This window comes from Spinacia oleracea, chromosome 4 (assembly GCF_020520425.1).
Source record: "Spinacia oleracea cultivar Varoflay chromosome 4, BTI_SOV_V1, whole genome shotgun sequence".
In the NCBI taxonomy this organism is placed as follows: Eukaryota; Viridiplantae; Streptophyta; class Magnoliopsida; order Caryophyllales; family Amaranthaceae; genus Spinacia; species Spinacia oleracea.
Window position 1 is genome coordinate 48,724,006 of NC_079490.1, and position 72,089 is coordinate 48,796,094.

Consider the following 72,089-nt stretch of genomic DNA (forward strand, 5'->3'; position numbering starts at 1 on the left):
TAACTATTAAACTAATCTGAGTTGATTTTAACAATATGCAACATATAGTACTATATCGAGCGCGATTATCTGATTTAGATTGTATTAAGGGACCTAGCATGATAATCCAATTTCCCAAAAATATCATATTTATTAGGCGTGATAGAACAATCAGATTTAGTTAGTTTAATAGTTCATAAAAAGGGCGAGGAAAGCAATTAAATCATAGAAAAGGGACACATTACGACGCACCCTTGAGAGGTGCGTCACGGTTCTCAGAAAACTAACCACTTTGACTTTGCTATTTCTCCTTTTATTTAACGAATCTCAAGGTACGGGACAGGATACGTTCTGTTCGATTTATGGATCGATTGCGACAGAACGCATGATCAATTTCGCAGCGTGAGGCTTAGGCTTAGGGGTTGGAGTCAATACTTAGAAATAATAATTGTGTGTTATTCTCTTCACGTCGAACTTAGGGCCCTATTTATAGAAAAGAGTTCGTGGAAAGATAGAATTGTAGAACTCTAATCCACGAGGAATTAGGAAAGAACACGTCCCAGGTATTTTCAGCGCCCAGGCCTGGGCGCCGAAGATTTCGGCGCCCAGAGCCTGGCGTTGAAAATAGGATCTGGGCTGTTTTCTTAGTCAGATTCGGATTCCTAAAATCCGGAGTGTTCGAGACTTAATTGAGTCTTTTAGTGCGTACTAACCTTATGACGGAATGCGTCTGGGCCCGTTACGAACTCTAGGCTCGTTAGGATTTTAATTAATACGTAACTCTTACTTTCGAATCATATTAGGAATAGGATTCTCTCGCAATTTCTATCTCATTTAGGATTTATGTTGGAGTGCAACACCTAATTCTGACAGGTTTCTATCTTTTATGACTTGCCACTTTTAACAACTACCTATTACGGCAGTTACTATTTTTAGCAGGTTTCCATAAATAGCAGGTTTCTATAAATAGCAGGTTTCGGGTGAAATGAAAAGGGGTGATCGAGATTCGTTATTTTATAGGAGATGCGTTGTCAAGTGGAGATTTATGCTTTCATCATCGAACCTTCCCTTTCGGGAATGGGGACAAAAGTAGGTGTCTACACGATGATAAGGATATTAAGATTGGCAAAGCATGATAACTAAACCTATGCAACAAGTGAGAAACAACACTCACATTGTTGCACGGGAAATCAAGCATAGCTTTGAATTCCACGAACTGTTTTAAAGATGGGTTTGAGGCCCATGGTTGTAAAACATTGGGGTTGAACATTTATCATATATGAAATGTATTTTCATATTCCTTTTAATCTTAGTTTAGTATTAAATGATGAGTCCCTTCAATTTGACGATATATTCAAGATAGACTGTCAGGACCAGTCCTGTGACTAAGAAATATCTATCAAGTGAACTTGAATGTCAAAAGTTGAAAATGATCCCTGGTCGGAGTTTTCTATAAAGATGGACGCAAAGAAAACGTTAGACGATTAGAATGCAAGATGACTAGTAGTTCTGTTTCTTGAACTATGTGGACATGGCAAAGTCGTAATCATTTGCATAGATACTTACTTTGGGAAGACTAGTATCGGACAGACCTATGAAACTTTACTTTAAGAGATAAAAATCTATCATAAGTAAATTTCATTAAAATTATTAGACACTAAATCCTCAATACCTGAGTGATTTGAGATTACTTGTTTGAGAACTGGTTACTTTGACGTTGACCAACCGTCGCACCGTAAAAGGAGGCTATAAAGGCAACGCTCAGGTAATCACCTATCAAACGAAGTCTAATCTCAAGATCGCAAGATTGGGATTGTCCTCCCATAAATCGGGATGAGATGCTAAAAGTTGTACAAGGCCACTCGGAGAGCTAGAAACTGTAAAATGCATGGCCGTGCTCGGATGAATCATAGGCTATGATTATCTGTTTATTTGATCAGTTAAACTCTGAAACCGAGAAACACCTCTGGATAATAAGGATGACAACTCTTACCTTATGTTCAAGAGCAAGCATCGAGCGACAAAGGAATTAGGAAATGCACACTTGTCCCTAAGGACAAGTGGGAGACTGGAGGGAATAATGCCCTTGGTCCAAGTATGCATATAATATTAAGTCTAATAAATGCGGTTCAGTATTAATTAACAAGTTAATAATTCTGTGAGATCAAGTGAGCTGAATGCCTAGCTAGAGGTCGCTTCAGTTCAAGTGGAATTAATTATATTAATCTACAGCTTACTCTTGACTGAACCCGTAGGGTCACACAAATAGTACGTAAACGGATCAAGTATTTAATGGAATTAAATACTCCATCTATGGATATTCGGAATCGACGGATCTTGGTTTCAGTGGGAGCTGAGAACGTCACAAGCAAGAAATGAATACTCCGGAAACGATGATATTGCCGGAAACGGAAATATGGATCGTATCGGAAATATAAATATTATCCAAGTCGTAGATGTTGCCGGAAACGGAAACATGGTACGTATCGGAAAATATTATCGGAAATGGAAATATTGTCGGAATCGGAAATATTGCCGGAAACGGAAATATTGTCAGAATCGGAAATATTATCGGAATCGGAAAATAATTTCGGAAACGGAAATATTAAATATTTGTTCGAAACGGAAATTAATTCCGGAATCGGAAATATTAAATATTGTTCGTATCCAAAATGAATTCCGGAATCGGTAATTTAATCGGAAGCGTATCGTACGAATTAGCATCGGACGAGACTCGCTAGACGAAGGCCGAGCACGAAGCCAGGCCATCGCCTAGCAAGCCACACGCATCACCAACACACGCCAAGCCTCGACCATGCCAGTGCAAGGCCAGGCCCAGCCAAGGCCTTGGGCGCGCGCGCGGACACAGGCAACAAGCATGGGCCGAGGCGTTGTGCGCTCAGCGTGGGCCGCAAGGCCTGCGCGAGTGTGTGGTGCTCGTGCGATGCTCGTGTGCGTGCTATACGAATCCTAAAGCTATCAGGGTTCGATATATGATTAAATTCCTAATCCTAAAAGATAAATTTATTAAATAAGAGTTCTACTAGGATTCTAATTTAATTAATTCGTATCCTAGTAGGATTCCAATTCTCTTTCCATACCCCTATAAATATGTGGCCTGGGTTCACAATTTATATCGAGATTTAAAGTATTCAAAAGGTAGGATTTTCAAGCAAAAATCAGCCAAACACTTGCAACCCATATTAGCCGAAAATCCTAGAACCTTAAGGCCGATTCTAGTTGGTCAAGCTTAAGGCGGATCCGGACGTGCTGTGGACTATCTACGGAGGGACGACACTTGGAGTCCTAAAGACTTGTTCTTGTTCGGTTCGGGCGCAGCTAGGGAGGGCACGCTACAAAGTGTACGCATCTGAATTATGCTAAATGATTATGTGTAAATAATATGTTTCCTGGCTTTATGGTTTTTCCGCATGATTTATGTTTATTCATATGTATCATAACCTAACAGAACCATGTTTTCGTTTCCGGCAACATCTAGGACTTGGATAATATTTATATTTCGTCATGATCCATATTTCCGTTTCCGGCAATATCATAATTTTCGGAGTATTCTATATTTTTCCTTTTGACGATTTTAGCTGCCACTGGAACCGAGATTCGTCGTTTCCGAATGTTCATAAATGGTGTACTTAATGAATAATATATTCACTTAAATACTTGATCCATTCACGTACTATTTGTGTGACCCTACGGGTTCAGTCAAGAGTAAGTTGTGGATTAATATTATTAATTCCACTTGACCTGAAGCGGCCTCTAGCTAGGCATTCAGCTCGCTTGATCTCACTGAATTTATTAACTTGATTAATTAATACTGAAGCGCATTTATTAGACTTAGCATTGAATGCATACTTGGACCAAGGGCATTATTTCCTTCATTCCGATCCAAATTTCCGATTCTTTTAATCCAGCGATCCATTATATGCAATTTGTATGACTTTGTATGTTCAGTCAAGAGTAAGTTGTGAGCCAAATAAGGATTTGAGCTCAGTAATCAGAAGCATTGCTCTATTTAGCTATTCCGATCACTTGATCTCAATTCTGGTAATTAATCTGAACCTTAATATTACACCAATGCACCTTGGCTGAAGGACATAGTCCCTTCAGAACCACACTGAAGAAACAATGGCAAAAACAAAGCATATATAAGAGCAAGAGTATATGATGGTGCTACCGCCGTCGTCGATGAAATTGATGGTATAATTGATAGATCTGTAGCCTCCTTCACGGAATTGTGGCAATAGCATGTAGCACGACAACTGCAAAAATTTTCCCTTTGTGACGCATAATGTCCTTCTCTTTCAACCCTAGAATTCGATAGGAAATCCATATCACATATACTAAAAATAAAAAAAACCTAACTAAATGAAGGAATATGGAGAGAGATGAAGAATTACTTCAATGGTGGTCCCCTGAACCTGGTTGTTCGACGAGGATGTGGTGGTGTCGAAGCCTCAAGAGGGTTTGATTAGGGTTTTCACTTCTAGGTGGAGATGAATCCACTTGTAGTGGTTGGCGGACTGAAGAAACACCGATAGCAACAGATTCCCCACGACTCTTCTCCTTCTTTTGCAGCTCTTCTGCTTCCTCTCTCGCTGTTCGCCGGCCACCAAAATCGTCATCGACTCTTGTTGATGTAATCTTGCCTCGCTGCTTTTTCTGTCTTCTTCCCCTGTCCCGCGACTTTTCAACTCCGACGACAATCATTATATCTCCCACAATGACCACCGCCGCCACCTCTTTTATATTACAATATCATCAACAAATTAGGGTTTTGGAAATAAAAATGGAGGAAAATGAAGATTTTTAAAGGAGAGAGAAAAGAGATATTGATTAGTACAAAAGGATATTGATTCACGTGCACCTCCGTCGCAACCCAGTCCAATACCACAAACCTCCCTCGCGCCACCTAGTCATGAATATTATGGTTTAAGAAAAGTTTAAGGAGAGAGAAAAAAATTGATCCAGAGAGTTGTGAAGAGAGTTAAACGAAAATGAAAAATAACCGAGGCTTTGTTTGGTTGAGGGGATTTGGGAGGAACAGAAAAGAAAGAAAATGCTTTTTATTATGTTCTCATGTTTAATTATATAAATGACATTGGATTTTATTGGAAAGGAAAGAAAATGAGAGGAAAGAACCTTTATAAATTTTTTATTTTCCTTTCCTCTTAGAATTGGAGGAATGTGAGAGGATAGAGAAAATTAAAATCTGTCATTTACATTTTCTTTCATTAAACCAAATATAGGAAAATATAATCTCTTCCCTTTCTCTTGTTTTCCTTTGTTTTCTTTTCGTTTCCCTTTCCCTTATATTCTCTTCCTTTCCTTTACTAATAATGAAACAAATAGAGCCTGAGAAACTAGTATATATATTTTTGAAAAAAGTAAAAAACGTTGACATCATGCTGATGTCAACAACCCCGTGGAACCTTGGGTAACATCAACGCCTTATATAAAAGTTTGTAAAAATTTATTATGGTTTATGCTAGAGTTATTATGGATGACTTGGGATTGAAGTTCAATATTTTTTCAAATGATTTGGAAAGTGTTTTAAACATTTTAATGTTGCCATTCTTTTTTATAAACTAATTTTGTCAAAAGTTGATCTAATAAGGAGACAAAATTTGCCCAAAACCAAAAACATGAAGTAATATATATATTTTTTTAAATAATTGTCATAGAGCATATTCCTAGAATTACTAAAAATTACGATAAACTTTATCTTTTATACGAAACACCTCACAATACATTCGTAACAAAATCATGACCATTATTCCTCAAAGTCACAGGTATAATTTTCCTTATAGATTACACCATGACGTGCCTCTCCACCAGAATTGCACCTAATTACAGAAATTTCAAATACATCACCAAAGTTTTCATATTTCTTTGACAAAATAAAATTTATAGTGCTTTAAAAGTGGATAAAAGAGAGTATATAAACAATTACTAAAAACAAAAGCCAAAACCAAAAATATAAAATTCTTTGATTAATAAATAATCCACAAAAAATTTCAAAGATAGCAAAAACAAAAATTCTCATATTTCCTATTTCTTTTGTCAATATATTTCTTTTTTCAATCTTCATTTCCTTCCACCATACCAAATTTAAATCACAAAAAAAAACTTATTTTAATCATTTAATCTATTTTGGTTTATTTGTTTTCTAAAGTTTTATTTTTCAGCTGGTTTTTAATAAGATATTTGGTTTTCAGTTAAAAGTGCTTAGCATTTCTTAGTTTTCTATAGAAATAGTTTGTTATAATCCGATTAAATTTTTTATGGGTAATGTGAGTGTATTTTGATGATCTGAATCTGGGTTTAATTACTTTGAGAGATTATTGAAAAGGGGGAAATTTGATGTAATATTCGGGGGTATAAAAATCTGGGTTGTATGATATTGTTTACAAGATACCTGATAATGATAATCAATTTTTGACTTTATTGGTTTCGGTGGATTTTTGTATTTTGATCCACCAAAAAAGATGATGATTGCAAAAAAAGATATTTAGATTTAAAAGGTTGTTTAATTAATTTTTAGGGGACCTATTTCTTTGGTTTTGTTGGCCACTTTACGATGGATCTTGTGGTTGGTGGAAAGTATAAATTAGGGCGTAAGATTGGAAGTGGTTCTTTTGGTGAGCTTCATTTGGGTATGTTCTAACACTTATCTTTATTTTTCTATTGGTTTTTCCATAATACTAATATAATATAATATAATATTTTGAGTTATTCTCTGTTTGATTAAACTAGGGACCAATATAACGAATGGCGAAGAAGTTGCTGTCAAGTTGGTATGCATGTGTTCTTCTTCAAAATATTTGTGTTATTTCTTGTAAAATGTATAATTACATAGTTTATATATAATATAGGTTGGTTATGGCGCTCTTTTGGTATTAGTTCTTGTGTTAGCACGGAAAAGTTACTCAATTAACTATCTAGATAAATACTCCATGTTGTGGAGCACCTTTATCGATAGTGTGATGATAAAGTTGTAAGTTGCCTCAATTAAAATGCGTCACAATACTATGTGTTACTCTTTAATGGTATCACCAGGGTGTCACATAAACCGTGGCTCATCAAATTATTTTTAAAAAATTATATTAATCAATAAATATTTTTATGTAATTTTTTCAAAAATAGTTGCAATACTAATATTTTATTCCAAGTTGCGACCTTTATCACTTTAGACATCCAAAAGTATATTAGAAAAAGGTGTTTCTCCTACCATGTTTGTTTTGCATTATTTTTACTTTAGTTTATTTCAATGTAGTACTTCGTATGGATTATGAGGTGATCTATTTTTTGATGATAACCACAGGAATATGTTAAAACAAAGCATCCACAACTTCATTATGAGTCAAAATTATACATGCTTCTTCAAGGAGGGAGTAAGTTTAAGTATTTTTGTAGTCAATTCTTCCATCAGCAAGAGTCTTAATTAGTCCCTAAGTGTAGTCTGTTTTTGTTAGCCGGAGTTCCTCATCTAAAGTGGTTTGGAGTTGAGGGTGATTACAATGTCATGGTGATCGACCTTCTTGGGCCTAGCCTTGAAGACCTCTTCAATTATTGTACCCGAAAGTTCACTTTGAAAACAGTCTTAATGCTTGCTGATCAACTAGTATGTTCATATCTTGTCTCAATTATCATTAATCATAAATCTTATTATCGAACCTTGTGTGATATTTCGTACGTGCGCATGTTTTTGTAGATCAGTCGAGTTGAGTACATGCATTCTAGAGGCTTTCTTCATCGTGATATTAAACCCGACAACTTTTTGATGGGCTTGGGACGAAAGGCAAACCAGGTGCCAAATACTATTTCCATAAATTTTCATAATTATATTCAACCACAATTAATTGAATACCATCTACACCCGCCGTTCTTTTTTAATGTATGCGTTTGCGTTTTTTTTCCTTTCACGTTTGATATTATGCATGTGATTTAACAAATAGTTATACTCGGTTACTGTATCAACCTAAACCAAGGAAAATGCAAGGGGAAGACGACACCAGTGAGTACTTTTGTTTTAAGTAGATGAGTCGTAGGGACTAAAAGTAAAAGGTGGGTCTGGTGGGAAGGGTATAATATGAGTAAAACATTCACATAATCGAAAATATTAAAAGTGGGTAGAACTTAACAAAAAACCATAAAACGGAAAGTGAATAGAATTTAGGAAAACGGAGAGAATATACCCTTATGAATGTACTTTAAATTAATTTTATCACTTTATGAGAATTATTTGTATCGCTACTTACTACTCCTACCTTACCTTCAACGAGTGTATTTCGTACAATAATGCTTTATATTTCGTATTATATAGTTGGTGGTTTTTGAAACATTATGACTGAAGAGATAGTAACTATTTTCTATGGTTTTACTTTAATTATTGATGTATTACAGGCGTATATAATCGACTATGGCCTTTCTAAGAAATACAGAGATCTGCAAACTCACAAGCATATACCATACAGGTATTAACACTTACACATTTTTTCGCTTTATGTTCACCTAGATCACAAAATAAATTAATCAAATTGAAGTTGTAATATGTTGGTGGATTGGCCACACTGTATATTAAAAAAAAGGAAATATTCTACATCAACTTTCTAAAAGTAAAATATATTTAAAGGTTGTTCATTACATCCTCAATTCTATGTAGGGAAAACAAAAATCTGACGGGAACTGCTCGATATGCTAGTGTGAACACTCACCTTGGTGTAGGTAGTAATTTCCAATTTATTATGGTGTAGGTAGTAAATTCCCCTTCTTAATCAATATTTTTGGGAAACTCATTTTGGTTTATTATGGTTGAAGCACAGAACAAAGCCGAAGGGATGATCTGGAATCTCTTGGATATGTGCTTATGTATTTTATGAGAGGAAGGTTGAAATTAAACATATTTTGTCTTTTGTTTTTCTTTCTATTTTGATGTCCTTTAAGTTACAGGCTAGTCTCCCTTACATTCCTGCAGCCTTCCTTGGCAAGGATTAAAAGCAGGGACTAAGAAGCAAAAGTATGACAGAATCAGTGAGAAAAAAATGTTAACTCCTATAGAGGTAACCATGATACCTCAATATTTTTATTATTTTTGTGTTCACAAAATTTACTTTTGTTTTGTTTTATTTTGTTTTATTTTATTTTATTTGATGGGGATGGTTATTCCTTTCATTAAGCAATAACCTAGCAAGGTGAAGGGAAACATAGTCGAGTTTCGAACTAACCTTTAATATCTCATCATCTTCCCCCACATGGAAAATATTTATTTATAGGTCAACCTACGACTTGTCTTATTTTATTTTATTGGATGTATGCAAAACCCTTATAATTCTCTGTTTTTAAAAACTTTTTTCTTTAATATATAATGGGGAATTACTATCAAGTTACATCATTGGGATAATGGTTAAAGCTAGTATCTGAATTACACAAAGGAGCTTATTAATAACTTCTTAAATAGTTTAAAAATAATTAATAAATAAAAGAGTTATAGGTTTAATGCAGGTAATAAAAACACTCTCAACATCTCAATTCCGAATGTGACTTATTACTTTACCTTACCTGGAAGTAACCTCCTTTTTAATAACATTTTGTTTCTTCCCACCAAAATGACTAATGCAAAGATGGGTCGTCAAAGGGTCACTAAGGAATAAGACATGACCAAGAATAAATAAAGAACATAATCAGTATGGTGGAGTACATACAAACTAGTAGGAGTAACTAAAAACTAATCATGCATCACTCAAAAATTAAATAAGATTAGCCATATGCAAACTCCACTTCCTTAAATCACACTTACATGAAATACAGTACAATGAAAAGACTTGATTCTTAGCCTCAACTCTTAACTCTAGACTTTCCATTTACGTTATAGTTTGGATTAAGCGTCAAACGAGCTTCATATCTCCTTCTGTCCAAAACGACTTAGAAATTGAACCTATCCATGCTAAAATAATAAAATGACGTCACTTATTAGCGGCGGAATCCCAGCAGAAAATGTTAATACAACGTCTTAAAATCACAATAGAAGTCATAGGCTACCACCATGTACTTCCCCCATATGTTCATACTCGAGGTGCATACATGTCCTTCCAAAATGTTTGAAATTTATCCTCTTACACATTGCGTATTAGTATATGATTTGTTAGATTTAGGATTTCAGGAAATAGGAATTTGTAATTGTATTAATAAATCAGCATATTACAGCTTATATAAGAGAGCAGAAGTCTAGAATCTTCTGTTTGTTACAATCAGTTATAACAAGTAACTGATTCTTAAAGAATCAGTTAGCATAGGTGCTGACTCATCAGCTAGAATAACAGCAAGGCAGTCTTGTTATTTGATCATCTTATTGATCATTACAATGCATAAGCTAGATTACAATCTATAATGCTAACAGTCCCCCTCAAGATGGAGTCATAGATACTCCCATCTTGGATAGAAGCTTCTGAAATTGTGCAGATGGTAGTGGCTTTGTGAAGACATCTGCTAATTGCTGTTGAGTAGGTAGATAAGTTAATTGCAATAGCCCCTCTAGAACCTTGTCTCGTGTGAAGTGGCAATCTATTTCAATATGTTTTGTTCTTTCATGGAACACAGGGTTCTTGGCTATGTGTAGAGCTGACTGATTGTCACAATGTAGAGTGATAGGCTTTAGTCCACTTATCCCAAGGTCTGACAGAAGGTTGACAATCCAAGTTACCTTTGCAGCTGCTGCATCCATTGCTCTATATTCAGCTTCTGCTGATGATTTATAAACTGTATTCTGTTTCTTAGATTTCCAAGAGATAGGTGAGCCACCAAGTAGTAAGACATAGCCAGTTATTGATCTTCTGGAATCTGGACATGAAGCCCAGTCAGAATCTGAAAAAGCCTGTAAACTGATGTTGTTTGTTGCCTTTAAGAGAACACCTTGCCCTTCTGTATGTGCTAGATATTTCAAGGTGTGGTGTAGAGCTTCAACATGAGGTAATCTAGGGGAATGAAGAAACTGACTGAGTGTCTGTACTGTGTATGACAAGTCTGGTCTGGTGTGAGTTAAAAAGTTTAACTTTCCAACCAAGGACCTGTATTTCTCTATATCATGATAAGGTGCTCCATCAAAGTTAGTCAGCTTTATATTCAAAGGTAGAGGAGTAACAACCCTTTTGGAGACATCAAAATCACAGTTTTTGATGAGTTCTCTTGTGAACTTCTTCTGACTTAGTATGATTCCTTCTTCTGTGTATCCAACTTCAATCCCAAGAAAATAATTTAGGTGCCCTAAATCTTTTATACTGAATTCTTTGTGTAGAAACGCCTTCAAAGCTTCAAGTCTACTGGAATCTGTTCCAGTGAGGATCACATCATCAACATATACTGCTGCAATGTTGATATCTGTGTTATCTCTGTGAATAAATAAACTGTAGTCAAACTTAGACTGAATGAAACCTTGGCTCTGAAGTGCTGTCATTAACTTTTCATGCCACTGTCTGGATGCCTGCTTCAATCCATATATGGATTTGATCAATTTGCAAACCTTGTTGTGTGGGTTAGGAACACCTTCTGGTACATTCATGTACACTTCTTCCTTTAAATCACCATGCAGAAATGCATTGTTTACATCCAGTTGAAACAAAGGCCAGTTTTTGCTTGCTGCAACTGCAATCAAACACCTTATAGTGCTCATTTTGACAACTGGACTAAAGGTTTCTTCATAGTCAATGCCATACTTTTGATTGAACCCTTTTGCCACTAGCCTTGCTTTGCACCTTTCTAGTTCACCTGTAGACTTTAACTTAACCTTGAACACCCATTTGCATCCTATTGGTTTCTTTCCTTTAGGCAATTCTACCAATTCCCAGGTGAAGTTGTCATCCAAAGCTTGCAACTCTTTTCTCATAGCTTCCACCCACAACTGTTGCTTTGCAGCTTCAGAATAGTTCAAAGGTTCAACTATGTCACATGATAGTGATAAGAAAGCTTGAAACTCAGTAGGAAAAGCCTCATATGACACTAAGTTACACCAGTAACTTGGATGCTGTGTGTTTCCTGTGCCTTCAGCTGTGTAGCACTTATAATCTTTTAAGTAGGATGGTGGTTTATGAGATCTAGAAGATTGTCTGACTGGAAATGATTCATGTGTCTGGTCTGGTGTATTAACAATAGTGTCATGAACTGGATTATTGTCATGATTGGAGTCAGAAAGAGAGATGGAATCAAGTGAAGAGTTGGGTGATGGAGAAATGGGAGAATCTGGGATGAGAGGAGAATTTGAAAGTGTGTCATTGGATGGAAAAGTGGTTTCTGGTGTAGTGAAGTCTGGTATATCAAAAGTTGGGGGAGAAGAAATAGCAGGAAGATAAATGGCATTGGTATAGTTTGAGAGTGGTGTTTTGTGTTTATGGTAAAGATGGAAAGGAAAATGTCTTTCATGAAATTTAATGTCTCTGGTGACAAACTGTTTATTGGTATCAACCTCAAGAACCTTGTAACCCTTTTGTGTTGTGGAATATCCAAGAAAAACACAGGGTGTGGCCCTGTAATCCATCTTAGTTCTTCCAACCTTAGAGGTGGAAACATAGCATAAACAACCAAAAGTTCTCAAGTGATCCAGATTAGGTAGCTTCCCATACATTCTGTAATAAGGTGTATTGAGATCTATAGCTTTCAATGGCATTCTGTTAATCAAGTAAGCTGCACAGAGAACACAATCTCCCCAAAACCTGTCAGGCACTTTTGATTGAATGTATAAGGCTCTAGCAGTTTCCAACAAATGTTTGTGTTTCCTTTCAACCACCCCATTCTGCTGTGGGGTATGACTACAGCTTGTTTGGCTCAAAATGCTATGTTGTTGACACAATTTCCTAATATCACCTTCACACAGCTCTTTGGCATTATCAGATCTTATACACTTAATCATGACACCAAATTGTGTTTTCACCATGTTTAAAAAATCAGTCATAACAGAAACAACATCCTTTTTATTTCTCAACAAATGTATCCAAGTGAATCTACTATAGTCATCCACTATAGTGAGAAACTGATTACACCCTGTAGGAGTCTTTACAGAATGTGGACCCCATACATCTATATGAATCAAGTCAAAAGGTGCTAAGGTACTGATACTACTATGAGGGAAGCTAAGTCTGGTTTGTTTTGACACAGGACAAACCTGACAGATAGTATCTTGTATACAACTTTTGACTTCACAATCTGGAATTATTAACTTCAATTGACTAAAAGGCAAATGACCTAGTCTTAGATGCCACAACTTAGCATTATCTACAACTGATAAGCAACCTGTGTTGCATGTATGAGACTGCTCAGAAGTTGTTTTTGGTGGTACTTGTTCCCCAACATTGTATAGTCCAGAACTGACATCACCAAGAGGAATCAAACTCCCTTTCTGGCAGCAAACAAAACATTTATTGTGAGTAAAATGAATCTCACAATCCAAATCCTTGCACAACTTGTGAACTGATATCAGGTTATACTTAAAATCTGGAACATGAAGAACATTTTTCAGTATAATATCATCAATCAGTTGTACAGAACCAACATGTTTCACTCCCACTTTAGTTCCATCTGGTATGGTTATGCATTGTCCTTGATGTTCAATTGACTTATACTCAGAAAATTGTGACAAATCATGACAAAAATGATCTGAAGCACCACTATCAAGCAACCATTTAGAATTATTCTGAGATAACAAGCAAAGATTACCTGCCATCATAGCTAGATTGTTGGTTTGATTGACAGTTCCAGCTCCTGCATTTTGTTGTTGTTTAGTTAATAAGCTCATCAACTGCTGATACTGATCTACTGTGATTGCTGGAGTGGCTTCTGGTTTTGGCAATGGTGGTGGTTCAACACCAGAATGATTATCATGAGATAATGCAGCAATTCTGTGTTCTTTAGACTGGAAACCAGGTGGATATCCAATTATCTTAAAACATCTCTCAATGCTGTGCCCTGGAATTTGACAATTGGTACAGAAGTAATTTGCACCTGTTCTCCCTTGCTTATTATTAGCACCTGTTCTTTGATAACCAGTTGCCTGTGATTTGTTTCTATTATTCCAATTGTCTCCCCCAAACCTTCTTTTCTCAGCAGCAAAAGCAACTGGTTCTGAAGAGTTGTTTGTATGAGAAACTTCTTGATGTCTTTCTTCCTGTGCAAAGAGCCTGTAAGCTTCTGAAACCTTTGGTAATTCTGGCACCATCAAAACATTGCCTCTTATAGTTGCATACTGATCAGTCATCTTCATCATGAACTGCATTACCATTTTTTCTTGCTGTCTCTGAAAGAATTTTTTAGTCACATTACAAGTACAGTTGTTGCAAGTGCAATATGGCATAGGGTGTGCTTCCTCAATTGCATCCCATATCGACTTAATTTCAGTGAAAAACTCAGAAACAGTCTTGTTTCCTTGACTGATTTCAGATAATTTCTGTTCTAGTGAGTAGATTTGTGCCATCGAAGCAAAGCCAAATCTCTCTTCCAAATCAATCCAAATAGCTCTTGCAGATTTAAGGAACATCACACTCTTAGAAATGATTTCATCAAGATTACACAGAATAAGAGAACAAACCAAATCATTGCACCTCTCCCAAGCCTTGCATTCAAGTGATCCAGGATCTGGCTTCTCAATGCTGCCATCAACAAAGCCTATTTTGTTCTTTGCAGACAAGGCCAACAGCATAGACCTCTTCCAGCTTGTGTAGCCTTCACCATTGAACTTGAATGAAATCAGCTGCACTGAATTTGCATCAGATGGATGAATGTAGAAGATGCTTGCAGGATCTTGATTAGGAGGCAAAGTTGATCTTCTCTGGCTATGATTTTCGTTTTCCATTTTCAATGATCAAAAACCGAAATCTCAGAAATGAATGTTGTAGAAACTTGATCAACAAGCAAACAATTGCAATACGAATTTCCAGATCAAAACACGAAGATATCAACTCAGAATTGAAGCAATCAGCAGGTATTTGAACAATTTCTCAAACAGTGAGAAGAACAAATCGATTTCTCAGAGAAGAAAAGATCAGAAACAATTGAAAACAACTGAAAATTTCTGCGGAATTTTTCAGAAACGAGCACACTGCTCTGATACCATGTTAGATTTAGGATTTCAGGAAATAGGAATTTGTAATTGTATTAATAAATCAGCATATTACAGCTTATATAAGAGAGCAGAAGTCTAGAATCTTCTGTTTGTTACAATCAGTTATAACAAGTAACTGATTCTTGAAGAATCAGTTAGCATAGGTGCTGACTCATCAGCTAGAATAACAGCAAGGCAGTCTTGTTATTTGATCATCTTATTGATCATTACAATGCATAAGCTAGATTACAATCTATAATGCTAACATGATTCGAAGGACCTGTAAAGATAAAACACAAATAAACTTTAACTTTATAATATTTCTTGACTAAACGCCCCCTTGAAAGTGATTCATTGACACATTTAAGAATTTTGTTGACCATATGTTCCTCCTTAAACATGAATCTCTTCTTAGGTGAATCATACATGAATTGCACCAAAAAATAACATATACTCCCTCCGTCCCTTAGTACTTGCACCGCTTTCCTTTTCGGGCCGTCCCTTAATACTTGCACCGTTTCTATAAATGAAATTTTTTACCAATATTATATAATTTACCTACTAACCCACCTACACCACTATTCCCTACAAAAAATCATTTAAAAATTCACATACCCCACTCACCATTCTCCACCCCTTACACATTTCCAACTAACTATATTAAAAAAATACTTCACTATCAACTAACACTATTAAATTAATAAGTCAATTCAAGTGTCTTAAACTCCGCACCGGTCAAACCGATGCGAGTATTAAGGGACGAAGGGAGTATAAAATAACTCTTTAAACATGCTAGTAATTAAAAGTAAAAGTATTAATAATTCTCAGTAGTAACATGCTTGCAATTACTTCTACAAAGCATGAACTTCCTCATTCAGTTAACATGCTTATCAACATACAAGTCATTACAAACCACACTACATCCAGTAATCAATCACAACCTTAGTAGTGTTACTACAAGAATAAAAAGGTATTGATAAAAACTCCCTCCGTCCCAAATTAGTTGTTACACTTTCCTTTTTTGTCCGTCCCATATTAGTTGTTACACTTCTAAATTAGGAATGACCCCACAATTATTATATTGTCTCTCTCTCCCCACTAAAAGTTTTTTTGTCCCCACATGCTCTCTCATTCAATTAAAAATACCCCATTAACTCCTATCACATCTACATTTTCAATAAAATAACAATTGATAACCAAACAACCACTTATCACCTAAAATGTGCAAAGGTAAGTGTAACAACTAATTTGGGACGGAGGGAGTAAATATTCATCATAGCACTATGAGTATAAAACATCTCCTACGCATGTATATGCCTTGACTAGGTAATCAAAGATGTCACATTTGCTGGAAATCACCTAACTGAAGTCCCCTCGCTCCTACCACAAATAATACCTTAATTATTACTTGCATGTATAAATAATTAATTTATCGCAACTTTATAATTACGGTTTTTTCATGACATGCCAATGAGTTTTAGGAAAAATCAAGAAATACCCCTCGAGTTTTAAACATTCACCAAATACCCTTATTTCAAAACTTAACACACACGATACCTTAATGACGTAAACAACCCCACAATCAATCAAACATATAATTAACCCCATTAACCCATATTTTCCTTTTTCCTTTTTCCTTTTTCCTTTTCCTCTTTTCTTTTCTCTCCCCCACTTTCTTCTTCCCTAGCCTTTCATCATGCCAACCTGTTATTCATCATCATATTCTTCACAAATACATTATTTGAATAGTGAAAATCAAAGGAATTCAATTACAATGTTGATGGATAGAGTTTGAACGAAAAGTGCAAATATCATACCAAGTTCATCAGTTGATCAATTATTCAGAAGATTGAAAACAAAAGATCATTCCAGGGTCGTTGGAGGCATTGTGGGGGCTGGATAGTGGTGTTTCCGGTTGTGTATAGGAGTTGGTGGTTTAGTAGTGAAGGGTTGGGGGCATAGGGGTTACGTTGGTGGGTGGGCGAATGAGGAATTTAAGTAGGTAGGAGAGTCTTCATAAAATAGCGTGCGGTAATTGGTGTTCACGGTGGTGGGTAGGAGTTGGTGGTTGAGTGGTGCAGGCCGCGGGTTGGGGGCGTAAGGGTTGGGGGATAGGAGAGAGAGGAAGTAAACAGGGGTTTGTCGAAAAAAAGGGTGGAGGATGGGAAGAAGTGACCTTGGCAACAAAATTTGGTGGCATGGTTGGTGTAGTGGCTTTATGTAGTGGTTCTTGGAGTTGATAGGTGGTTGGTTCACAATGGTTAGGTGAGAGAAGATGGGTTGTGCATATGGGTGAATTCAATGGAAGAAAGAGAAGGGTTTACATGGAATCCAGAGAGGAAAGGGAAGAAGGAAGAGGGAAAGAGAAAAGAACTGGGAAAAAAAAGGAAAAAAACAGGTTAAATAGGGGGTTAATTAGATGTTAATTTGTTGATTATGGGGTTGATGACTTCATTAATGAAATTATGTGTATTATGTTTTGAAATATGGAGTTAATGGTGAGTTAATTAGAGAGTTAAGTAGATGTTAACTAGTATCGACTACGTTTATGCACGACTTTTGTTATGTTTTAAAGACGAGTTTAATTTTTCAATTCATCATATGACTAAAAGCGTAAGTATTTAATTACAAATTTTTACTAAGAAAATATTGAAGATAGTAATATAAGTTGTTATATTACTAGAAATTAGTAGAAAGATTAAAAGACAAAGAGACATGAATCTTATTGGAGGTGATCGAAGGGCATGAATTTTTTTTGGTGCCGAATATACATGAAATTGGAGAAGCAAGGGGCATGAATTTTTTTAGTAGTGAAGAGACATGAAATTGGAGAATCAAGGGTGGTGAATTTTTATTTGGTGGTGAAGAGGCATAAAATTGGAGAAAGGAGGGGCATGAAATTTAAAGAAAATAAAATGGTAGATGTTTTCAAGGAGTGACACGTGACACTCTAGATTTCTTATAAATGTTCCTGTTATTAAATTATTAGATTGGTTGATTATGAGGTTGATGACTTCATTAAGGGAATTATGTGTATTAAGATTTGAAATAGGGGAATTTGATGAATTTTCTCAAAACTCAGGGGCATCTCATGAAAACTCGTTAAAAATTAACTAAAATTTCAATATAATTAACGTTTTTTTCATGAAATACTCATGAGATTTAAAAAATGCATGAAATACCCTCAACTTTTCAGAAATACACCAAATACCCCGAAGGCTGTGTAAAAATGCTAAAGTACCCTTAATGGTCATTTTCTGTCAATTACATTAAGTTCGTATTAACTTTAGTTTTTTATTTTATTTTTTATTTTTTTCTTTTATATTTCTCCATGTCTCTTCTCCTTCTCTTTCTGTGGATTCTCTACCCCACTGCTCGGCCCTCACCCTCCTATCACCCAAGCCCCATTCTCTCCCTGTCGCGTCTCTCTCTTGGCTCATTTCCCTCTCTTCCTCACTACTCCACTTGTAGTTCCACCATCATCCAAACCCGCACTAGCCTCAACCAGCAAACACTTCTCCCTATCATCTGCTATGATGCCCAACGACAGCCCCATACAGTCGTCGAAGACTCACATACACCACGAACCCATGATCCTGCTACCGTCCAACATCAATCCACCAATTTGATGAATCGTATTCAACTATTTCTCACCCAAAATCAAGCTCAGGTCAAAGAATTTTATTAAAATAAACTTGGTTTGTCATGTTATAGCCTCGTATATGGCTGCTAAGGCGATGAATAATTGTCGAAGACAACCATTAAAGCACCCACAAAAAGTACATCAGTATGATGGTGAAGAATATGGGAGAGAAATTAAGTTGGGGCGGTAGGATTGGGTGATGGTTGAATTGGGCGAGAATGAGAAGGGGAAATGTGATTGGTAGTTGGCAGCACAAAGTGGAGGCAAGACGACGGTGCAGTCAAGTGGTGGTGGCGAGAGGAAAACAGGCGAGAAGGAAGGATTATTCGACGCTTTTCACGTTTTGGTTTGACATTTTCTTCTTTGAATTTCACGAAATATAAACCAAAATTTTATAGTGTTTGATCAACTTGTTTTGTCTCTTTTTTTTTTTACCCTGAAAGGTTAATTATGATACATAAATACAGTTGGGTGATATAAAATGATGCACCATATGGGGGTTAGGACTCAAATTGGAGGAGCAAATTCTCAGATGAAATTTGTAATGAAAATTGTTACGGAGAGAGAGAGGTGGGCATTGGTGATTGTTCGACGCAGGAACCAGCGGTGTGGATCACGTATTGCTGGTGAGGGCAGAAAGGAAACAAACAAGCTTCCATGGAAGAAAAAGAAGAGGGAGAGAAAGAAGAAGTGTAGCAGAATTAAGAAGAAGAAGATTTGGGTTAATATATTTTTTTTATAATTGTTAAATAATTTTTAGGGGTTTAATTTATTTAGTTAGGGGATAATGTTAGGGTTAATAGAGAAAATGGATGATTAGTGGTTAATTGGTTTAACGGCGTTAACGACCATTAGTCAATAGGGGTATTTGGTACGTTTTTACAAACCCCGAGGATATTTGGTGTAATTTGAAAAGGTTGGGGGTATTTGGTGCATTTTGTTAAACTTCGGGGGAATTTCATTAAAAACCAGTAAAATTAATACTAACAGTTCCAAGAATTTCTTTTAAAACCTTAATGTAAAACCTATTAAATTACAAAGTAATATTTTTAGGACAACTAAACTCTGGTTAGTAATACTATGTATAAAATAATATGAAAATTCCAACAATATATAAGTTTTTTTAGACAACTTAAATTACTTTGTGGACTTTATGGTGTTTCTCTAGTGCAGCAAATGTTGTGTTTTTCTTCGTAATTTAAATACAAATTGCATTCATCTATTTTTGTGAAAAGATTCTTTCTTAGGTTGTCATCAATGTGATGTTGTACTAAAAAGCACTGACTGTTTTATGCAGGTCCTTTGTAAGTCATATCCAACGGAGTTCACATCATACTTCCATTATTGTCGATCGTTGCGATTTGAAGACAAACCTGATTATTCATACTTGAAGAGGCTATTTCGAGACTTGTTTATTCGAGAAGGTTCCCTTCTAAAGAATCTCTTTTAAAATGATTGAGTTGAGAATATTTATTTAGTATATTAAATTACTTGTTAATAAATTTCTATGTATTACTTGACTCATAATTTGCACTTGGTCGAGGTCTTCGTGGATTTTCTATCTTTTGCAATCATGTTTTAAGTTTATTAAGGGATAGATTGAAATATCTAAACATGTTTTGTTGATCGATTATGTAAATTAGTAGTGCAAGGATTTTCTTTTTTCAAGGCTATTTATAAATATTGTTTGTACTTGATATAAGGTACCGAATAAAGGTATCTTACAAACTTGTTATTTGGGTTTGGCCTGGTTGACATGCAGGCTATCAGTTTGACTATGTTTTTGACTGGACAATATTAAAGTACCCTCAGCTTCGTACCGGATCAAGATTAAAGGTTAAATATGGATCATATATTTTGATAAATATATATATATATGCATAATTTTGTTTGAATTAAATTTATTATATATATGTGGTGTAATTTGTAGATACCTGCTGTAAAGACATATGGACATGCTGGACCACCCACTGAGAGAGTGGATAAACATTCGGGTATGATTTCATTCTCAAAAACTTAGTTTGAAATTATGTTTGTTAATAATTCTTATGTTATCTTTGATTTAGTCTAACATTAATTTACACATATAATATGTTGTAGGGAAAGAGGTACATGAACGATTAATTGGGACCGTTGAAGCCTTTTCTAGGAGAAATTCTTCTAGTGGGTATGCTGATTCACCAAGACATAATTCATCAGAAGTGATGATATCCTCAGTATGTGTCAAAATTTTCTTTTCTTAATTCCCCGTGAAGCCTGAAATGTTATTAGGTTTAACTGATCCACATTTAGAATATCTACTTGAATGATGAAATAATATTTACTTTTTGTCAGCCTGATTCTCTGAGAGGTAGTCATACCTCTACTCGGCCTAGTAACACATCAAGGAAGGGTATTGCTTCAAGCAGTAAGGCTAGCTCTTCTAATGGACCTAGCGAACGATCCAGTCGCTTTGTCTCAGGAAGTAGGCGGTTATCCGCCCATCAAAGATTAAAATCTGGTTCTGAACCCAGCAGGTTGGGAACCCCTTCTCGTCTCCCTGCCTCAAACAAAGGAAGCCTTGATGACACAGTTCAAAACTTTGAGTTCCTTTCAATTGAAAAAGAGAAGATCATAAAATGACTAACTTCTCTAGGCTAAAAATTCACCTATAAAGAATAGATTTCCATTGTTGTTTCTCATCATCCTTACTGGGAACTTACAACAAGAGTAAAGTTAGTAATTGATCATTCCAAAAATAGGAGTTTGCTTTCAAATTTATGTTTTAACTCATTTGCGTCTCTTCAAATCTCTTTTGTGCAAATATTTTGTATCTCTTTGACTTCAATTCACGTAACATTTATTTATTCATTTACTAGATTGTACTCTAACATGTGCTAGTGCACGTGATAACTATTACCCCTGATTTTAGCTCGATTAGTTATGCTTAATAATTATTTTTATTAGCTAAAAATCGTTTTAAATCCTAATTTTAATCTTTAATTTGACTAATACGAAATATAACATGATTTGAAATTTTTAAATAATTAATGATATTGTTATTATTATTATTATTAATTTTTTTTTTCAAAAATGCTCCGGAATTATTATTATTATTATTATTATTTTATTATTATTATTATTATTATTATTATTATTATTATAATAATAATAATAATAAAGAGACGATTACACAATGTTGGATGGGAGCCTAGCCACTATTTGGGCTCCAACACCCTTATTCAAAGCAAAACACAAACGATGAAAAAGAAAAGAACAAATGTTAGCAGCCGCCGTGTTACTCTGAGCAACCCGTGAGACCCTAGCCATGAACTCGAGGGCATCACACCCTAGTTCTCCAAAGGTGGAGAAAGAAAAAGCGATAAAACCATATCCGTTGTCTATGCATTTCGCTTCATACTTCTTCTTCTTCCTGGCAACAGCATTAGCGACAGCAACCCCAGGAGCAAAAGCATCAACTCCTGGCCAGGTGAATGGAGAGATACCTGTGACATCTAAGCATACATTTTTCCCTTTGTCCCAAGAGTAGACAAGAAGGTCTGCCGGACGGAGATCTCTCCATTCCTCAGACAAAAATCTCAAAGGCACCTCCTTCTGCACAACAACCCCGGCCTGCGAACAGATATCCCCTAACACATCTCGAACCAAGTTATGGCGGAATTTCAGGCCAACATCATTACCACAATGCACTGCGTGATCCCCGAAACGATCTATGATTTTCGAAGAGCAGCAAGGACAAGTAAAGTCAGGAGGGAACATAGGGATCGCAAGGCGATAACACAAAACACACCTGAATCGTCTTGGGTGCATCGTCTGCCCTAACCCCTCAATAGGGAGAGCTCTCAAGAAGTCTAAAGAGTGTGCCGCTCGGTTGCTAATGAGTATAGCCTTTTCTTTGGAACTCGGGTTGTGCTGTCCCATCATCTTCTTCTCTACCACATCAAAGTACACTGAAGCCAACTTTTTCATAAACGGGGGGGGGGGGGGGGGTGCTGGTACTACACGGCAGAGGTCGAGAGGATCGAAAAGACACAAATCCCGAAAGCTAGTTAAAGCTAAATCACAAGCAAGACCCAAACCAGAGTCACCACCATGACCAAGCAGTCTGTTCTGGAGACCAAGAGACTGGAGAGGCGAGGCAACAAAAGCATATGCGGAAGAATCCTGCGCGGTGTAGACCCCGAAACCACCCAACCGATAAGGTAAAGTGGCACGCCGCCACTGCCAATCTCCAAAGCCCGCACCACCATCCACAATAATATCCTGAAGAACCTTCCTTAAGGCGAGATCAAAGGAAATAGGGGCAGACCCGAGCATATGCGGCGGACAAGTCCGTAAAGAGAAATACAAACGACTAACTCCAACACAACACCGCAAAAGAAGGAGCTCTGATTGAGGATCATTAAGCTCAGCCACGGCCTCCATCAAACCCACAGTCTTAGCGACCCTGTCCTCTATCAAGCGACTGCAAAAGTCAGCCTTCAAGCTAACTGGCCCACCCAGAAGCTGGACTCCATCCCTGGGGCGGGCAATACTAGGAGGGAAAAGCGTGGAATCGTAGCTCCTCAGATCAGGAGTAGGCCAAAAGATTTCCGTCTTCTCAACATTTAAATGCAACCACATTACAGGACCCTCAGAAGTGATCACCTGCAAAGCCGAAGAAACCAAAGCAGTGTCCCCAATAATGGTACCGTCGTCGAGGTACCAAGCCATGAAATCAAGATTGCACTTCTCGTTGATCAGATGGATAAGCGGATGCAAGGTAAGCGCAAACAACAAAGGTCCCAAAGGATCACCCTGCTGAACCCCCTGGGAAGAAAGCAAGACCGAACCCTCATAATACAACCTAGCCGGCCGAACGTAATAGAATTCAACCCAAGGAGCGAGCGAAGGGCATCGACGTCGGACCTCTCTAAGCATAGTACTACGGTCTATCAAGTTAAAGGCATTACTAAAATCAACCAGAAGCATAAACATGCTGCTCACCTCTCGCTTGGCCTCGACCAACCTGTTGACAGCGTGGAGAATAGCCTCACTCCCGTTAGGCACCACCCTAAACTGAAAATCCTCAAGATAACTACCAACCTCTTTCCCGATCACGACAACAGCGACCTTGGGTACAAGTCTCCTCCAAACCGTCCCAACAACAATAGGGCGGATACCCCCTCCAGGCTTAAGCAAAGGCGTAAGAGGGGCACTAGCAATAAACTCACCCAAAGAAGCAGGACACTTACCAGCAAGTAACAGATTAACCACCGCAGTAATAGAAGTGGCTAAGTCATCAGCCAATGCAACAGCAGCCTTACCAAGCGCATCCACAACATGCTGGGCCCGTAAACCATCACGCCCACAAGAGGTTCCCTTGGGGAAACTACGAATCCTGCTTAACACACATCTTTAGTAGCCGAGACCGCCTCAACATCAGCACAAAAGGGAGGCAGGACCGGACACGGCGCATCTGGGTGCTTCTTCTCTAACTCCCGCAGAGTCTCCTCAGTACCAGGTGCAACCCCCGACGAAGTCAAAACCCTAACAGCAGCAGTGAAATGACCATCACTGACTTTCCTCATGCACTGCCTCCTGGTCAACGCACCAGAAATCACCTTCTTACTCACCCCCTCCCCTTCCTCCTCCACCATGGAAGTACGAACACCCTCCTTAAGAAGCTCTCTAACCAGAACCTCAGGTACGCGCGGCTCTCTCCAGACCCGAAGAGCCCTCGAAATACCATCAACCTGACTACACCCCTTCTTTCCCGACTTCTTATCAGAACGTGACCGAATAACCTTAAGTGTGCAAAAAGGAAGAATGAGCAAAAGGATCCAAGACGGAAGGTCATGTGGGGAAGCAACCACCTTATCTAGCGCCGCTTTAAGGCACCGAGAAAAACCAAGCCGATTTGCTCTGGGGATACTTTTAACCGTTCGACACTTGCCAGCCAAAACCTCATGCAGTAAAATAGTATCAAAAAAGGCAGGAGATAGGTCAACGGAATCACCAAAAGAACTAACAAAACCATCGGCCAAACCGACAAGCGGAACAGACCTAGTAGGCTCGGGGATATCGAGGATCGCAACTTCCTCAAAAGAAGGAGAACAAACCACCAAACCATCTACATGCTTACAATTCTTACTAAAATCAAATGCTAACACATTCAAATATTTTACAAATAGTTAGTGGAAAGCCGAGATACAATATGGGCCCCTACTCTTCTGGCTATAGCAAAGCCTATCCTAGTGAAAATATGAGCAGCAGGACGAGCCCCAATGTCCTGTGTCCTAGAAAACTTCTGAATCCGCTTCAGCAACGCAAAAGCATCCTTATCCAGTTCCCCCAAAAAAGAGAAAGAAAACGGAAGAAAGCCATAACCAATGGCCCTACAACGTACTTCATACTTGACCCGCTTCCGAATAGCCGCATCAGTCACAACTCGGCCCGGAGCAAAGCCAGACAACCCAGATTGTGTCAAAGGAAATGATCCCGTCAAGTCAACTCACACATCACAGCCCCGCTCCCACGAGTAGAGAAACACGTCTGCTGGTCGGAGAGCTCCATCGTTCCCTCTAGATAGACCAATATCAACCTCTTTTCGCGCCAAAATCCCAGACCGATAACAAACATCAACAAGGGTATCCCGAACCATATTATGCCGATGTTTAAAACCCACGATGCCAGCACATGACATCGCATGATCACCAAAGATATCTCCCGCAAAGATCCTGGAGCAAGCAGAACATGGCGCCGTAACAGAGAACAAAGGAACCCCCAACCGGTAACACAACACACATCGGTAAGCCTTAGCATTCATGGTCTGTCCCAAACCTGATATGGGGACCGCACGAAGCCAAGCAGAGGTGTGATCTCCCTGCTGCGATTTCCACAACGCTGACTGTCGAGAAGATAAAGAGAAGGTGGATTCTGCATATGCAGTAACCTTTGTGAAATATATATCTGTCAATTTCTTCATGAGTTTAGGGGCAGCGATCTCACTAGGGTTACTCAGAATGTAATACTCCACCGTTCTACTAAATAGACTCAATTCATCTTCAAATGCTCGACCAGGACCAACAATACCGGCATGCCGTAGAAGCTTAATCTGCAAACCAAAAGACTGCAATCGAGAAGCAAGAAAAGCATAATGACGAACATCACCTGCGGAATAAACACCAAGTCCGCAAAAGAAAAAGGTAAGGTGGCAAGTCGCCACTGCCAATCGCCAAAGCCAGGCCCCGAAGTAGTAACAATACGCTCCAAGGAAGATCGAAGAGCCTCATCAAAAGTGCGCTGAGCTGCCTCAAAAATACCAGGAGGACAAGTACGCAAAGAAAAGTAGAGTTTAGAAACTCCGGTACATGCCCTAAGTAACAATAGCTCACACTGAGGATCATCAAGCTGAGAAACCTTATCCATAAGCCCAATGGTCTTGGTCACCCTCTGCATCACAAGCTCACCGCTAAAAACTGGATTGGAACTAGCGGGACCACCAAGCAACTTAACACCATGCAACGGACTAGCAATATCAGGGGGAAAGACTCCCACAAGACTGCTACGAGGGTCCTCTGTAGGCCAGAAAACCTCGGTCTTCTCCACATTACGATGTAACCCGAGACAAGGCCCATCCTCCATAATCAACTGCAGAACCTTCCCAACCACCAAGGTGTCACCAATAATAGTGCCGTCATCCAAATACCATGCCTGAAGACATACATAAAAGTGTCCCTGATTTTACAAACCAGGGGTTGTAAAACCAAAGCAAAAAGCAGAGGACCAAGGGGATCACCCTGCTGCACCCTCGACCATAACGTGTGCTCTCCATAATACAACCGGGCTGGAGTAGAGTAGCAGAATTCAACCCATCGTGAAATGCCCGGACAACGAAGGCGAACTGCAAGTAACATGGCCGCTCAATCAACCAAATTGAAGGCATTTTGAAAATCCACCAACTACATTGAAAGACCCACATCAGAACCCCGATCCTCAATCAGCCGGTTCACAGCCCGAAGAATTGCCTCACCACCCGCAGATACCCCGACACCAAACTGCAGACCATCAAAATAACTTCCTAAAGACGGACCAACCATAACAGCACCAACTTTCGAAACCAGACGTCGCCAAACAGTACCCACATCAATATGACGAATACCACCACCGGACTTGACAAGAGGTGTGAGGGGAGCACTAGCAACATACTCCCCCAAACCCATAGGACATTTCCCAGCTAAAAAGAGATTAACCACCCCAGAAATGGATTCAACCAACTCATCTGAAACATCCACAGCAGCACCACTCAAACAATCCATAAGGTGCTGAGCTCGCAAACCGTCCCTCCCACAAGATGTGCCACGTGGAAAACTCCTAATCCGGTCCAAAACAACAACAGAAGGAGCCATGAGATTATGGTGATCAACATGAATATCAGGCAAGGACGGAGCAGGAAAAGAAGGGTGTTTCGACTGTAAATCCGCAAGAGTTGCCTCATTATAAGGCGCAACGCCAGAAAAAGAAAGAACATGTACTGCAGCAGTGTAATGGCCATCACAAATCTTCCTACGACACTGCTTGATATTACGCTCCGCCAAATCAAGATCCTCATCAGCATCCATCAAAGTAGGGGATCCAGCTGCCAAAGCTTCCCGCAAAAGAAGCATACTACCACCCGACTCACTCCAAGTACGAATAGCATTAGCAATGCTCTCTTCCTGCCGTTGCCGCCTAACGACAGATGAGCACTCGCAATTACTCCTCAAACTAAAGGTCCTAAGGATACACAGAGGCAACACGAGAAGACTAACCCAACTAGAGATGTCGTCAGGCTTGCAAATCACCTTATCAAAGAGCCTTTCAATACCCGGGAAAAACCCAAACGACATTTAGGAGGGATAGATTTCACAGTACAAAGTCGTTTAGAAAGCAATCTGTCAAGAAGAGTGACGGTAAAACCACAATGTTGTTCTCGCACCATAGTATCCACATGAACATCAGAACCAAGTGACGTTTAGAAATACCATATAGCACAAACCGAACAACACCATCCCCAGTATCAGGTGGGGCCACAAAATCAGAACCTGCACCATGACGACATTTAGAACGAAGAGCATGCGTCTTAAAACAATCTCCACAAAGCCAAATCCCCATACGACGGAAGGTCAACTCAGCCTCATTAAAAATAGCCAAGTCAGTGGTTAAAGAGTGTCGTGTGACTACTTTAGCAGTATCCTTACAATGACGATCACGAAGATGAGTGATTAAAGAGCTCCTAGTAAGCCCGTTCCCCCCGCCATCTTGACATCCATTAAGACCCACAAATGGGCAATGAAAACGAACCACATTAGGAGGCATTAAAAAGCGAAAAGGTAGTCTACGCTAGCCCAAAAATTGTGGTAATGAACAACCAGATATTATAGGCGACGAACACAAGCCCTGAAAGATCTAAAAGACAACAAGGTAAGGCTGGGACCACAAATGAAGCTACAACAAGTCAAAGTAGCAACAGCAAGGGGACAAAATAAGAACAAGACAAAGTAACAATAAGCCAAAGCAGCGAATGCCACTATTGTACCGTGGGAATTGCAGCCACCCACAACGATGCCGTGGGAATTGCAGCTACCCACAACGAGTAGCACTTCAATAATCCTGCAACCACCGTAAGAACTCTCAACAAACACACGCACCAGCAACACACAACCTTTGGGAGCACCGAAAATGAGTCACTTCCCACGGTAGTTTCCAGTAACCTCCCCCAGAACTGACCCAATCTGCACCAAAATCGCCTGAGACCACACCAAATATTTTTATTTTATCTTTTGATTTTTTTTTTAATTTTTTTACGAGGAATTGATGTTATTTTTGGATTTTTGGAGTATGTAAAAGTCTAAACTTGATATAAAATTGTGTATTTACTAAAATTTCCTTATTTCACTTGAGAAACAAAGAACAAGTTTCTTTCTTCTTCGTCTCCTCTTCTCATTCACGCCATTTCTCCCTTTTCTCCATTAAAGTCAAGCTTAATTTCCATTTTTCACCACCATTGTTCATATCGAAGGACTTATTAATTTCATGGACACTAATTAAAATTGCAAAAAGCCTTAGTCATCAATTTTCTGAATTCCTCTCTACATTTGTCATTCTTGCAAAAAGCCTTAGTCATCATTTTTCTGAATTCCTCTCTACATTTGTCATTCAATCAAACTTCAATTGAGCCCATCCCTTATATAATTCAACACCCATTAACCTCTATAAATAACCTAACAATTAGCAAAAATTCAAGCTTAAACCAAACTATCAACTTTAATTTCGCCATTAAAAACGAAAAATTACCTCACCTCACCTTAACTTCTTTATTTTTTTTTTTTGAGTTCGAACCACCACCACCACCGACCGTCCCCGAAAGAACCATTGTCGCCCTCATCATTGTCGGAGAAACACTACCAACCACCAACCACCACCCATTAATCTTATATCACCTCAGACCACCACAACAACCTAAATTTTCCTTTTTCCTTCTAGGTTTCACTCGCCCCTCATCCCTTTATTATGCGACGTGCCGCCGCCCAGACACCAGCACCGCCTTGCTGGTGTGCTGATATTGCGCTATACTGTGTCGCCCTTCCCTGCCACCGGCCACCACCCACCCACCCTTTTCCTTCCTCCCTCCTTCGAGCTCGTGCCCCTTTTGCTCTTGTACTTGTCTTCTAGCAACCCAAGGACAAAGTATGTTCTACTTTGAAACTTTATTTTCTTTTCTTGTTCCCATATAGTCCACTTCATACAAGCTGGCCCAATAACTACTAAGGGTGTGTTATCTTTCCATTTTATAGGAATATTGGTATTTTATGAAAATGAAATTTTACTAACTTTAAAATTGTTATTTTACAAATTTTAAATAAATATGTACACCTTGTTTTGACTTAAACTTTGGATTAAATAATATTTCCAGTAATTGAAATTATAAACTAAAAATATTATTTCAAAACATGGTTTTGAAGTATTTATCATTTTAAAACTAATTTAATAAATCTATACTGCTACGTATATATTAAAAGGAATTTTTACAAACGTCTACATATCACGTCGCTCTCTCCGTCAATCTACAAGCGTGTGCTATCAATCCACTTTCATTTAAAAACGAGAAATATGGTTTGCAAAATATTTGAACCTCAACCTCCAGTTTCAACACCAGTGCATTATCCAATTAAGTTAAAACCTATTATATCTTATCTTTGGAAAATTAATATTAATATAATAAGACTAAATATCTTGTGAAAAACTTCAAACATAATTTCATTAAAGAATAACAATTAATTGTTATCCACTTCCCTCATAAAATGTTATTCACATAAAAATGCGGGGAATCGCCCGGACCCAAATGCTAGTTAATCTTTGAAATGAAGTCGGACTCGGAACTCAGAAAGGACGAACCAAGGAAAAACCCCGAATTTTCAGGTATTTTCAAATAAGTTATTTGGTAATTTAAATGATTTTACAATTTTAAATAAAGGTTTTAATAACTTTTTTTAAAAGAATATTATAATTTTTTTTTCCAGATTCACTTAACTTTTCTTAAAATTAAATTATTTTAATTAACCCTAATTATTCCATCCTATTAATATTCCTCAAACCCAAAAATGCGGTGACAAAAACACTATTATAAAATAAGCTCTCGTATCCCTCATTCGTTCTTGTCGTCATCATCGTTTCACTATTATCAAACGTGTAGGGGACTACAGTTAAACATAATAACATGTGCGGAAACGATCCACAAAGCCAGGAAGCATGTATAAAGCACAGATTAAGCATACTTACGTTTGAAGCGTGTTTTCCTCAGTAATCTGTCAACGAACATGAACTTAGAACTCCACTTGTCGTTCCTGTACTTGGTTCACCGACACGATCAGATCCATCTTGATAATGGTATCTTAGACAATTGATCAAGAGTGTTTGCTTTTGGGAAGAACTCACTTTGGAGGCACAGAGAGAATGAGGGTTCTCTGAGTCTCTAGGGTTTGAGTATGATTGAATTGTGTTAGGAAAACTTGGGTGAGTAGGTTATTAGAATAACCTACTAACCGTCCAAGCAGATAAGGCCACGACCGGCTAGCAAGCCCACGCGACACACACACACGCGAGCACGCAACCAGCTGGGCCGTGGGTCGCGCGCTGCTGCTGCTGCGTTGTGGTCTTGGCCTGCGCGCGCACACGCAGTCACTTGGCTTTGGGCCAGCGCTGCTGTGCTCGTGTTTCTTGCGTACCAAGCGCCCATGGGCCTTGAATGCTTCGTGCATTCGGCTCGTGGGCTGCTCTTCGTATTCGCGACTTAATATCGTTCCGGATATTATTTATCGTTTCGTATACGACGAATCACCGTCGTACGATACGATTTACTGGTTTGGCCTAGCTTACGAATATTCGCTATACGATATACGATTCCGATGCAAGGTCGTATCGTATAATACGTTTTCCAAAACTAATTCCCGAAAAGCTATTAAATGAATTCCTGATTCAATTAATCCGGTGATCTGTTACGTGCCATTGGTGTGACCTTGTAGGTTCAATCAAGAGTAAGTTGTGAGCTTAATATTCATTAGAACTCACTGATCGGAAGCATTGCTCCAGCTAGCTGTTCCGATCACTTGATCTCACTGAATTAATTGTTCGCAATTAATCTGAACCTTGGTATTAGACTTAATGCACCTTGGGTGAAGGACATATTTCCTTCAAAACGCCCATATCCATCTCTGTGGAATAAACCCATCAAATCCACCTTTAATCTGTCATTATGAACACCAATATCTGGTAAGAAAGAAACACCCTATCCTCTACATATAGTATTTTTCCCCTCTCATATGTTCCTTGTACAACTTTTAAGCATCTCATCCCGATTTATGGGAGGACAATCCCAATCTTGCGATCTTGAGATTAGACTTCGTTTGATAGGTGATTAGCTGAGCGTTGCCTTTATAGCCTCCTTTTACGGTGTGACGGTTGGTCAACGTTAAAGTAAGCAGTTCTCAAACAAGTAATCTCAAATCACTCAGGTATTGAGGATTTAGTGTCTAATAATTTAATGAAATTTACTTATGACAGATTTTCATCTCTTACAGTAAAGTTTCATAGGTCTGTCCGATACTAGTCTTCTCAAAGTAAGTATCTATGCAAATGATTATGACATTTCCATGTCCACATAGTTCAAGAAACAGAACTACTAGTCATCTTGCATTCTAGTCGTCTAACGTTTTCTATGCGTCCATATTTATAGAAAACTCCGACCAGGGACCATTTTCAACTTTTGACATTCAAGTTCACTTGATAGACATTTCTTAGTCACATGACTGGTCCTGATAGTCTATCTTGAATATTTCGTCAAATTGAAGGGACTCATCATTTAATAAACCACAAATTAAATGGAAAATGAATTATATTCATTTATTGTGAATGACTAACCAATAATGTTTTACAAAGAATTAAACTCTAAAACTTTAAAACATTAAACAAGGAGATCAAAGCCATTCTCCAATATGCTTGATTCCCATAGCTGCAGTGTGCGAGTTGTGCTTCGCCTGCGGCAGAGGTTTAGTCGATGGATCTGAGATGTTGTCATCAGCTCCAATCTTGCTTATCTCGACTTCTTTTCTTTCAACGAACTCTCGTAGAAGGTGAAATCTACAAAGTACATGCTTGACTCTTTGGTGGTGTCTAGGCTCCTGTGCCTGTGCAATAGCTCCGTTATTATCACAATATAGCACTAGAGGAAAAAACCTCGTGCGGGCTCATTTTAAGGGGTTTATTGCGGGCTTTTACATGTGCAGCACATGGCCTGCCCGCACTTGATGGTTTTCAAGTGCTGCCAAAATATTGGCAGCACTTGAAACATCAAGTGCTGCCAATCTGGAAAATGAGCCCGCACTTGACATATTTTGTGCTGCCAATTTTAGAATATGAGCCCGCACTTGATATATTTGGTGCTGCCAATTTTGAAAATGAGCCCGCACTTGACATATTTGGTGCTGCCAATATTGAAAATGAGCCCGCACTTGACATATTTGGTGCTGCCAAATTAGAAAATGAGCCCGCACTTGACATAGAAATGGGCAGCACAAGCATAAAAATGAGCCGCACTTGGCTTATAAATGAGCCGCACTTGATCTAGATTTGTTGTATAACCTATTTCCCTGCTACATATTACAATTGGACCACGCCACTGATTAATATACAAATGAGCCGCACTTGATCTAGAAATTTGTTATACAATCGATTTCCCTACTACATATAATATACAATTGGACTACGCCACTATTTCACCTCCATATATCACATCAAAAAGTATCCAATTATATAGATAATTAAATTGAATAGTATATAGTTATAAAAATAAAAATTGATTACATTACAAACATATGAAAATCTAGCATCCATAATCTACAATTCACTACAAGAAAATATCAAAGACAATCCCTGGTAATGAAGTTTGCCAACTTTTCTCGACTTCATTTATCTTCTCAATGGTGAAAGGTTGCTCCCTCGAATTATTGTATACCTTAAAATGATCGATCATCAAAAAAAATATACTTTAGTTATAATATAAATATTTAATCGTATAATAAGGTAAGACTTAATTTTCTCATAACAATGACATAATAAAACGTATAATAATAATATTGGCTTATTTCGCTCCTAAGTTTCAACTAATGAACTTAAATAAGTGTTTTAAACCCTTTACATATTTAATACACTTAATTAGTTTTATGTTTCAAATACTCACTCTCACCTACTTTGGTCAAGCTATGCACATTTAAGGCTCATTTGATCATTATATAGGCCACATTTTGACTAAAATATCTTATTTCGGTTCCAACTTTCAACCAATGAACCAAATAATCATTCAAAACCTTTTAAATTTTAAATAGACTTAGTTTAATGTTTCTAAGACTCATTCTCACGTACTTTGATCAATTTATGTACATTTAATGCTCGTTTAATCATTATAGGTTACATTTTTACTCAAATGTCTTATTTCGGTCCCAACTTTAAACTTATGAACTTAGATAAGTATTTTAAACCCTTTACATGTTTAATATACTTAGTTTTATGTTTCAAAGACTCATTCTCACCAACTTTGGTCAAATTATGCACATATAAGGCTTATTTGATCGTTATAGGTCACATTTCGACTAAAATCGTTTATTTTGCTCCCAACTTTCAATTAATGAACCTAAATATATAAGTTTTAAACACCTACATGTTTATTAGACTTAGTTTAATGTGTCTAAGACTCATTCTCACGTACTTTGATCAAGTTATACACATTTAAGGCTCGTTTGATCATTATAGATCACATTTTGACTAAAATGACTTATTTCGGTCCTAACCTTCAACTAATGAACCTAAATTAGTATTTTAAACCATTTACATGTTTAATACACTTATATTTATGTTTCAAAGACTCATTATCACCCACTTTTTTCAAGTTACGCACATTTAAGGTTGCTCGTTTGAACATTATAAGTCACATTTTGACTAAAATGACTTATTTCAATCTCAACTTTCAACTAATAAACCCAAAAGAGTATTTTAAACCCTTTACATGTTTAATATACTTATTTTTAATGTTTCAAAGACTCATTCTCACCTACTTTGGTCAAGTTACGTACATTTAATGCTCGTTTGATCATTATATGTCACATTTTTACTAAAATGGCTTATATCGGTCCCAACTATCAACTAATGAACTTAAATGAGTATTTTAAACCTTTTACATGTTTAACATACTTAGTTTTATGTTTCAAATACTTAATCTCACCTACTTTGGTCAAGTTATGCACATTAAGGCTAGTTTGTTCATTATCATTCACATTTCGACTACAATGACTCATTTCGATCTCAACTTACACCTAATGAACATAAATAAGTAGTTGAAACCCTTTACATGTTTATAAGACTCATTTTCACTTAATTTGATCAAGTTATGCACATTTAAGACTAAGTTTGTTCATTATAGGTCATATTAATAATAAAAATGGCTTATTTCGCTTCCAACTTTCAACTAATGAACCTAAAAAGTATTTTAAACGTTTTACATGTTTAATATACTTAGTTTTATGTTCCAAAAACTCATTCTCACCTAGTTTGGCCAAGTTATGCACATATAATGCTCGTTTGATCATTAAAGGTTACATTTTAACTAAAATGGCTTATTTTGGTCCCAACTTTCAACAAATGAACCTAAATAAATATTTTAAACCCCTACATGTTTATTATACTTAGTTTAATGTTTGTAAGACTTGTGATTAATTATAAAATCTTTTGATTCATAAAAATTGCATCTTGCGGAACAGTAGCCATGCTCATCTTCTTAGTTTCTTTTAAATGTGAAAAAAAGAAATGTTTTACTGAACAATTCCAAGCAAAGAGAGGATGAGAATTTGAAAAGAATATATGACATTACATAGAGTAAGTACTTACTACATCGACAAGCATGTCCAAGAAACGCCTAAATGAGTGATAGGCAAAGTGTTCTCTACTTTTTGCTACTCCCTTGTCATTCTCTATCACTCCCGATCCCTCCAGGATATCCTCCCACAAACTTTCAGGAAGCTTTTTGCTATGGTCCTGATACTCTTGGCATGCTTCTGTAGAAATGGAGATAAGCCTATACTGGCCATTACTGCAAGATTTGCTCCTATGCCCCCCAACTATGTAATACAAAAAAGAAATATCTCAGCACCAAAAATACGGTACACTCCTTAGTAAAATATTAATGATAAATTCCACTAGTGCTCTTATGAACGACTGTAACATAAGCAAGATAATATTTATGAATGCCAGCGCAAAAATCTTTTGAACAACAGAGTTTGCAGAAATATGCTTCTGAATCACACTGCGGGATATAAGATTGCAAGGATTTAAAGGATAGGCACAGAAAACCCTAGAAGTAGAACAATAAATTGACTAGATGAACTCAGTAGAAAAGCAAATCTGTATAACACAGCAGTGAAGATCAGACACAACTAACAAACAACAGATTGGAAAAAAGTCAACCGGAGTCAACTCTTACCAAACCTGAACAATCAGCAGCGAAGCAGAAAGGTCACTGCCACGCATCACTGTCCTCTACGCTAACTCAATAAGTCTAACTCTTTTTTCCTCGTTCTCCATAATCTGCATTCTGATCTGCACTGTTGCTCCTGCTTAGTGCCATGCTTACTGATCTGCAACTTTGTTGCTTGTTTAGCTTGGCACTATGTTGGTTGTTTTACTTGTTTCTATTGTCGATCATTGTACGTATTTGTTATTTTGACCTGCTACTGATCAGTTAACTAGAGGCTAGAGGACTGTTAGACTTGAGTTGGCTAGAGGACAGTGGTGCGTGACAACGAACATAGTACCAAAAAAAACAAGCCACAAAGTTGTAGAGAAGTAAGCAGCAACAACAGTCTCGATCAAAAGTGCAGATCAAAGTGCACATTACGGATAATGAAGAAGAAAGAAAAATAATAAATTGATTTATTTTAAGAATAAAAATAGACATAATATTCGAATATAATACTTGTTAAAGAAACTCTTATACAAAATTACATACTAAATTTAACATAAAGTTAACATTCCACAACGAATTTCATATACATCAACATCATCAAAATCGGAAAAATGAAGAAAAATTTGAATAAAAGCCAATAGAATCGTCAATAAATTACCTGAAGAATATCTCGAGCCTCTGTTCGAAATATCATCAGAAATAAAAGCAATGTCACCTAAAGATCAAACAGAACAAACAATAACATAGAAATCTGAATCACATGAATATTACTATGATAATTCGAAATTCGAATGATAATTTGGCAGTTGAGAGATACAATTAGACCTTTGGGGTTCAGTTTGAAAATTCGTTCGTCAATAGTTCGACCTCGAATCCCTTGAGCTCTTGATCCATTGTTTCCTTGAAAGGTTTTCCATTACCAAGCTCTGCGTTTGCGACATCTAGCTTTAAAGACCCTTTTTCTAGTAGCATTGCAAACATGCAACTGAGTTTAAGACAACCAGCCATAACCAACACCCAATAACCTTCTAGTGCTGACCAAAACAAAGCACACTTCGGCCCTGAACACACAGACCAGATGTTGCAACATTGCATCAGCTTTGGAGACCACCAGGAGACTAGTACCATGGACCTAGTTGACCTGAACATAACCTGCTGGCCTGAGCAGAAAGCTACAGAGATGATACCTGCAACATGCCTGAGACATAAAACAAAGAGTAGAACTCAAACGACAATAACTTTGAAAATCTTGTATAAGCCAGTAGTATGCAATGCTTGTGCAGGCAGAACATCAACAGACAAAAATTTGAATGAAAACTCTAGTTAATAAATAGAGATCCCTCTGACTAAACCTCATTGGACTTGTGGATTTCAGGTGAGAAGCTAACTCTTGGGAAGTCAAATGTGCTTGACCATCTAGGGAAACAAAGGACTAAAGGTTCACAACCTTGGTACCTGCAAACTCAAATGATTGTCTCAATCAATTGACTAAACTCATTGGTCATCCACATACCTATTTAAAGCCCAGCTCACGTGATTACAAATCAAATTATGCCGCCAATCCAACAAGGACCAAGAAGAACACAAACCACCATGGCTAAAAACACAATATCTATTATTTTTCTAGACTTATAAAACAGTACCAGTAATCCAGTCATTGAATTTATAGTAGTTCTTTGCCTCGAATACTCAAATCAAAATAAATAACGTTGACAACAGTATTACCATTATCATATCTATGAGACAGTCTTAGTAAACACTGAAATGATTTCAGGTAAACAGGACTACATGAGTATTAAAAAGAGAACTATCATATCTTTACCTCTCTTCATCTAGTATACAAACAAGGGGTGCTTCAAATTACTATGGAACTAAGAATCACAATCATTGAATGTCAACAAGGAAGGCAAGGTGAGAGCATAAGCAACTTAAGCACATTGTAAACAAAAAAACTTTGACCTTATGCATCAAGCCCAGACATTCAGCAGGGTATGTACCATATGGATGCACATAAACGTGAAACCAGAGGATGAATCTGCAAATATAGTTTTCTGTTCTCTCTGGCATGAACTATATAATTAAAAAAATAAAATTGAAAATTATCAACCAAAAAATACACAAATTAAATAATTAAGAACTACAAATAATTACTTAAATAGTATGGAACAAGAAGAAAAATTGAATGATTTCAATTAGAATATGCACCCAGAGAGAAAGAAGGTACCAACACTTACTAGAATTTTGATGTCATGGTCGCAATCGCCCAAGGAGAAAGAAGGTAACAACGAATAAGCCCCAACTTCATATGAAAATCTGAACATTGCAGTTAGTTTTTGCGAATTTGAGATTGAAACCCTAATTTTAATAAGAAACCCAGGTTCGAAAAGGGATTTGCAAACTAATTTCGAGAGAAATATGTAACGAATCGCCAAAATAAAAAACGAAAATAAAAAATCGAAGAACGAACCTGAATAAATTTGATCTGGAAGAAGCTAGAAGTAAAACTAGGACGCAAAGAACCAGAGAGGGGAATGAGCAGCGGCGGTGGGGGAACAACAGCGACGACACGACGGTGGGGGAACAGCAGCGGCGACACCGCGGTGGGGAACAGCAGCAACGACTCATTCGTTGTGTTGTGAGTGTTAAATTTTGCGCCCAGAGAATCAGAGAAGGGAAGGAGAAGAGAAACTAAAGAAGGAAAGAAGGAAAGAAACAATAAGCGAGAAAATGCAAAAATGTAGAAATATTTTGTGCGGCTCTTTCGTAAAATAGCCCGCACTTGAACTCAAGTGCTGCCAATTTTTTAAAATGAGCCCGCACTTGTGAAAATATATTTTTTCTTTCTTTTTTGTGCTCTCAAGTGATGCCAATTTATCATATGAGCCGCACTTGAAGGGAAGCACATGACAATTTTTCCTCTAGTGTAGGGCTATTGGTCCTTTAATGGAGGGGACTACACCAAGTTCACCTATGAACTTCCTTAGCCATATAGCTTCCTTTGCTACTTCATGTGCAGCAATGTACTCCGCTTCAGATGTAGAATCCGCAATGGTGCTTTGCTTAGCACTTTTCCAGCTAACTGCACCTCCGTTGAGGCAGAAGACAAACCCAGATTGTGATGTGAAATCATCTTTGTCGGTTTGGAAACTTGCGTCCGTATAGCCTTTAACAATTAATTCATCATCTCCACCATAGACTAGGAAGTCATCTTTGTGCCTTTTCAGGTACTTCAGAATATTCTTGGCAGCAATCCAATGTGCCTCTCCTAGGTCTGACTGGTATCTGCTCATAGCACTGAGTGCGTACGCAACATCCAGGTGTGTACATATCATAGCATACATTATTTAACCAATCAATGATGCATATGGAATCCCATTCATTCGTCTACGCTCATCAAGTGTTTTTGGGCACTGCGTCTTGCTTAGAGTCATTTCATGAGACATGGGTAGGTAGCCTCGCTTGGAGTCTGCCATCTTGAACCTTTCAAGCACCTTATTGATATAAGTGCTTTGACTAAGTCCAATCATCTTTTTAGATCTATCTCTGTAAATCTTGATGCCCAGTATGTACTGTGCTTCTCCTAGATCTTTCATCGAAAAATATTTCCCAAGCCAAATCTTGACAGAGTTCAACATAGGAATGTCATTTCCGATAAGTAATATGTCGTCGACATTTAATACTAGAAAAGAAATTTTTTCTCCCACTGACCTTCTTGTATACACAAGATTCGTCTGCGTTCTTGATGAAACCAAAGTCACTGACTGCTTCATCAAAATGTATATTCCAGCTCCTAGATGCCTGCTTCAATCCGTAGATTGATTTCTTTAGCTTGCATACCTTTTTAGCATTCTTTGGATCTTCAAAACCCTCAGGCTGTGTCATAAACACAGTTTCTGTTAAAACGCCGTTTAAGAAAGCGGTTTTGACATCCATCTGCCATATTTCGTAATCGTAATATGCAGCGATTGCTAACATTATCCGAATAGACTTTAGCATTGCAACTGGTGAAAAGGTTTCATCGTAATCCACACCGTGGACTTGCCTGTAACCTTTTGCAACCAATCCAGCTTTGAAAACTTCAAGTTTCCCATCCTTGTCGTTTTTCAGTTTGAAAACCCATTTGCTTCCTATGGCTTGGTAGCCATCTGGCAAATCGACCAAATCCCATACTTGGTTTTCTGACATGGAGTGTAATTCAGATTGCATGGCATCTTGCTATTGCTTGGAGCTAGGGCTCGTCATAGCTTGTTTGTAAGTCGCAGGTTCATCACTTTCAAGTAATAGAACATCATAGCTCTCGTTCGTCAAAATACCTAAGTACCTTTCCGGTTGAGATCTATATCTCTGCGATCTACGCGGGGTTACATTTCTAGATTGACCATGATTCTCACCAGATACTTCTAAAGATCTATGAGTTTCATCCTGAATGTCATCTTGAGCATTCTCTAGAGTTTGTTGTTCGACTCGAATTTCTTCGAGGTCTACTTTTCTCCCACTTGTCATTTTGGAAATGTGATTCTTTTCCAAAAGATACCATCTCGAGCAATAAACACCTTGTTCTCAGATGTATTGTAGAAGTAATACCCCTTTGTTTCCTTTGGATAGCCCACAAGGATGCATTTGTCAGATTTTGGATGAAGTTTGTCTGAAATTAATCGTTTAACGTATACTTCACATCCCCAAATCTTAAGAAAAGACACATTTGGAGGCTTTCCAACCCATAACTCATATGGAGTCTTTTCAACATCTTTAGACGGAGCTCTATTTATAGTGAGTGCAGCTGTATTTAGTGCATGTCCCCAAAATTCTATTGGAAGTTCGGCCTGACCCATCATTGATCTAACCATGTCTAGCAAGGTTTTGTTCCTCCGTTCCGACACACCGTTCCATTGTGGTGTTCCAGGAGGAGTCAATTCTGATAGAATTCTACATTCTTTCAGATGGTCATCAAATTCATAGCTCAGATATTCACCGCCTCTATCAGACCGCAGTGCTTTAATCTTCTTGCCTAATTTATTCTCTACTTCACTCTGAAATTCCTTGAATTTGTCAAAGGATTCAGACTTATGCTTCATTAGGTAGACATAACCATATCTACTAAAATCATCAGTGAAAGTGATAAAGTAGCTGAAACCACCTCTAGCATTTGTACTTATTGGTCCACATACATCTGTATGGATTAAACCCAATAGTTCAGTTGCTCTTTCTCCAACTTTAGAGAAAGGTTGCTTTGTCATTTTGCCAAGTAAACATGATTCGCACTTACCATAATCCTCTAAGTTAAATGGTTCTAGAATTCCTTCCTTTTGAAGTCTTTTCATGCGTTTCAAGTTAATATGGCCTAATCGACAATGCCACAGATAGGTGAGATCTGAATCATCCTTTTTGGCCTTTTTGGTATTTATGTTATAAACTTGTTTGTCGTGATCTAAATAAATAAAGTCCGTTGACTAATCTAGAAGATCCATAAAACATCTCTTTAAAATAAAACGAACAACTATTGTCTTTTATTAAAAAAGGAAAATCCCTTAGCATCTAAGCAAGAAACAGAAATGATGTTTTTAGTAAGACTTGGAATGGAAACAGTCTTCCAGTTCCAAAACTAGCCCAGAGGGCTACGACAAATAATAAGTTCCTACAGCTAATGCAGCAATCCGTGCTCCATCTCCCACTCGTAGGTCGACTTCACCCTTGCTTAACCTTCTACTTCTTCTTAGTCCCTGTGGATTGGAACATAAGTGTGAGCCACAACCTGTATCTAATACCCAAGAAGTTGAATTAGCAAGTATACAATCTATAATGAAAATACCTGAAGATGGAACGACTGTTCCGTTCTTCTGATCTTCCTTTAGCTTCAAGCAATCTCTCTTCCAATGCCCCTTCTTCTTGCAATAGAAGCATTCGGATTCAGAAGTGGGTTGACTGACCTTCCTCTTTTCAGACTTGGCGCCAGTTTGCTTAGTTGGGCTGGCCTTGTTGCCACCTTTCTTAGCATTCCTCTTCTTTCTAGATTTCTTGAACTTGCCCCCACGCACCATAAGCACATCTTGCTTATCACTTTTGAGCGTCTTTTAAGCGGTTTTCAGCATACCATGAAGCTCAGTGAGCGTTTTGTCCAAACTATTCATACTGTAGTTCAGCTTGAACTGATCATACCCGCTATGAAGAGAATGGAGGATGGTGTCTACATCCATTTCCTGAGAGAACTGCTGATCCAGCCGACTCATATTCTCAATGAGTCCAATCATTTTGAGAACATGTGGACTTACGGGCTTGCCTTTCTTAAGCTTGGTCTCAAGAATTTGCCTATGGGTCTCGAACCTTTCGACTTGAGCCAGATCTTGGAACATGTTGATGAACGTTTTCTGATGATCGTGAAAGCATCTGAGTTGATGAACGTTTTCTGCAGATCTGCACCCATGGTTGCAAGCATTAGACATTTCACATCCTTGTTGGCATCAATCCAACGATTGAGGGCTGCCTAAGTGACCCCTTCGCCTGCGGCTTCGGGCATCGCCTCTTCCAGGACATACTCCTTTCCTTCCTGCATAAGAACTATTTGCAAGTTCCTTTGCCAGTCAAGGAAGTTTTTCCCGTTCAACTTCTCCTTTTCGAGTATTGATCGAATGTTGAATGAATTGTTGTTTGCCATAATTAAAACTACAATTGAAAAGAATAAACAAATAAATAATCATTCACAGTTTCTCTTAATAAACTTAAATTCTAGCATACATGCATAATTTAATGTTCATTAAGCATTTTATTCAAGTTATGTGTTCCGGCAGGTGTGAATAAAATGGTTCCAAGATCCTAAAACCCATTGAAGAATTAAGCACATTATGTATTTAGACTCAATTCTAAAATCTTTTAGGTAAGCAAAAGCCATTTGCTAATAGTCTAGAAACTACTCTTGGTTGATAGGTACGTCTAAGAGCTTATTAGGTAAACCTATCGATTTTGCCACGACATAAAAGGACTCTTTACTTATATCGTTGTGTTTCACCAAAACTAACATGTACTCACAATTATTTGTGTACCTTACCCCTTTAGGATCAATAAGTAACACCTCGCTGAGCGTAATCTATTACTAGATTGATGTAAAGGTTATCCAAGTAAGTGTTATTTTGGCATGCCACATTTTAACTCAATTTTTAAGTTTGGAACTTAAGGCTCTTACTATGTTGGTTAGATTTTAAGTGAACTAAAATCCTTAATCATGCAACATAATCAAGCTTCAATCTCATGCATATTTAAGACATATTTAAAAGCAATAAATAACTTAAAGCATGCATAAGATAAATGTGATCTAGTATGGCACGACTTCATCTTGAAGCTTCAACTTCAAAGTCCGTCTTGAAAATGGATTGGAAACTTCGTCTTGAATTTCACCGTGGGAGGCGCCATTTTCTTCAAACAGGATCAGCTATAATTAAACTAATTACAACTATTTGATGCTACGCAGACCATATTTGAATTGAAAAACAAATTTGGTGCATTAGACCAATTACATTCAAATTAATGGTACGCAGACCAAATTTTCTATCCTATTTGGGCCATACTAGTCACTTCATAACCTGCAAAACAGTACATATACAATATATACCATTCGCCCATTCATTATCATGAATGGCCCACATAGTTGGTTAGTAAAAACACATTGTATGCATCACATAAATATTTGCAGCAATTAATCAAGGGCACCAATAATCTACCAATTATTCAGTCCTTTTTAATTCTAATCAAGTTGTTTAACCTTAAAGGATTTGTAGACCTAACCAAGAGTTTATGACTAAAATTGCTCCCACTTAAACCAATAACTTTATATTCTTTACTAATTTTAAACATAAAATGTATTTCTAGTCTAACCGGAAACATACAAGTTTAATTAAAATTTAATGCTCATATAAAATTATAATTGAATCCATTTATTTAATTTATTTTTCAGTTCAATTAAATGAATTTAAATTAATTCAAGGTTTAATTTTAGTAAAATGATTAGTATAAATAAAAATTTATAATAATTATAAATATTCAAAATTAAAATCCGAGAAAACAATTTAAATTATTAATTTTAAAATTAATTAAAATTTTTTCCGAACTGAAAATCTCAAATTTAAATTCAAAACGATTCAATCGTAACACGACGAGCACTTGGGCTTGCGCCCAAGTCCCATCGTGTGCACGGCTGGTCGCTGCACAAGGCACACATAGCTCCACGCAACACGCAGCCACATGCCACACGCACACGCATCCATCGCTGGCCACGCTGCGCGCAGCCTCTGTGCTGTGTCGCGTCTGCTGCTGCTTTCCCTCGCGAGGCATTGCTCGCTGCACGCGAGCCATCGCTCGCTGCACGCGAGCCAGCGCTCGCTGCACGCGAGCCAGCGCTCGCTGCACGCGAGCCAGCGCTCGCTGCACGCGAGCCAGCGCTCGCTGCGCGAGGCAGTGCGCGCTGTGGCGCAACTTGCTTGCTGCCCACATGCGACTGCTCGCTTTGCCCTGCCCCTCGCCCACGCCCATCGCATAGCACACACGGCCAGCACCTTTGCTTCGCGCGCGCGCACCATGCTATGCTGCTCGCTGCATTCGTACCGCACGGGCGACGAGCTCCCTTGCTCGTCGTCGCGTGCCCGCAATATACAACACCCCTTAAGGGTAACACGTAGCTTCCTTTTCTTTGTGCGTGCAACATTTATGAGCGTTTTCATAAAAATTTAAAATTTTTGATTTAAAATTAACGACAAATTAATAAATCATATGAATTTCATAATTTTAGGGCGAAAAATCGAAAATTTATTAATCAATTAATTTCCGATTAACATGGATTCAAATCTAGGTCATAAAAATTTAAAAGTCAACATAAATTAACAATTTTTATGGTGGATTTTAATCATGGATACCTAAATAAATTATTAATTAATTATGAAAAACAAATCAATTCTAAATTATTCGAATTTCAACAAATTAATCATAATTACAAATTGGTTGTATAATTAACAAGTCTAGGCATTCATAATTGTTAAACATATACTGTAGGTCAATCAAAAACTCAAGATTTATCAACAAGAATCGCAAATATTCAATTTAACATCTTAAATTTACAAACTTTTGCGTTCGAAAAACTTAAACCTCCGAATAGTCATAATTAGTCTTCGAAAATGGGAATTCTGGGTTTCGGCGAAAAAATACTTTTTTTGTCAAAATTTTAGAATGCCTTTTAAATGCGAAATTGACACAAAAATCACTCGATTTGGTTGAGTAACGAATATTCTACCGAAAAACTGCGTACATATAATTAAATAAACGCAATTTGCAATTAATTACGAAAACTAATCTCCCCTTTAATTCCTTGCAAATTTGTAAAATTTAACCATGTTCATGCAATTTAGATTATGAAAATAATAAGAGGCTCGTGATACCACTGTTAGGTTATGATACATATGACAAAACATAAATCATGCGGAAAACCTTAATGCCAGGAAACATATTATTTACACATAATCATTTAGCATAATTCAGATGCATACACTTTGTAGCGTGCCCTCCCTAGCTGCGCCCGAACCGAACAAGAACAAGTCTTTAGGACTCCAAGTGTCATCCCTCCGTAGATAGTCCACAGCACGTCCAGATCCGCCTTAAGCTTGACCAACTAGAATCGCCCTTAAGGTTCTAAGAATTTTCGGCTAATAGGCTACAAGTGTTTGGCTGATTTTGTTCCGAAATCTTACCTTTGAATTGTAATATCCCGCAATTTTTAAACTTGATTTATAAAAATTAAAAATATTTATTAGCTTGATTTCGTTTTAAATAATTACGAATAATCAAATTGCGTTATTTTAAACGTTTTTACGATTTATTTCAAACGATAAATTGATAAACAACAAATTTATTTTTCGTTAACGATATTTTTATAACGAATTAGTTTAGCTAAAATTTTCTATTTTTAGCAGTTCCCAAAAATTACAACAAAATTTCAGACTTTTAGTCCAACTATGTGAAATTACAAAAATACCCTTAGAAAATCAATATTCCATTTCTCTTTCCTCTCCACGTACAGAGAAGAAGGAAACCATTCCTTCCTTCCTCTCCTTCCCTCAATTCTGTCTTGATTCATTTCCTTGTTCCCCAAGGATTTCAGCTTCTCTTTCACTCTACTTGACTATACAAATCAATCCTAATTCCAATTGAATTTTCAACATCAAAAATCAGAGAAATTAAAACCAACTTTTACTCCCTTTTGTTCCTGCTTAGTGCGAACCACCACCACCCTCAGTGGCTGTTGCCACTGAAACCACCACCAATCGCCACCTCCTCCACCATCTCAACACCATCGCACCAGCATCATCCCTCGCCTCTCCTGCTCTTCTCCTCCCACGCACTCCCCTGCCTCGCTCTGTCTTTTCCCTTTTGCGGCACCACCAACGTCGCGCCTGAAGGAAATATGTCCTTCACCCAAGGAGCATTAAGTCTAATACCAAGGTTCAGATTAATTGCGAACAATTAATTCAGTGAGATCAAGTGATCGGAACAGCTAGCTGGAGCAATGCTTCCGATCAGTGAGTTCTAATGGATATTGAACTCACAACTTACTCTTGACTGAACCTACAAGGTCACACCAATGACACGTAACAGATCACCGGATTAAATGAATCGGAAATTCATTTAATAGCTTTTCGGGATTTAAGTTGGAAACGTATTATACGATACGACCTTGCATCGGAATCGTATATCGTATCGCGAATATTCGTAAGCTAGGCGAAACGAATAAATCGTATCGTACGACGGTGATTCGTCGTATACGAAACGATAAATAATATATCGGAAATATATTAAACGCGAATACGAAGAGCGGCCCACGAGCCGAGTGCACGAAGCACTCGAGGCCCATGGGCGCACGCTAGGCAAGCAAGCAAAGGCCAAGGCAACACGGCAGCGCTGGCCCATGGCCGAGCGGAGCTGCGCGGGCCTATGCAGCGACACAGCCACAGCAGCGAGGCCCATGCCCCAGCGCGTTGTGCTTGTCTCACGCGTGGCTTGCTGGCCGGCCTTGTCTCCGGGCTTGGTCGGTTAGTAAGGTTATGTAAATAACCTTATGACCTAATTTCCAATTTACTGCAATCACAATTCAGATTACTCAAAAAAACCCTAGAGACACAGAGAACCCTAATTCTCTCTGTGCCTCCAAAGTGAGTTCTTCCCTAAAGGCAAAGTATCTTGATTAATTGTCTAAGCTACGATTATCAAGATGGATCTGATCGTGTCGGTGAACCAAGTAGAGGAACGACAATTGGAGTTCTTTGTTCGTGTTCGTTGACGGATTATTGTGGAAAACACGCTTCGAATGTAAGTATGCTTAATCTGTGCTTTATACATGTTTCTTGGCTTTGGGGATTGTTCCGCACATGTTATTATGTTTAACTGTATTCCCCTATAGTGGTATCATGAGCCTTATGTATTCAAAGCATAAATTAGCATGATTATTATTGTTTTTGCATTGTCGAAATTTTTGGAATTTTTGTTGATTTTTCGGAATTTTTTCGAATTATGGGATTAATTGGCAAATTGGCAGTTCCGAAATCAAAAATATTCGCTTTTTCGATTTTTAAAACCCTAATCTGATGGAAAACGATTTTCTAAGATCAACTCATGGGAATAGAATTGCGAAAACAGGCCTCGAAGCATCAGTTTTTGGGCGTTTTTGTTAATTTTTTATTAAAAATTAAATGTGTCGGACAGTAATTCAATTAAAAGGTCAACCTAAACTACTCGGAATTGCTTGAAATTTTGACACAATGTTTCTGGGTACATGCTTGATCTATGGTAAAAATTTTGGATTAATAATTCGGTTAATTGGGGAAGGGGATATAATTTCATGGGTCAATGGCTAATTTTAAAAATTATTGGATTAAAATTTTGAATGGTTTCGTTAATTTTAATCGCACTTAAACCAAATTATTAATAATCTGAAATTTAATTGTTTATGAACGATATAAAGTTTCGGATTTTATTAATTAAAAGTACAAACTTTAAAGTTGATTCGATCGTTCTTAAAAGTTTGAATATTGTTAGCCCTTGATTTATTAATTTTACGAAATTGGATTGTCGTTAAAGTTTATTAAATCGTTAAAAATCGTTGTTTTTCAAAAATTAAATCGTAACCTTTTTGAAAAATAAAATTAATGCAAGTTCGTGAATTAAATTTAATTTTAATTTTAATTAAGTTGGTCCGTTTTACGAACCAAAAACACGAACATGGGCATGATGGAAGTATGGCTCGTCGAGCCATACGAGGCCATTATGCTCGCCGCGCCATGCGACACGGGCAGCAGCACAAGGCTGCGTGCCTCGTTCGCGCTAGGCAAGGAAGGGGCAGGCATGTTGCTTGCGGGGCTGCGACGAAGCAAGCACAAGGCTTGCGACGTCCAGCACACTCGACGCACAACACACACGCAGCGCAGGGGCAGCTAGGCTGCGGGTACGCGAAGCGTGCGCGCGAGCGATGGGGCGGGGTGCGCGAGCAGTGCTCGTGTGCTCCTGGGCCTCTCGCACGATGGGCTGGGGTGCGCGGGCAGTGCTCGTGTGCTCTTTTTTTTTGGAATCGTTTAATTAGTTGGCTTCGTATATTTGCATTAATTTGGGCTAACGGGATATTTAATTTAATATTTTATTTGCTTTGGCCGGGCCGCGAGTTTTAATTCAATATTTCATAATTATTTATCCGGAATAAATTATTGGTTTGAGTGGGAGCCACTAAATGAAATTAAAATGAAATAATTATTTTAATTGTTTCGTAGGTCGCATTATTTTAATTAAATTCAATTTTAATTAGAATAAAGTCTAAGGATTAATAATTTGGAAATTGATTAATCTTTTAGGACGCGTTTATGTGAACGTGAATTTTAATTAATTCACGTAAATACTTGCATATTAACATGGGCCATTCGTTTTAGCATACGAATGGGTGAATGCGTAGAATATATATTTTATGCAATGCAGTTACTCCAAGTGACTAGTATGGCCAAATTTAGGATAGTTAAATACGGTCTGCGTACCGTTCTATCTTTGAATGTAAAGTTTTAAATATGGTCTGCGTACCATGGAAATTTTGATGTAATTTATTAATTTCAAGTATTTATAGTTTAGAACTTTAAGTTAGCATTTGAACGAAGATTCAAGACCATGCCAAGCTAACAAGGAGGTGATGAAGATTGGATGCTTCAAGACAAGAAGTTTTGGGCCATACTAGATCACCAATTATTTATGCAATTTAATATATATATTATGCGTGAATGTATGAATGTATGTATGCTTTGCATGAACAGGTTGTTTCCTATGAATCGATTAGTTTTAAGTTCACTAAATAATAGAACCAAGATAGAAACAACTAGGTCCAAGTAATATTGAGTTTTAAAAATTGCCTTCCAAATCAACACTTACAAAAATCTAGGGATCTAAGATAGTAGGTTTACGCTAAAGCGAGGTGCTATTTTAGTTGACTTAGGTGGTAAGGCGTCCTAAAGGAGCACGTTGATTGTGGTTACAACTCAAACAACAATGGCATTAAGTTGTGGAAATGGGATAAATTATGGCATTAATTTATTAACCAAGAGTAATTTGGAGATTACTAGCAATAGGTTTTGCTTACCTAAAATCTTAAACTACTTAAGACATGCTAAAGCTGCTTAAGGATTTAGGACTTTTGGGGTCTTGGAATCGTTTCATTCATTTCGGACCATGTTTTTGCTTTTTGCATGAATGAAATGTTTTAATAGCTTTAATGATTGCATGTTTGCTTTTATTTCAAAGTTATTGAATTGTATGAATGGTTATTTATTGCAAATTCTTTTCGATTGTAGTAATCAAAAATGGCCGCAAACAATAACACTTTCAACCTGCGTTCAATTCTCGACAAAGAGAAGTTGAATGGCAACAATTTCCTCGACTGGCAAAGGAACTTACAAATAGTTCTTATGAATGAGGAAAAAGAATATGTCCTTGAGGAAGAGTTACCGGAAGAGGCTGGGCCGGAGGTAACTCAAGCTGCCCTTAATCGTTGGATTCAGGCCAACAGGGATGTCAAATGTGTGATACTTGCATCCATGAGTCCTGAACTTCAGAAAACGTTCATTAACACGGATGCTTACCAAATCATCTCGGAGTTGAAGAACATGTTTCAGGACCAAGCCAGAATCGAAAGATTCGAGACTCAGAGGTTGATCCTTGAGACTAAGCTCAAGAAAGGAGAACCAGTGAGCCCACATGTTCTTAAAATGATTGGACTCTTTGAGAACATGAGAGCTCTAGATTCTGACGTCTCAAATGAAATGGCTATTGACATCATTCTCCATTCGCTTCATAATGGCTATGATCAGTTCAAGTTGAATTACAACATGAACAGCATGGAGAAATCTCTTACTGAGCTTCACGGTAGGCTGAAAACCGCTGAAAAGAAGCTCAAGCAAGAGAATAAGCATGATATGCTTATGGTGCGTAAGGGCAAGAACTTCAAGAAATCAGGCAAGAACAAGGGCAAGAAGGGTATGGGCAAGGCTTCGCCCTCATCCAAGTCCAATGGCGCCGGTTCTGGTAAACAGAAAAGGGCGACTCGTTCTCCTGCCGACTCTGAATGCTTCTACTGCAAGAAGAAGGGGCATTGGAAGAGGGATTGCTTGAAGAAGAAGGAAGATGAGAAGAACGGGAACGTTGCTTCTACTTCAGGTATGTATGTTATACATTGTAATCTAGCTAATTCTACTTCTTGGGTATTAGATACTGGTTGTGGCTCACACTTATGTTCCAATCCACAGGGACTAAGGAGAAGTAGAAAGCTTGATAAAGGCGAGATGGATCTACGCGTGGGAAATGGAGCACGGATTGCTGCATTAGCCGTAGGATCTTATTTTATTTCTTTGCCTAGTGGGTTTGTTTTGGAACTAGAAAACTGTTACTATGTTCCTAGTATCACCAGAAACATTATTTCCGTTTCAAGTTTGGATTCTAAAGGTTTTAGTTTTCAATTTAAAGACAATAGTTGTTCTTTTGCTTTGAATGGAATGTTTTATGGTTCAGCACAACAAGAAAACGGTCTTTACGTGCTAGATACGAGCAAACACATTTATAACATAAATACCAAAAAGGCTAAACCTGGTGATTCGGATCTCACGTTTCTGTGGCATTGTCGATTAGGCCATATAAACATAAAGCGCATGGAATTACTTCAACGGAAAGGAATTCTAGAATCATTCGACTTAGAGAAGATTGATCAATGCGAATCTTGTTTACTTGGCAAAATGACAAAGCAACCTTTCTCAAAGGTGGGAGAAAGAGCAAGCGAACTACTAGGGCTAATACATACGGACGTATGTGGGCCTATGAGTACGAAAGCTAGAGGTGAGTTCAGCTATTTCATAACGTTTACGGACGACTTCAGTAGATATGGCTATATTTACTTAATGAAGCACAAGTCTGAATCGTTTGAGAAATTCCGAGAATTTCAAAATGAAGTAGAGAATCAACATGGCAAGAAAATCAAAGATCTAAGATCGGATCGAGGAGGTGAATATCTTAGCCACGAGTTTGATGACCATCTAAAAGAATGCGGTATTCTTTCTGAATTGACTGCTCCGGGGACACCTCAATGGAATGGAGTGTCGGAACGGAGAAACAGGACCTTACTCGATATGGTCAGGTCAATGATGGGTCAGGCCGAACTTCCTTTACAGTTCTGGGGACATGCATTGCAAACTGCAGCACTCACACTGAATCGTGCTCCGTCAAAAGCTGTTGAAAAGACTCCATACGAATTATGGACTGGAAAACTTCAAAAGTTGTCTTTTCTGAAGATTTGGGGTTGCGAAGCATATGTCAAGCGATTAATTTCGGGCAAGCTACAACCTTAATCTGACAAATGTTTCTTCGTTGGGTATCCAAAGGAAACTATGGGGTATTACTTCTACAACAAGTCAGACAACAAGGTATTCGTTGCTCGTGACGGTGTCCTTTTGGAAAGAAATCATATTTCCAAATTGACAAGTGGGAGAATAATAGACCTCGAAGAGATTCGAGACGAACAACGAACTCAGAATTCTTTAGAAGCAGTTCAAGTTGATGAACCTCCAAGGTCTTTAGAAGAGCCAGTGGGAGTAGTTCCTCAAAACGTTGATGCCCCTCGTAGGTCAAATAGAACTATTTTTCAGCCGGACAGATGGACAGGCGTCCTCTTGACTGAAAACTTAGACGTTCTCATATTGGATAGTGATGAACCTTTGACTTACAAGCAAGCTATGACGAGCCCAAGCTCCACAAAATGGTTAGAGGCCATGCAATCTGAAATAGACTCCATGTCTGAAAATCAAGTCTGGGATTTGGTTGATTTACCGGATGGGTTCACACCTATCGGATGCAAATGGGTCTTCAAATTGAAGAAAGACAAAGATGGAATTGTATACATATACAAGGCTAGATTGGTAGCAAAAGGTTACAGGCAAGTTCACGGCGTTGACTACGATGAAACCTTTTCTCCAGTCGCGATGCTTAAGTCTATTCGGATAATCCTTGCTATTGCCGCTTTTCATGACTATGAAATATGGCAAATGGATGTCAAAACTGCCTTCTTGAACGGTGTTCTTGAAGAGACTGTGTTCATGACACAGCCGGAGGGTTTTGTCGATCAAAAGAACCAAGGAAAGATATGATAGCTTAAGAAGTCCATCTACGGACTAAAACAGGCATCAAGGAGTTGGAATAAACGATTTGATGAAGCAGTCAATAAGTTTGTCTTCATCAAGAATCAGGACGAATCTTGTGTATACAAGAAGGTCAGTGGGAGTAAAATTGCACTCCTAGTCTTGTATGTTGACGACATACTGCTTATTGGAAACGAGATTCCTATGTTGGAGTCTGTAAAGACTTGGCTCGGGAAGTGTTTCTCAATGAAGGACTTAGGAGAGGCACAGTACATATTGGGCATCAAGATCTATAGGGATAGATCTAAAAGGATGATTGGACTAAGCCAAAGCACTTACATTGACAAAGTGCTAGCTAGGTTCAATATGATGGAAGCCAAGAGAGGCCATCTACCCATGTCACATGGCGTATATCTAAGCAAGAATCAGTGTCCCAAAACATCTGATGAGCGTAGAAAGATGAGTGGAATTCCATACGCTTCGGCTATTGGATCCATCATGTATGCTATGATTTGTACAAGGCCGGATGTTTCATTCGCACTCAGTGCAACGAGCAGGTACCAGTCAGAACCAGGTGAGGCGCATTGGACTGCTGCCAAGAACATCCTAAAGTACCTGAAAAGGACCAAGGATCAGTTTCTGGTTTATGGTGGTACAGATGAGTTGATTGTTAAGGGCTATACGGACGCAAGCTTTCAAACCGATAGAGATGATTTTAAATCACAGTCTGGGTTTGTGTTCTGCCTCAACGGCGGAGCAGTAAGCTGGAAAAGTGCTAAGCAAAGCACTATTGCGGATTCTATAACTGAAGCCGAGTACATTGCTGCCTCAGAAGCAGCAAAGGAAGCTGTTTGGATTCGGAAGTTCATCGAAGAACTTGGTGTTGTCCCCTCCATTAAAGGACCAGTGGCTTTGTATTGTGACAATAGCGGAGCCATTGCCCAGGCAAAGGAGCCTAGGATCCACCAGAAGTCCAAGCACGTACTGCGGCGATTTCATATACTTCGAGAGATCGTTGAAAGAAAGGAAATCGAGATTTGCAAGGTTGGAACTGACGACAACGTCGCGGATCCATTGACTAAACCGTTGCCACAAGTGAAACACAACGCACATGTAGCCACCATGGGAATCAAGCATGTTGGAGAATGGCTTTGATTTTCTAAGTATTGTTTTAGAACATCTGTTAGATCTATGTTTAAAACAATTGGTTTAACCATTTAATATTTATGAAATTTATTATTTCATATTCATTTTATTGTGGTTTAGAATTAAATGATAAGTCCATGTGATTCAAATCATTCAAATGGGATGTCAAGATGGATTCTTTGACAAAGAAACACCCATAAGTGAACTTGAATATTGAAGTCACAAAGGATCCCTAATCCAGGTCATTGAAAGGTGGACGACCAATGACTAATGAAGATTAGATTGCAAGTAGATTACTTAGTTCTGTTTCTTGAACTAGAGTGACTGGATGTCAGAATCTTTTGCATAGATACTTATTGGATCTTGTATCGGATTGACCATGAGAACGCTTTAAGAGATTAAAGTCATGTCATAGGTAGTTCTCATTAATGGTGATTAGAAACCGTTCCTCAGAACATGAGCGATTATGTCTGCTCGTTTGAGAATTAGTTCGCTTTGATACTAGCTAAACGTCGCACCGTAAAAGGAGGCTATAAAAGCAGTTATTGGGCGTACTATGAATAAAAGTGAGTGTTCATAGATTGCAAGAATGGATTGTCCTCCTATCTTTGATAGGATATAGTGTTGTTGTGTAACAAGGCCTCTCGTATAGTTAGATACTGTAAAATGCATGGCCGTGCTCAGAATGGTTAGGCTTAACCTTCTGCAAAAGTTTGACAGTTGAACTCTGTAATCCGAGAAACACTTCTGGACCTAATAAGGATGGCTTGGATCTTACCTTATGTTCAGTAAGTAACACTAAGCGACAAAGGAATGTGGATGCACACTTGTCTGAATGACAAGTGGGAGATTGAAGGAAATATGTCCTTTACCCAAGGTGCATTAAGTCTAATACCAAGGTTCAGATTAATTGCGAACAATTAATTCAGTGAGATCAAGTGATCGGAACAACTAGCTGGAGCAATGCTTCCGATCAGTGAGTTCTAATGGATATTGAACTCACAACTTACTCTTGACTGAACCTACAAGGTCACACCAATGACACGTAACAGATCACCGGATTAAATGAATCGGAAATTCATTTAATAGCTTTTCGGGATTTAAGTTGGAAACGTATTATACGATACGACCTTGCATCGGAATCGTATATCGTATCGCGAATATTCGTAAGCTAGGCGAAACGAATAAATCGTATCGTACGACGGTGATTCGTCGTATACGAAACGATAAATAATATATCGGAAATATATTAAACGCGAATACGAAGAGCGGCCCACGAGCCGAGTGCACGAAGCACTCGAGGCCCATGGGCGCGCGCTAGGCGAGCAAGCAAAGGCCAAGGCAACACGGCAGCGCTGGCCCATGGCCGAGCGGAGCTGCGCGGGCCTGTGCAGCGACACAGCCACAACAGCGAGGCCCATGTCCCAGCGCGCTGTGCTTGTCTCACGCGTGGCTTGCTGGCCGGCCTTGCCTCCGGGCTTGGTCGGTTAGTAAGGTTATGTAAATAACCTTATGACCTAATTTCCAACTTACTGCAATCACAATTCAGATTACTCAAAAATACCCTAGAGACACAGAGAACCCTAATTCTCTTTGTGCCTCCAAAGTGAGTTATTCCCAAAAGGCAAAGTATCTTGATTAATTGTCTAAGCTACGATTATCAAGACGGATTTGATCGTGTCGGTGAACCAAGTAGAGGAACGACAATTGGAGTTCTTTGTTCGTGTTCGTTGACAGATTATTGTGGAAAACACGCTTCGAATGTAAGTATGCTTAATCTGTGCTTTATACATGTTTCCTGGCTTTGGGGATTGTTCCGCACATGTTATTATGTTTAACTGTATTCCCCTACAGCGCCACCACTCCCAACCTTGGCCCGCCACCTTGTAAACCAACTCCCGCCCCCAAATACTCCGGCGAGCTATATAATCTCCGCCCAGAACCGCCCCAAGTCACCACCACCAATTCCCCTGTTTCCTCTCTGTTTCGCACACCCCCACCACCCTCCACTCGTGGCCCTGCCGCTGCGAACCACCATCACCATCGCCGGTTAATTTCCGGCACGAATCTGTGTCGTTGCGCCGCCCAAACTCCAAGCTGCCGCACCCGCCTCCCTTCCTTCTCCCTCCTTCGTGCCCTCCTCCCCTCTTCCCCTTTTCTCTGTCCCGTGTTTCCCTTTCCAGAAACCAAAGAAATCAAGTTTCAGATTGAAACATGATGTATCCTCCCAAACCCAACTTGAATGGGCTCATTTTAATTCGTTGGGCTTTTGGGTTTAATTATCGATTTTAATAAAATGAATTACTAGCTTTATTTATCAAAACGGAATTTAAATAATATTTATGAAAATTATATATATATACATATATATAGTTTGATTAAAATTTCGATTAATAATATTTTCAGTAAAATATGAAATTATATTTTCATTAAAATTCGTTATTTATAAATTCATTACTTATAAAATTTATTATTTATAAAATATCGATCTTAGATTATTATCGTTTTAATAATTAATTCAACGATTTATTATTCAAAGAGAAATTGGACTTGAAGCTCAGGATGAACGATCCATCGAACAGGAAGTATAAACTACGGTTGAGGTAACATCTATTGCTAACACCCACAGTCCCCTTATGAAATGTGTTTTATGAGATTATGAAATATGTTTATAATGATGTGTTTTTATTGGATTGTGGGATATGAAATGTATTTATGAAGTGTGTTTTATGAATGATGATATTTAAATATGTTTATGAATGATTTTTATAAGATGATGTTTATGAGTTACGAATAAGATACGAAACATGATAAATAAAAGTGTAACCAGTTCTGGCAGTTAGTGGGGTTACTATTTCTAGGTCGTGCACGTACCGCCGTACCGCGGGACACCCAACAAGGGAGAGTGCTCCTTGAGGGTTACCGCAAGCTAAAAAAAAAAAAAAAACTATTTAGGTACGGGCGTATGTCCAACAAGGGAGAGTGCTCCTTGAGGACTATCGCAAGGTGGGAGACGTCCCGCAAGGCTAACTTGTCAGTTACCAAGTAAAATGAATGTTTTATGAAAGATAATGGGAACTATTAAAGTTTCAAGTTATAAATGAGGTTTTATTATAATGATTTTATGAAAGTGATTTACTATATTCTATTCTCCCTGTTTGCAAATTAAATAAAATGAATTGAAATGAATTTACGTTGTAAGTGTAGTATGTTACTGGGCCTCGGCTCACGATGTTTCTTTTGTTTTAGGTACGAAGAAGATCATGGGATGCCTTAGAGTGAGGATGCAACCATCAAATTCACGATCGTTGTTTAGTAAATATAACTATGTCATTAGTAATAAAAGGATGTATTAATTAAACTCTAAGTTTGATTTCATGATTTGAGTTAGATTTTAATATTAATGTTTAATCAATGCTAGAATTAATTATTATTAAAGTTTATTTAGTAATTTAAAAAGGGTATGTCGCCTTGTATTTCCCACGAGGGAGATACGGTATGTGACGCTCCGACTAAATTAGGGTTTCCGCTGCTAATTAAAGTTAATTAATCTAATTAATGGTGTTTAGAAGTCGGGGTATTACAGTTTGGTATTCAGAGCCAAGGTTTTGGATCATAAGTGCTACACCTTACGGGTTTTGCACGTAATAGAATTCAATAGGCTTTAAACAAAGAGTTTTAAGGAATAAGTTAAAAAGAATATGTTAAAATCAAGTTAAGTTAAAATGGAATGAGTGTGAGTGTAGGAACGGGGTTAAAGGGATTCATTTCTCATGTTATTTATGTTTTCTTGATTGAATATGTTATGCGAAATATCGATTGTCGAGGGTACTAACGATGCCACGAACGAAGCTCACAACAAGCGCAACATTCACGATGACGCCAACGCTAATATTATTTTAATTTAGCTCTCTCTCGCTTTGGATCCGTACTTCCCTTGTTTTCATGTTTATCATGTCATGTTATGAGTTTCCTACCCTAGACAGACCAGGTAAAGTTTAAGCATTACTGTTTTCTTGGAAGAAGTTAAGTCAAGCACGGTGCGAACACAAAGATTTTGTGGATATGAATTGTTTTGAGGAATTTTTATGGTTATGGAATCTTTAAGGATAGTATAAATATTTAAGTACCAAACGAGCATAAGGTTGTATTTCTTGAGTGGTGGATCACTAATTAAGTTGAGGTTATTACAGGTTTAAAGTGTTCAAATTATGATTGAAATTGATTCTAGGGTTACCTTCCCGTGTTATCCATAATGAATTTTTTTTTGTATAATTACAAAAGTCTAATATTTAAAAGATGATTGATATGCCTCTATGAATAAGCTAAGAAGTTATACATAAATGTTATGAACCACATGAGTTATGGTAGAAGACCCGTTTTAGTTGACACATGAATAAGATTTTGAGGATTTTATCAAAAGGAGTTATCAGGAATTAGTCTATCAAAAAGATTGAATTTGTATTTCGTAAGTAGCGAATTAACAATTAAATCGAGGTTTGAAGCATTGAAGTTATGATTGAAATCGATTCTTAGATAACCATTCCGCATAATTTATAAGGATTGTTTTGAAGTATTTATCTGAAAGGATGCTTGATAACCTCCATAAAGAAAGCTAAGCGAGAGAATTTAAGGTTTTGCAAAATGTTATGTGGAAAACATGATTTATGGTGATTTAAAAGACGAAATTGAGTTTGCATATAAATCTTTCAGGATTCTACCAAAATGAGTTATCAAGAATTAGTCTGTCTATCAGGTTGATTATATCAATGAATGTTAGGAAACTCGAAATGAATTATGAATGATTGAGGAATGCAATGGAATTGAGAAAAAGGAAATCGACGAAATGACATGTCTATAAAACCAGGTAGTCTGAACTAAGTTTTCTGTTTCTGACAAAGCACACTTGATGAATTAGCATTATCCGCGAAATACGAGGGTTTTCTGCCTGAAATACTAAGAATAAGTAACGAAGTCGTATGTCCAACGATGTATTTTCTGTCACGTGGTTGACTCGAACCCCTGCAGCAAACGTAGTCAACGAAGTTATTTAACGTAGAAGAAAAGATCGGAGATCGCAATCAAAACGAATCGAATAAAGAAAGTCAACGAAAAGATTCCTGCAGCAAAGAAGCTCAAGAGCAAACGAAAACGCAATATCTCCAAATAGTCGCCTAAAAATGATATAATGTACGAATCACGAAATTTTATGTAAACGTGTTATGAATCAACCGTGCTCGATCAAATGATTATGATATGAATGTTATGCTTATGTTGAATGTGAAATTTTCAATTTATGAATTTTGTCTTTATGATAAGCTTTGTGGAATATGTTTATGCTGATATGATTGTATTGGTAATCTAATTGTTATTCAAGGAAGCCGTCTTCGATGGAAGTTCTCCTAAGATCAGAGTACGAGATTGTTATAATAAATAAATTTTTACAAATTACTTGCCTATTATAATTGTTAGATAAATATTTAATTTCATTACATATAATTTTGTATTAAAAATTTCTATTTTTAGTGGAAAATATTTTCAAACGGGATATCACAAAGTAAAATGGGAGCCTAGTCTATGCTAACATGTTTGCCCCTTTTATGTTCTTTGCTCCTTGATCCTATTTTTATGAAGTAAAGTGGAGATACGAAAGACGATGGTGGAATGTAATTGCCCTTAATGACGATTAAGGATCAATATATAATTTTGCCCCTTTTGTATTCTTTACTCTTCAATTCTAGGTCTCGAGTTGAAGCGAAGTCATCAAAGAAGATGGCGGAGTGAAAGCTAGACATTGTCGGAATTGGAATGAAATTGTGAGATCTTGGTTTTAAAATAAAATATTATACTTTTATTCGAATGTTTCCGATTTTCAACAATTATTTTATGCATCTAATTTTCAAGTTTCGAGGACGAAACTTTTTCTAAGGGGGTAAGAGTGTAATATCCCGCAATTTTTAAACTTGATTTATAAAAATTAAAAATATTTATTAGCTTGATTTCGTTTTAAATAATTACGAATAATCAAATTGCGTTATTTTAAAAGTTTTTACGATTTATTTTAAACGATAAATTGATAAACAAAAAATTTATTTTTCGTTAACGATATTTTTATAACGAATTAGTTTAGCTAAAATTTTCTATTTTTAGCAGTTTCCAAAAATAACAACAAAATTTCAGACTTTTAGTCCAACCATGTGAAATTACAAAAATGCCCTTAGAAAATCAATATTCCATTTCTCTTTGCTCTCCACGTACATATAAGAAGGAAACCATTCCTTCCTTCCTCTCCTTCCCTCAATTCTGTCTTGATTCATTTCCTTGTTCCCCAAGGATTTCAGCTTCTCTTTCACTCTACTTGACTATACAAATCAATCCTAATTCCAATTGAATTTTCAACATAAAAAATCAGAGAAATTAAAACCAATTTTTACTCCCTTTTGTTCCTGCTTCGTGCGAACCACCACCACCCTCAGTTGTTGTTGCCACTGAAACCACCACCAATCGCCACCTCCTCCACCATCTCAACACCATCGCACCACCATCATCCCTCGCCTCTCCTGCTCTTTTCCTCCCACGCACTCCCCTGCCTCGCTCTGTCTTTTCCCTTTTGCGGCACCACCAACGTCGTGCCACCACTCCCAACCTCCCCCGCCACCTTGTAAACCAACTCCCGCCCCCAAATACTCCGGCGAGCTATATAGTCTCCGCCCAGAACCACCCCAAGTCACCACCACCAATTCCCCTGTTTCCTCTCTGTTTCGCACACCCCCGCCACCCTCCACTCGTGGCCCTGCCGCTGCGAACCACCATCACCATCGCCGGTTAATTTTCGGCACGAATCTGTGTCATTGCGCCGCCCAAACTCCAAGCCGCCGCACCCGCCTCCCTTCCTTCTCCCTCCTTCGTGCCCTCCTCCCCTCCTCCCCTTTTCTCTGTCCTGTGTTTCCCTTTCCAGAAACCAAAGAAATCAAGTTTCAGATTGAAACTTGATGTATCCTCCCAAACCCAACTTGAATGGGCTCATTTTAATTGGTTGGGCTTTTGGGTTTAATTATCGATTTTAATAAAATGAATTACTAGCTTTATTTATCAAAATGGAATTTAAATAATATTTATGAAAATTATATATATATACATATATATAGTTTGATTAAAATTTCGATTAATAATATTTTCAGTAAAATATGAAATTATATTTTTATTAAAATTCGTTATTTATAAATTCATTACTTATAAAATTTATTATTTATAAAATATCGATCTTAGATTATTATCGTTTTAATAATTAATTCAACGATTTATTATTTAAAGAGAAATTGGACTTGAAGCTCAGGATGAACGATCCATCGAACAGGAAGTATAAACTACGGTTGAGGTAACATCTATTGCTAACACCCACAGTCCCCTTATGAAATGTGTTTTATGAGATTATGAAATATGTTTATAATGATGTGTTTTTATTGGATTGTGGGATATGAAATGTATTTATGAAGTGTGTTTTATGAATTATGATATTTAAATATGTTTATGAATTATTTTTATAAGATGATGTTTATGAGTTACGAATAAGATACGAAACATGATAAATAAAAGTGTAACCGGTTCTGGCAGTTAGTGGGGTTACTATTTCTAGGTCGTGCACGTACCGCCGTACCGCGGGACACCCAACAAGGGAGAGTGCTCCTTGAGGGTTACCGCAAGCTAAAAAAAAAAGAAACTATTTAGGTACGGGCATATGTCCAACAAGGGAGAGTGCTCCTTGAGGACTATCGCAAGGTGGGAGACGTCCCGCAAGGCTAACTTGTCAGTTACCAAGTAAAATGAATGTTTTATGAAAGATAATGGGAACTATTAAAGTTTCAAGTTATAAATGAGGTTTTATTATAATGCTTTTATGAAAGTGATTTACTATATTCTATTCTCCCTGTTTGCAAGTTAAATAAAATGAATTGAAATGAATTTACGTTGTTAGGGTAGTATGTTACTGGGCCTCGGCTCACGATGTTGCTTTGTTTTAGGTACGAAGAAGATCATGGGATGCCTTGGAGTGAGGATGCAACCATCAAATTCACGATCGTTGTTTAGTAAAGATAACTATGTCATTAGTAATAAAAGGATGTACTAATTAAACTCTAAGTTTGATTAATGATTTGAGTTAGATTTTAATATTAATTTTTAATCAATGCTAGAATTAATTATTATTAAAGTTTATTTAGTAATTTAAAAAGGTTATGTCGCCTTGTATTTCCCACGAGGGAGATACGGCATGTGACGCTCCGACTAAATTAGGGTTTCCGCTGCTAATTAAAGTTAATTAACCTAATTAATGGTGTTTAGAAGTCGGGGTGTTACATGAATACTTCAATTCTCGATGTAAATATGTGACCCTAGGCACCTATTTATGGAGTTTATGGAAATGAATTATAATCCTATTAGAATACAAATCTATTTAATTATAATCCTACTAGGACTCTAATTAAACAAATTTTATCTATTAGGATTAGATTTAATCATATTACGAATCCCAGTAGCCTTAGGATTCCGAGTAACACACACGAGTGGCAATGCACCGCACGCAGGCCCTACGGCCCACGCATAGCGCACGGCCCAGCTCGCCGCTGCCTTTGATGCGCGCGCGCCAAAGGCCTTGGTTGGGCCAGGCCTTTGCGCTGGGCCTGGTCTTGGCTTTGGCGTGTGTTTGCGCTTTGGCTTGCTGGGCGATGGCCCGGCTTCGTGCTGGGCCTTCGTCTGGCAGGCCTCGTCCGATGCTAATTCGTACGATATGCTTCCGATTAAATTCTCGATTCCGGAATTCATTTCCGATACGAACAATATTTAATATTTCCGATTCCGGAATTAATTTCCGTTTCGAACAAATATTTAATATTTCCGTTTCCGGAATTATTTTCCGATTTCGATAATATTTCCGATTCTGACAATATTTCCGTTCCGGCAATATTTTCGATTCCGGCAATATTTCCATTTCCAATAATATTTTCCGATACGTACCATGTTTCCGTTTCCGGCAACATCTACCACTTGGATAATATTTATATTTCCGATACGATCCATATTTCCATTTCCGGCAATATCATCGTTTCCGGAGTATTCACTTGCTTGCCTTTGACGATCTCAGCTCCCACTGAAACCAAGATCCGTCGATTCCGAATATCCATAGATGGAGTATTTAATGCCATTAAATACTTGATCCGTTTACGTACTATTTGTGTGACCCTACGGGTTCAGTCAAGAGTAAGCTGTGGATTAATATCATTAATTCCACTTGAACTGAAGCGGCCTCTAGCTAGGCATTCAGTTCACTTGATCTCACTGAATTATTAATTGTTAATTAATACTGAACCGCATTTATTAGACTTAACATTATATGCATACTTGGACCAAGGGAATTATTTCCTTCAATTGGAAGGATGGTATAGTTATCATAGGGTTTTCTTTGAAAGTTTGGATCACACGCATTAAAGGGATGCGGTTCCATAATCCATAGTCACTATCGTTATCATGATAGTAGGTAGTGGTGTTTAAGTTGGTCTCAGAAGGTTGGCCCAACGTTGGGACAAATTAAAGACAATTTTTTGGGTGGTAATTCAAATGGTTCGAGTTGGAGTTGTTAATTTGGTTTCTCATTTGAAAATGGAGTGGGTTGTTCATCTTAATGTTTCGAGGTTTTGGGTGGAATGGACTACAATGAAATGTAATGGTTGGATTTAATTTGGTACAAGAATGGTTTATATAGTAAAGTGAACGTGGCTAATAATATACTTCGTATAAACAAAAAATGAGAACAAGTAACAACCATTGGTTTAGAATTTACTAGTATAGTACCCGTGCGATGCACGGTTTGTAATCTAAATATAAATTTATATGAAATCTAAACTATGGTGGTAGATAATAATCATCAAAATAGAGCTCATAGATATTCTGCTAATTAAAATTAATGATGGATAATTTTGTTATTGACCTATCTGTTGTCTTTTTATTAAAAAAATAAAACAAAAAAGGGTACATGGACAAAATTATATTCATAATCATTCATCACCTCTATCAAAATTATATTTATTATAATCCACCATTCCATTCGATAGTTATATCTACCTTAATACTCGTCCCATCTGTCTCATTACCCGACCACTTAACACATAACCCCACCATTTACTTTATTTGTCTAGAGATGACTTTGAGACGGGGCACGACCTTTACATCGTACCCGACTAAAAAATTTCATCCCCATCCCCGCCACCACCAGCGATAGTTCTAGATAGCCACCCATCCCTATCCCCGTCTCAAGGGGTAAAAAAAATCCTCTCTGCTCCACCACCCACCCGTGTATCCACATCCACCTCAAACCCTCCCCTACACTCACCTATTTTTTTCGGTAAGAGTTTTTTGAATTTTAAAACTTTTTTCTAGAGTATTCGACAATTCGGTTATCTGATTAATTAGAGTAATTGAGTAAATAAACAAAACATTATACTACATAATGTGTAGGATAGTATTCTATCCGTCCTAATTTAATCGTCACATTAAGTTTTCACGGAGTTTTATACGATAAGTAGATTTTGGCTTCTCTACTATATTTAAACACAAAAGTAGTTTAAGTGAATGATAGAATAAGTGAGACCTTAAATTTTGATAGTGAGAAGAGAGATGTAATATATTAGTGACATGCCATAAAAGAAGTATGAAAATTAAATTGGCGGTCGAGAAAAGAAAGTGTGACGATTAAATTGTAATAAAAGGAGTGTAAAAAATGTTGATATATTTATAATGAATTAGATGAAGGATAATCAAGGAAGGCAGGTCCAATCTAAAATCCATCACCGCTTCATCACCCGCGTGGATCATACATTTTTTAACCACATCACCCACCAATCTTTCCTCCATCCCTGCTCGGCCATGAGACGAATCCGCGGGAGGGTCTCCCAAAGAACTCGCCCCGCTAACAATCTAACATCCCTATATTCGGTAGATAATTTACTTTATTTTTCAGCTAAATTTTGAATATATTGACATAAGTTTATTACAAGGTATTAAAAGTGATTATGTTGATAAAATTATTTAAAAAGTGACATACATGATTAGGATTTAGTGAGTGTATTCAAATCCAATAAATTTAAACTCGCTCCAAATCCAAGGTGGGTAGATGATATCTTCAAACCCGCTCATCAACACAAAATATCTATTTATTAGTCAATATTAGTCAATCATCTATGTTTATCCGTCGTCAGCCAACCTAAAACCAAACTCGCCCGATCATAAAGTGTGATGCATGGTTTACATATCAAAATGTTAAATTTGCACGAAATTTTATATATAATGATATTGAAATCCTTTACCTAACATATTCAAAATATTTATGTTGTTGCAAATATATTAATAAATATAATAATTTTATTATAATACTACGATCGATTTTTGCCAGCCTCACAATTCTGACTATTTTTTTTGTTTGAGAGGAATCTCAACATTTATTTTAATCTATGTTTTTTTTAGAAAATTTTATCCTAAGTTGTTGTTATTGATTATTTCCTTAATTTCTTATTTTTCTAAATTTTTAATTCAACTTATTTACTTTGCTCAATTTAAGTCTATTCCTTAAATAAATAATTACTTCTTAACAATATGATTTTGTTTGAAATGAAAATTTTATTGAATGAAATTTATAATCAACTATTTTCTTAATTAGCTTCATTCATAGTCAATTACAACTAATAGTCAATTCAAAATTTACTTGAGTCCATACATGTTAGGTTCTTGCATTTTTGGTTTTGTGACGGATTGCATGTCCTTTGAAATTTATTGTTGGTTCTAAATTGCAGAATTTGGGGGATAAACTAAGTACTTTATTCCCTTAATTATTTACACTGTAATTATGACTCTTAAAGAATTAGTTTTACCATATTTTAGAATTTAAAAAAATGTAATAAGTATTAGTTTTATCAACTTTTGTCAACAAATTAATAAGTGCAAATTGAGATGAAATAAAAGAAGTTTGAATTAAAATAAAAAATAAAAAAATTAGTAGAATTTGAAAGGAATAAAAGAAATTTAAAAAATATTTTTATGCCCTTATTTTCATGAATTTGTGTTGATTTTTTATTGTGCATTGCTTTTTGAGCTAAGATTTTATGGCATTTGCTATGCTTTAATGTATGGTATACAAAATGACAAAATCAATGAAAGAAATTTTAATTTCAACATTGATATTACTCTAATTTTTCATGGGGGGTTTTTGTAAATTTTATTGATTATTTTCTTCTTTATATTGTCGACATGTTTATTTGTTTTCTTGATTTAAGTCATTTTCTTATTTATATTAGAGGTAATGTAGTTTAATTAGTAACTTAATGAGTGCATTTAATCTTTTTACATGGGCACCAAATCATCTCATCTTCCCTTATAAAATAGAGGTCAATATTTTGGTGGTATTGTTGAATGGTGTAGATAGTCATACAAAGCCAAGTAGTATTTGCTAATTCAAATATCTTTAGACAGTCATATGAGCAAGCTAAGAAAATTTTAGAAAATAGTCGTGCGAATACTTTAAGATGGTCATGATTATTCACGGCAATATGAATTATCATTGTAGAAAATATTTTACTTTTTATATAGTTTGATATTAATTATACACTTACCTTATGTAAAAAATATATTAATTACACATACTATTGGCAATGTATGTCATGATTGCAAATTTACGCATATATCCCTTGGAAACTTCACAACATTATCAACGATATTAAAAGACTCCTCCTCTCGTTCGACAAGTGGGAAATCAAGCATATTTTTAGAGAAGCTAATAGAGCAGCCGACTGGATTGCTAATGTTGGGCATCTAATTAGTGACAAAATTTATATAGATCCTTGTAATAGCCCACAGTTGTTTTCTATTATCTGTAGTGATTACTTAGGAGTGACCCTCGAGCGGAGGGGCTCTTAATGTATTATTCATCTTACCTTTCAAAAAAAAATGCATGCTTAGAAAAATCTACTATGTATAATGATTGTACATACGCTGGTTAATAGTAGATGATTAACATTGATCATAATTCACCATATACGAATACTACACCAAAAATCTACTATGTATATTTGACTATGACATACTTCGATTACTGCACTCGTATCACTTATATTAATTATATTGGAGACCATTGTTTTATCTTATAATATATGATAAACGACATTAATAAAGAAATTGTCCGCCAATATAAAAACTCCTCGATTGTATTAATATGTTACTTGATTACATAAGCCGTGAAATTGGAAATGCAATCCGTAACATATTAACATATATAATTTCCAATTTCACGGCTTATGTAATCAAGTAACATATTAACATTTTATTCTTTGCAAGTTAATTTCCTTAATTTATTACGCAGTATATAATAGCTAGCGTAGATAATCGAAATATTCGTGCAATAATTACTTAAGCTTCTGATTACGTGCATAAATATATGTCCATATATTTTACATAGCTAAGTCAAAATTATATAATGACATGATTATTTTTGTAATTAAATAACATATAATCAGTTTTTTAGGTTTAGGAAAGAATATTTAGCATAATATATGAATCTTTAAGAATGAAATATTCAACAAATCTTTTAGTTTTATAATGGCAATCAATAATATCTTCTCTGATTCTTCCTGAATAAGACAAAATAAATTTAGACTAATAATTATTTTTTAAAATTAAAAAAGAGGCCAATCAATGAGTGACATTTGTCATCACCACATTGATTTCCTCTCTTTTAGTATATTATATAGATTTGTAACAGTAACAACCATTGGAAAAGTAAGAAATGATGGTTTCCCTATTTGGACTAACCTCCTACAAGTACAATTCCTCATCCATTTTGGATTATACTCCTTCCTCCTTGTACTTGTCCTAGGTAAGTAGGTAATCATTACTTGTACTTGTAGTGGTCCAACTTATTTTATTCCTTTTATATTCTGATTTTGTACTGAAAATGATTAGATTCTGTAGATTCTCTTGGAAAGAAATCTTATTTTCTTACAATTTGTCATTTTTTTAAGTTTTACACGTTTGTTATGTATGTTGTGTTACACAATTTTATTCCTCTGTGCCACGTGATAATAATAAAATGCAACCGAGTGGTATTTGTAACTATAAAACAATCCTCTTAAGTTGTTCATGATTCAATTTCCACACATTCATTCATTGTTAAAAAATCCCACTAAAAATGGGGATAACTATGGTTCGGTCTAAGTCGAGGAAAGGGTCAATGAACGGGGAAGATATTATAACTAAGGTTGAGGAGCTAGCAGATTCTGGGCATCACGATTTGAAGGCGTTAATTGGAGACGAGACCATTCAACGTCGTAGTCGGACTTGCATCCAAGGTTTTCAAATGTCAACGATTGCTAGGGGTGGGCACAACGCAATCCAAGGTATAGATTACCACCCTAATTATCCTTTTCTGAACCCAATGAAAATTGGTAACGCGCGATACTTCCGGAAAGAAGCATATGGTTTTATGTATTACTTACTTCAAAATTATAAAATTGCATTCGTTTTCCACCTTGAAAATCTCCATACAACATTGGTTAGGATCCGTACTTTCCCCAACTTTCACCGATGTTTGATAAAGTTCTTTCAGCTAACCATGCCCATTCGGAGTTGGGAGACAATGGCAATAAACCTGCAAGATGAGGTGGAGTTGAGTGGCAACTATTGGGGTGTTTTATTACTTGGTAGAATTTTCGAAGGCATTCATCCCACTGAAGAAGTTGGGTGGAGCTCCGTAGTTAACTGGTTGAATTTTTCACCCAACGATCCAATGGAGATATTAGAGGATGACGATGAGTATATGGTCTTCAAGAGTAAAATGTTTGAGGTGAATGGGATTAATGAGATGGAAAATCTATACCTAGTCTATACCTAGTATTTTAAAAGGATCACCATACATAATTAGATGACACGTGTCACCTCATTTTTCTATCCATAGTTTTTTTATTATTATTAGATGACATATGTCACCTCTTTCTTTCATCCATGATTTTTTTTGTTTAATTTTTTTTTTTTAATTTTTCATGTTGTTGTTTGTTATACGAAGCATCTAACAACTTCAATACATTTTTGACTTCTTCTTCCTCATCCAACATCAATTAACCATTGAATTCATATTCAACCTCTACTACTTCATCTCCCTATTTAACACTTAATAATAATTCACCATATAATTTATATTTTTTTTTCAACTTAGAATTTTGATCACCTCTATATAAATCATATACTCTAAGTAAAATCACGAGCCCTCAATAAAATTAACACTTTAAAAAAACGGCTTAACAAACACTATATAATTGCTCGTTCTTTAAACGGGCTCCAAAGCTAGTTTAGACTTAATAGCAGATTGTCAACCCTCCGACCATGATACTTATCCAGTCGATCATTTGGGAAAACTACAAATTGCCCAACAGAAACATGATGAAAAAATGTATGCTAGCGACCCTGATTCAGGTGCCGAATCATTTTCTGATTGGTCGTCTGACGGAAATGGTGATGCATAAGGTAGTACATTAGATTAAATACATTATATTAAATGCAAGGAGTGTAGTAGTAAATTATTTTATATGTACTGTTATTAGGCTCGGTGCTTTATGGTTTAGGGTTTATTAATTTAAAAAATTAAATGTATTGTAACTAACTTCCTTCACTTCAAAGCAAATTTTAAGTACCATTTATTTATTTTTTAGTACCATTTAGTAAATTTTAAGTACCATTTGAGTTAAGTTGACTAGTATTTGGTTATAGTTTAGTGTCATTTGGTTTTACTGGGAAAACCTTAAGTTAATAAGTGAATATTTATACACGTGCTTACTTGCTAAATCAGGTCTTTGTATTAGACAAGACCTTCCAAAACAAAGAATCTTCCCAATATAATTTTGGACTTATCTAATGGGAATATTTTTAAGAATATTTTATTTGTACTTATGTGAGAGAAATTTTTTGTACATTTGTCTTTCTTGGGAAGACAAATCTGAAATAATCTTCTCCAATATCTCTTGGGATTCCTTTTAATAATCCTAGAAAAAATGTTGCCAACCCAACAATAGAAGGAAATACTTGAAATTACTATTTTGACGATCATGACTAAGTAATTCTTATTATTATAAGTTCACAAAGCCTTGTAATTAAATTAACACGTATTAATATTAATTATAATAATTATTTGTATTAGTGTAATAGTCAGTGCACTATCAGGACTTTCGGGTTCGGGTTCAATAGGGTCAGGTCAGAATTATTTGTATTATTGTAATAATTGTTTTGTTATTATGTTTCATAACTTTGCATAGTAGTTAGATTAAAAGTCAAAATTGGGTTGAATCGGGTTTGGGTTTTAAATGCTTCTTAATTCGGGTTTGGGTTTACAAATGCTTGATAAAGACCCAGTGTTTCGGGTCGGAGACGAACCGGCATGTTATGATAACATAACCGATCCTTAAAAATTTGTTAAAATCTTGACTACCTGCTCATGTCCTTACAGAACCACGATATTAAAATCAGAAGTGTACATATCATGTCCAGATCAGGACTAACATGTCAATCGACTCTGTACATATTATGTCAATATTAGACCTCTAAATCAGGACTAATATGTCCAGATCATGACTAACATGGCCAGATCAAGACGAACATGTCCGGCTCACGACTCTTCCGATTGATGTTATGTCCGGATCACGACTCTTCCAATTGATGTTTGCTTCACATTTTAGGGTTTCTTTATATGTTTTCACCCTTAAAAACCCTAATCCCTAAAAACCCTAAACCCTAAACCCTAAACCCTAAACCCTAAACCCTATACCCTATACCCTATACCCTATACCCTATACCCACTAGTAGAAAAAACCCTTGTTGCAGCGGGCTTTTAGACCCCTGTTGCAGCGTACATCGTATGCTGCAACTGGGGGGCCTGCAACAAGTCTGGACTTGTTGCAGCGTACAATGTTCGCTGCAAAATGTACTTTTTTGCAGCGTACATATGCATGTATGCTGCAACAAGTGTCAAAAATTTGGCCAAAATCTTGACTTGTTACAGCGTACAAATTCATGTACGCTGTAAAAGACTCAACCTGTTGCAGGGTACATCTATTTGTAGGTTGCAACAAGTCTGAAATTTTGCCAAATTTTACACCCTTGTTGCAGCGTACACATATATATGTACGCTGCAACAAAGCACTTTTGGCGGGAAAATTTTAGTTTTATTTAGGGATACCTAGAGTGCCTTGCACCAAATATAGAAACCTATCACAACAATAATAGAATATCGCAACCTGTATAACAAATATAAAAACAATAACTGTTGTTTTTTATATTTAATATACCCCAAAACCAAAGTGCATGTACTACATTTAAATATTTGTACGTTCCAATTTCAACGTACGCATACATTTTAATATCAAACAACTCGACCAAGCGCGCTCGGGCCAATAATAAATACTTGCTGGTAAAAATTTAGCCAATTTCTCACGAACCACATCAATTTCCTCACTAGCATAAGGCGCATTCCTCGGAGTATATACCTTCAAAAACAAAAATTTGATGGGAGCATTAGATTAAATGTCATTTTAGTCTAAATATCATCCATAACGACCCAATGAGACTTAAATGTGCATAAATAGATTGGAATGAGTATTGAAACTTTAAAACTAATCATATTAATCATGTAATAAGTTTCAATTGAGTCCTTAAGTTCTTTAGTTCAAAGTTGGAAACGAAAATGTCATTTTAGTCTAAATATGACCTATAACGACCCAATGAGCCTTAAATGTGCGTAAATAGATTGTAAGGAGTCTTGGAAACTTAAAACTAAGCATGTTAAAAGGTTTTAAAATGAGTCTTTAGGTTCTTTAGTTCAAAGTTGGGAGCGGAAATGCCTTAATTTAGCCTAAATATGACTTATAACCACCAAACAAGTCTCAAATGTGCATAAATCGATCAGATTGAGTCTTAGAAACTTAAAACTAATCATATTAATCATGTAATAAGTTGGAAGTGAGTCCTTAGGTTCGTTAGTTCAAAGTTGGGAGCGAAAATGTCATTTTAGCCTAATTATAACCTATAACGGCCAAACAAGTCTCAAATGTGCATAAATAGATTGGATTGAGTCTTGGAATTAAAACTAATCATATGAATCATGTAATAAGTTTGAAATGAGTTTTTAGGTTCGTTAGTTCAAAGTTCGAAGCGAAAATGTCATTTTAGCCTAAATATGACCTATAATGGCCAAACAAGTCTCAAATGTGCATAAATAGATTGGATTGAGTCTTGGAAAGTTAAAACTAATCATATGAATCATGTAGTAAGTTTCAAATGAGTTCTTAGGTTCGTTAGTTCAAAGTTGAGAGCGAAAATGCCTCATTTTAGCCTAAATATGACCTATAACGACCAAATAAGTCTCAAATGTGCGTAAATTGATTGGACTGAGTCTTGGAAACTTAAAACTAATCATATTAA

The 72,089-nt window shown here is 37.0% G+C and overlaps 3 protein-coding genes across 4 annotated transcripts in view; 1 reads left to right on the forward strand and 2 right to left on the reverse strand.

Annotated features, from left to right (window-relative positions):
- The first annotated feature begins 6,025 nt into the window (after window positions 1-6,025).
- Window positions 6,026-21,592, forward strand: LOC110800441 (uncharacterized). The gene is made up of 14 exons (XM_022005745.2): window positions 6,026-6,650; window positions 6,751-6,791; window positions 7,319-7,388; window positions 7,470-7,618; window positions 7,709-7,804; window positions 8,401-8,471; window positions 8,660-8,721; window positions 8,820-8,883; window positions 8,972-9,056; window positions 20,020-20,146; window positions 20,485-20,558; window positions 20,653-20,716; window positions 20,823-20,938; window positions 21,057-21,592. The coding sequence occupies exons 1-14, from the start codon at window positions 6,575-6,577 to the stop codon at window positions 21,342-21,344; spliced, it is 1,383 nt and encodes a 460-aa protein (XP_021861437.1). The 5' UTR covers window positions 6,026-6,574; the 3' UTR covers window positions 21,345-21,592.
- On the reverse strand, window positions 12,814-15,555 carry LOC110781406 (uncharacterized). The gene is made up of 2 exons (XM_056827063.1): window positions 13,699-15,555; window positions 12,814-13,381 (listed from the first exon to the last, which is right to left on the reverse strand). The coding sequence occupies exons 1-2, from the start codon at window positions 14,828-14,830 to the stop codon at window positions 13,356-13,358; spliced, it is 1,158 nt and encodes a 385-aa protein (XP_056683041.1). The 5' UTR covers window positions 14,831-15,555; the 3' UTR covers window positions 12,814-13,355.
- Window positions 21,593-70,920: 49,328 nt separating the features above from the next.
- LOC110800440 (uncharacterized) overlaps window positions 70,921-72,089 on the reverse strand; it is a 5,890-nt gene continuing 4,721 nt past the window's right edge. For both annotated transcript variants that reach the window (XM_056826480.1, XM_056826481.1), the window contains one exon: window positions 70,921-71,155. In XM_056826480.1, coding sequence (XP_056682458.1) covers window positions 70,985-71,155 — 171 coding nt within the window. In that variant the 3' untranslated portion in view covers window positions 70,921-70,984. The remainder of the gene's footprint in view (window positions 71,156-72,089) is intronic.

Excerpts from the sequence above, each read along its gene's own strand:
- LOC110800441 (XM_022005745.2), top strand. The coding sequence starts at position 6,575 with ATGGATCTTGTGGTTGGTGGAAAGTATAAATTAGGGCGTAAGATTGGA. Across the intron at positions 8,884-8,971 it reads ATGTATTTTATGAGAGGAAG|CCTTCCTTGGCAAGGATTAA; the intron begins GTTGAAATTAAA and ends ACATTCCTGCAG. Across the intron at positions 20,939-21,056 it reads CAGAAGTGATGATATCCTCA|CCTGATTCTCTGAGAGGTAG; the intron begins GTATGTGTCAAA and ends ACTTTTTGTCAG.
- LOC110781406 (XM_056827063.1), bottom strand. The coding sequence starts at position 14,830 with ATGGAAAACGAAAATCATAGCCAGAGAAGATCAACTTTGCCTCCTAAT. Across the intron at positions 13,382-13,698 it reads CAATCTAGCTATGATGGCAG|AAAGGGAGTTTGATTCCTCT; the intron begins GTAATCTTTGCT and ends GTTTGCTGCCAG.